At 38.2% G+C, this 72089-nt stretch overlaps 2 protein-coding genes across 3 annotated transcripts; one reads left to right on the plus strand and one right to left on the minus strand.

Annotated features, from left to right (window-relative positions):
- Positions 1 to 629: 629 nt before the first annotated feature.
- Positions 630 to 49792, minus strand: LOC123818033 (TIR domain-containing adapter molecule 2). Of its 2 annotated transcripts, XM_045837904.1 has the most exons (4): positions 49328 to 49792; positions 42481 to 42726; positions 38760 to 38887; positions 630 to 1619 (listed from the first exon to the last, which is right to left on the minus strand). In XM_045837904.1, exons 1-4 carry the CDS (start codon positions 49505 to 49507, stop codon positions 974 to 976), a joined length of 1200 nt encoding a protein of 399 aa, XP_045693860.1. In that variant the 5' UTR covers positions 49508 to 49792; the 3' UTR covers positions 630 to 973. The 2 variants fall into 2 exon arrangements, with proteins under 2 accessions (XP_045693860.1, XP_045693859.1); XM_045837903.1 differs by lacking the exons at positions 38760 to 38887; positions 42481 to 42726; positions 49328 to 49792 and adding an exon at positions 16522 to 16650 and having other exon boundaries at positions 630 to 1733.
- Positions 26518 to 26852, plus strand: LOC123818035 (60S ribosomal protein L37a-like). The gene is given in 2 exon segments (XM_045837906.1): positions 26518 to 26728; positions 26731 to 26852. Coding segments are annotated over 2 exon segments (333 nt in total).
- Positions 49793 to 72089: the final 22297 nt, after the last annotated feature.

Consider the following 72089-nt stretch of genomic DNA (forward strand, 5'->3'; position numbering starts at 1 on the left):
ACCAACATGGGGAGCTTCAGACTCCATTGGACATCTCCACCCTGCTCCGTGGAGTCTCTAACCACCACACTATCAATTGAGCTACTAATTCCTGGTGGTACTTGCCTCCAAATGTGCAAATTCCAGCAGAAAGGAAAATACATTTGACTGGATTCTTTTTCAAAGTCCCACCATTCTCACATCTATTTCTGATTTCACACTCATCAGCACTCAACACTCCACATGTTCTATCCTGGCTAACCAGATCTCTGGGTGACAATACGGGGGTGCTTTATCACAACACTCATGAGGGGCATCTCAAGAGGGAGGGTGATCAGATCTCTCAGGGCCATTCTTATGTGTGTCTTTTAAGTACAAAATTCAGTGAAAGTGTTACATATATATATATATATATATATATATATATATATATATAAAACCTCACCTGAGGATATGTTTATTGATTTTTTTTAAGAGAAAGGAAGGGGGGAGAGAGAGAAACACTGATGTGAGAAACATCAACCCATTGCCTTACATACATGCCCCAACCAGGAATTGAACCCACAACCTAGGTATGTACCCTGGCTAGGGAACGAACCCACAATCTTTTGGTGTATAGGACAATATTCCAACCAACTGAGTCACCTGGCCAGGGTGAAAAGTGTTATATTTTTAAAATGTCTATCATATAATTTTTTTTATTCAAAATGCAACACAAGGACTATGAATTGAAAATATCCTTTGTCATATTCATGAACTAGGAAAACTGTGACAGAAAAGTTCTTGAAACTCTGACATTCTCAAGTTTACCGAAACATCAAAAAATACCACAATTCTTTGATTGTCTGGCAGGAATTCATTTTCCTTGTGCTCCACGGGTTCCTATAGAACAGGATCTCTTTTATTTAAACTTTTCCTGGAAATTGCTTTCTGAAGTGAAGATAAATCATTTGTTTTATAAGAAAAGAGCCAGCCATGTGTTCTGTGCACCATCTCAGGCAATAAATTGCATTTGTACCATTTTTCTCGTCTCTTTCCATATAGCTTGTTGTGTCTTATACACAGACTCCTGAAAAATTCTTTCAACTTGTATATGGAAGCCACGACTGTCTTCCTCCAGGGCATTGATGGTCCGAAGAGCAAAGGGAGTCCTATCCCGGGGCAGGGGATTGTTTAGGGGCCGCATGGGTATGACAGAGTTGTATTTGTGCTGTCTGTTAACAGAGTTCATTAGGGATGTGTAGAACTGGAACTTACACCAGGTATCTCTTAAAAAGTTTTCAGTCAACAATAAGATTGTCCATGCAGACCCATTTACAGCATCATCTAAATTCTGTAAATGCTGCCTGCCACCTGGCATCTCAGCAAAAATTATTCCAGGTTTGATGCCAAACCCATTTTGGAGCAGATCCTGGACTCTGAGAGCTTCGCTTATGTCATCTTCTGCATGCAATATCACAAATTTGAAGAACACCTCTTCTTCTGCTTCATCGTCAGACATCCCATCCACTCCCTCAGCTCCCCGCTGCTCTCCTGTTGGCATCTCTGTTGTACTGCTGTGCCCAGCAACATCACGCAGGGGGATTTTAGAGTTCCTGGAATCTGACTCATGATGTCTTTGACTTGTATCCACACTGTGGCTTTTACCCAAAGAGAGAGAAAGAGAGCAAGGATCTATTTTAGACTTCCCAACACCCATTATAAATATCCAAGTCGGAAGAGAAAAGCTTTAATTCTTGGCATTTCTTTTCATTCTAAAAGAAGAAATAACAAAGAGAACATTGTAAATTTAATCAAAACATTAAAAATATAAACTTGCATTCAACCTGAAAAGCTCAAAAACATGACAATACATAGGTCCTTAGAAAGAAATGCCAAACAGATCACTGGGAAACAAAATCACTTGTCTTTTGTGAGCTTCTAAGGGCTACTACAGATAGTCCAAGGTAAGTTAAACTGAGGTGTCCAGGGAAATGTAATAGGAGACATTTGGAAATATTAAATGGCATTATATTAGTACTATAAACCTCCAGATTAAAATGAATTACTTTGGTATTATAATGAAGAGGTACCATAGCACCCTATCAATTTGGAGTTAAAATATAACTTTTCCATTATCAAATTATTGTGTGGAGTAGAAATATGAAAATCTAAAGAAACAATATTCAAATATTAAGTATGAAATTTATTTTTGTATCAAACACAAATACAAAACAGAGTACAAATATCCTAAAGTTGGCTAGCAGGCAGCTCCTACTGACTCAGCATAGAAAAATCAAAAATGTCCAACATCACTGGTTTAGAGCTTTTTTATTTGTCTAAGGTCAGGCATTACTGCTGTAATGGGGCTGGTGGAGAAATTATAATGAAATTATAATAAGGGTTGTGAAAAGTAAGGCATACTTTCTTCCAGCTAATCCTGGGAATACTGAATAAAACACATTTATTCACCTAGGGAAAAATTAACATCTTGGTTTGGAAGTGAAATCTAGAAACAAAGATTTGTGATTTTGTCCAGTGAAATCAACAAAGATCATTATTGTCTAAACTCATTTTTTTTATTTTAAAAATTCTAAGAGTGGAAGAATTTGATCAGCCATGAAAGAAAAGTATTCCATGTGAATCTAATTTAAATAAATTCTCAGATAATGCTGGTAATGTTAATGGAACTCCAAAATAGGCAGTTATATAGCGTATTCTTTTATCAAAAGAAAATTTAGGATACATAAATATAGGCTTCCTATTTTCAAACATGGCCCACATTGTTTATTTTCCAGAGCATTTTATTTATTGTTCATGGACAAAGACCAGAGTTCAGTAAGAAATCAGAATTACATTCATAATAACATAAGTAACACAGCTCCATATGTCAAAATAATTCAGGTTTAGAAATCATTCAGCAAAAATGATGGAAAATAGTTATGAGAAGAGAAAATAAAAAAGAAACACAGGGAACTTCTTTCTAATATATATATAGAGAGTGAAAGGGTTTGCTACTGCCTCTGAATAGGGAAGGTATCACTGCTACTGTCTGCCATTTATTGTATCTGTACCTCAGGTTCTGACTCCACAGTGAAGTATGCCAATTACCAAGAGGCATTCTAGGCATGATAACTCCAAACTGCTGCTACATACGTATACACATATATACATACATCCCAAATAATAAAAACAAGTGAACTTGAACTCTTTTCATTGTTTAGGGTTAACTGCTGACTTTGTTACTGCATTATAAAAAAAGGTTTTACTATGCAAAGTTGCAGAAACAAGCATCCTCTGCATGATGACATAATTGTTAAACCACTCAGAGACATCTCTTTTCTGTGCCTGTTAAAATGATGTTCATTTATTCGTTGAGATAGGTTTGTTAAAGCAACTTAACATCATTGTTTTGATCACGAGTTGCTGCAGACAAGTGCACTTGAAGTAATACAAGATAATCATAAAAATGTCAAAAATTTCTAAGGTAAAATGGTGTGTCTAAGCCAATTGCAATATTTTTTGAATTTCTAAAAAAGAATTACAACTTCATCTTATTTTTCCAAATATGTCAGAAAAAAAGCAAAACACTCCAGAAATCTATGGTATACTGTTGAACTTTCAAGCCCTCCCACCCACCCTGACCCTAAGTAGACCAGAGAGAAAAAATTTAATGACAATGTCTGAAAAACTTCACTATGACCTTCTAATTTGGAAGGAGAGAGGGAGGAGATAGCCAAGGTGGGAGGATGTGGAAAGCCATGTGCTGGAGACCTTTCTCATCACCAGAGACTCCACACGGGGGATAGTCCTGATCCATCATTGGGGTTAGTTCTCAAGGCTAGAAGAAGGAGAGAACTCGACTGTGCTCTCTGAGCCAATGAACTCCATCAGTAAAGAGGGCTCTACTGGAACAGAAGGAAGGAATGGAATGCTGATGGACATGGGTGGAGGGGAGGAGGCTCACAAGAATCCTGGAAAGCTCCCTTTCAAGTTCTCCTTGCCCATCAGGCATGGTCAGCACCAGGTCTGAAGCACTTAGGTTTCATCTCCTTCCCTCAGTGAAATGGGAGGAGAGTGAGGGTGGCCGCTGGGGAGACACACATGAGATGACATTCACAGGAATGAAAACACGTGTGCGTCACTTTTCAATTTACTTTTTAAAGAAAAGGTAGTGGTTGAAATACCTAATGACACTGAAAACAATTGTGTTGAAGAGTCTCACACCCACTATTATCCATCCAGTTACCCCATGGCCTCCCACTGGTCAATTTTATGAGTTTCTCCTATATTTTTCTACTGTTTCTTTATAAATATAGTATATTCTTTTTTCTCTTTTTCAAAAAAGTATTATATACAATGTATATGCATTACATATATGTATTATATGCAACGCACATGTACTAGATGTAGGTATACACATATGTGTTGTAGGCATGTACATACACTACGCACATGTGCACACATGTGTGTTGCATATATTTTTATATATTATTTTTTGGGAAAATATTATATACATTCACACACACAAACAGCCAAATACTAGTACATACATAGATTGCTTTTATCATTAACACCGTGGCTTCAGAGCTTTCCACACCAGCACATAGAGAACTTCACTCTTCTTCACAATGACATAATCTTCCAGCATGTGGATGTACTACAACTATCCCTGTTCCTGGATATGTGAGTTGTTTCTAGTCTACTACTATTATGAACAGTGCTGCAATAATAACTTCAGGCAACAGTCATTTCATATGTGTGCAAGTTCATCTGTACAATAATTCTACCAAATTGAGTTTTTGTATGAAAGGACAAATGCATTTGTGATAACAATGATTTGGCCAAATCACTCTCTGTAAGACTGAACCTTTTTTTTTGTTTGTTTGTTTTTATCATGATACAATGAGACACCCACTTCTCCCTCCCTTGCCACAGCAAAGATCCAAGACCACCACAGCTACCAATTATTATTGCCCACAGTCCAACAGAGCTAATCACATCCCCTTAGGCAAGAGAAAAGTGGAAAAATATAACCCATCAGAATGAAGCCCTGAAACTGAGATTCTGAAGGGAAGATCAGAACAGCTCTGAGATATGAAGGATGATGGTCCGGAATGTATCCACTCTATATCTAGGCAAAAGATATAGAACAGAATCCTCCACATTAAACAGGACTAAGATGGAAAGAACAGCTTGGCAAATATTCAAAAATATTATAGGAAATAAAAAAGAACATAAAGAAGAATCATAGCATACAAAAACTACATGCTCCAGAATCAGACTATGAATGCAAATCCCAGTTCTGCTGTAAAAAAACTGGGAGACTTTATATAAATTACCAATTATATTTGTGCTTTGATTTTATGTGTAAAATGGTAATAATTATAGGACCCACATTTAGGGGTCTTAGTATATAATTACAGTACCTATAAAGATCAAAAGGACTTATGGCAATGTCCCCCAATCTTTAGCAGCTATTACTGTTATTAAATACGCACCAAAGAAGCTGAAGAAAAACCAACACAACAAACGCTTATGCTCTGGGGCAGTGCTACTCAAAGTGCAGTCCACGGACAAGCTGCCTCTCTGAATGTTCTGGTGCCGGCCTACGACAAGGCAAGGAGATTGTGCCAAGAGGCCAATCAACTACATCACTTAAGTATGCTGTTCAGTTCAGCTGACTTTTTTTCATAGTAAGATAATTTTCTATGAAGAAACCAGAATGGTTTACATTGGGTGTGTGCTTCTTATATTACAGATAAGCACTTTGATTAATATTGCTCTAGGAGACAATAAAGAGAATATGTTACCAATAAAACAAAAACATTAGTCCTGGCCGGGTAGCTCAGTTGGTTAGAGCATTGTCCCCATGCACCAAGGTTGTGGGTTACATCACTGGTCAGGGTACATACAGGAAACAATCAATGAATGCATAAACAGGTGAAACAACAAAGCAATGTTTCTCTCTCCCTCCCCCACTTCCTCTCTTTCTAAAATCAATAAATAAAAATATTTTTAAAATATTGAAGATGAGACAACACAATTAGATGAAAAGAGAGACTGTAGACAAATCAAGGAGCAAACACCATGAAATGAATATGAAACCAATCCATATCAGTTAAATATGGCAAAAAGGCTTGAAAAAAAAATCATAGAATACACAACAGAAAAAAAGATAAAAAATATAGCAATTTGAAAAAAAGATATAGCTATGGAGATTTCTTTTAAACAGCAACTGATATAATGAAAACAAATGCATCTGAAATAGAAAATCTAATAATACAACAAAAAAATTCAGAGGTATAACAGATTCACCACCCTAATCCAAATGATCCATCTTACTGATGACAACCAGACATTATGTGCACAGTACAGTGTATGACAAGATTTGCTAATGATGTTGAGCAGGCACAGAATATAGAGTTTGGAATTTGGAATTTGGAAGAGAAGTACAGCCAGAAGATGTATATTTGGTATTTATCTGTGTATAGATTATATTTAAAACATAAAAACTACATGAAATTATTGACAGTGAGTCTAGATAGAAAAAGAAAAGTGGATTTCTGACTTGCCAGCCCCCACCATCACGGGAGCCCTTTCCTAAAATAAATCTCCCTCCCTCCTTCCATCTCTCCCACTCTCTCTCTCTAACCTATTAGCCCTGTTTCCCTGGAGAACTCTATTACGGACTTCTTTAAAAGTTTGTTGCCCTAAAATTAAGATTTAATGTTTGCATTTTTAAAACATTATGACCACTTGAGAAGAGAGGCTCCCAAACAGTAAGTAAAATAATAATAATAATTTGATAAGACTGTCAGCTGATTTCTCAAGAGACCTTACAGGCAAGAAGGGGCTGGAAAGAAGTATTCCAAATCATGAAAAGCAAGGACCTACATCCAAGATTGCTGTATTCAGCAAATCTTTCATTTAGAATGGAAGGGCAGATAAAGTGCTTCTCAGATAAGTTCAAGTTAAAGGAGTTCATCATCACCAAGCCCTTATTACATGAAATGTTAAAGGGATTTATCTAAGAAAAAAAGATAAAAAATATGAACAGTAAAATGACAGCAAATTCACAATTATTAACAACCACACCTAAAACAAAAACAAAAGCAAATTAAGCAAACAACTAGAACAGAAACAGAACCACAGAAATGGAGATCACATGGAGGGTTAGCAACAGGGGAGTGGGAGGGGGAGAGGGGGGAAAAGGTACAGAGAATAAGTAGCATAGATGGTAGGTAGAAAATAGACAGGGGGAGGGTAAGAATAGTATGGGAAATGTAGACGCCAAAGAACTTATATGTACAACCCATGGACATGAACTAAAGTGGGGGAATGTGGGTGAGAGGGGGTGTGCAGGGTGGAGGGGAGTGAAGGGAGGAAAAGGGGACAACTGAAACAGCATAATTAATAAAATATATTAAAAATAATTAGATAATAAAATGTTTGCACATATACAATTTTTAAACTTGCCCATGTGTTTACTACAGAAAAAGCTTTGTGTTTAAATCATTGCCTCTGAAATTTAACACATTTAAAATTAAGGAATCTAGTACTGTACTAGACTCCTTCAGCCTTTAAGTTCTTTCCTATCTAAACAGCACCATCTTCTGGCGAATACATGTAAAATCAATGGTTTCTTGTCTTTTTCACCAACTTAATTTTTTTAAGTAATTTTGTTGATTATGCTATTCGAGTTGTCCCAATTTTCCCATTTTTGTCCCCCTCCACCCAATAACCCCCTTACCTCCAGCAATATCCTCACCCCAGTTCACGTCCATGGGTTGTGCAAGTAAGTTCTTTGGCTTCTCTCTTCCTATACTGTTCTTAACAACCCACCCCTCCTATTTTGTACCTACCAATTATGCTTCTTAATCCTGCATCTTTTCCCCCATTCTCCCCTTTTCTCCTCCCAGCTGATAACCCTCCAAAATAGCTAGGATTCTCTATAGCTAGGATTCTGTTCCTATTCTGCTTGTTTGCTTAGTTTGTTGGTTTTTTCTTTTTAGATTCAGTTGATAGTTGTGAGTATGGTGTCATTTTAGTGCTAATAGTTTCAATCTTCTTTGTCTTAAATAAATCCCTTTAAAATTTAATGTAATGGCTTGGTGATGATGAACTCATTTAGCTTTACCTTGTCCGGGAAGCACTTTATCTGCCCTTTGATTCTAAATGATAGCTATGCTGAACAGAGTAATCTAGGTTGAAGGTCCTTGCTTTTCATCACTTTGAATACTTCTTGCCAATCCCTTCTTGCCTGCAGTATTTGTTTTTTTTTGTTTGTTTTTTTTTTTTGAGATATCAGCTCACATCAGCTCATAAGTTCCTTATGGGAACTCCTTTGCAGGTAACTTTCTCTTTCTGCTTTTAAGATTCTTTCTTTATCTTTAACCTTTAGCATTTTAATTATGATGTGTCTTGGTGTGGTCTTCTTTGGGTCCAACTTATTTAGGATTCTCTGTGCTTCTTGGACTTATATGTTTATTTCCTTCACCAAATTAGGGGTGTTTTCTTTCATTATTTTTTCAAGTAAGTTTTCAGTTTCTCACTCTTCCTCTTCTTGGGGCATCCCTAAGATTTGGATGTTGGCACCTTTGGAGATGTCCCAGAGTCTTCTTATACTATCCTCGTTTTTTTTCATTCTTACTTCTTCCATCTGTTCTGATTGAATGTTTATTTCTTCCTTATGTTCCAAATCATTGATTTGAATCGCAGCCTTCTTCCCTTTGATGTGGATTTTTATTTCACTTAGTGTAACCTTCATTTCTTCCTTTATGTTGTTGCCATACTCAACAAGTTCTCTGAGCATCCTGATCACCAGTGTTTTGAACTCTGCCTCTGGTAGGCTGGTTATCTCCATTTTGCTTAGTTCTTTTTTGGGATTTTGTTCTGTTCTTTCATTTGAGCCACATTTCTTTGTGTCTCCTCAATTTGGCAGCCTCCTTGTGTTGGTTTCTGTGTATTAGGTAGAGCTGTTTTGACTCCTTGTCTTAGCACACCTGTTAAGTTGTATGGGGTGGAGCCTTAGGTATTCACTGGGGGGGGGGGGGACTTACTTCACTGAGTTGTGGCTCTGTGTTGAGGGAGGGCTCAGAGAGGGGATAATGCCACTGCCTTGCTGCTGGAGGTTTGCCCAGCACTTGCCCTGTTTCCAGTCACTTCACCAACTTCCCACATGCAACCGGCATCCTTCCAGCTGTTGCCCTGGCATTGAATCCCTGAGTGGGTGGGTTTGCATGTGTTCTAAGTCCATATGGGCCCTTTAAACTGACTCTCCTGAGAAACCAGAAAGTTCTTCCACTACCCCAGCCCTCACTGGGTTTTATAGCCAGAAGTTATGGGGCTTTATCTTCTCAGTGCTGGAACCCTGGGCTGTGCAGCCTGGCCTGGGGCTGGGAATGCTTGTTCCCAAGGTATCCCTCTGGATTTTTATCAACCACACGTGAATGTTGGACCACTCGTTCCACCACTGCTGCTACCTCTCCACATCATACTCCATCTCCTTGTCTCTCCACTCCAACTCTGAGTCTCTGCCCCTCCCTACCTGTCTGGGTAAACATGGCTTCTTTAAATCCTTGGTTGTTGAACTTCCATATAGTGCAATTTTTCTGGAAGTTCTGGGTGTTATTTGTTTTGAGGTTAGTTGTAATTCTTCTTGTGGTTGTATGAGGAGGCAAAGCGAGTCTACCCACGCCTCCATCTTGACCAGAAGTCAATGAATAAATTTTGATGCTAAAAACTTACTCTGTACTAAGACCTGCTAGGTTTAAGGGCTGTGAAGCCAGAATAAGTAGAAAACTAGGTGTTTCATTCAGGACTACAGGTGCTAGAAAAGATACCTGCAGCACAGAATACTATGTATTAGTAGGGCTGAGAGAGCTGGACATTTTCCATGCAATAGAACCAACATTTACAAAAACAATGAGGCACCAGAGGGCAAATTCTGTTAGGATAATTTTACAGTATGTGTTTATATGGCTCACGTGTATTAATATAAAGGCAAGAGGAAGGTAGTGGTAAGAGATAAGAAGAGAGATAAATAGGATTAGAGAGCATAAGGATTCTAATCTATTATGTTCAAGACTTTGAATTTGACCTTGTTGACAGACAGAGGGTCCCTGGTAGGTGTAAGTCAGGAAGTGACATGATCTGACTTGTTTAGACAGGGAAAAATAGCTGCAGTAAGGAGACTAGGCTAGAAGCCTGGAAGGCCTTACACTGGGAGAACAATTAGTTGAGAGGCAATAACCGGAGTGAGAAAGCAGAGTCCAGACCTAAGGAAGTAATAATGGACACAAAGACGTGTAGTAGGTAACAAAGGCAAGTAGGTGCCAGAAAGAAGAATCAAGTGTGCCTCCCAAGCCTTATCCTTGTGTAATTTGGTAATGTTGCCATTTGCCAAGATGAATGGGGTGAGGGTGAAGGTGGGTATGATCAGTTAATCCAGCTGGGGATATAAGGAGGTTGGGGTCCCCATAACCTAGAAGACGAGCTGTCCAATAGGCAGTGACACAGGTAGGCTCAATGTTTGGGAGAGCATCTTCATGGAGGATAAAAGTTTGGCACTAGTTCAAATTTGTGAGTAACTAAGAATAGGTAGAAAGAAAGAACAGAGATAGAACTAATGCCTGCAAGGGATTCAGAGGAGAAGGGGCCCACAAAAGAAGGGGAGGAGTAACCCTGGAGCAGGAGGAGAATCAGATGCAGATGGGTATCTGGAACCAAGGGAAGAGAGTGCTTGGAGCAGTGGTCAGTCCCCTGCATTTAGCACCTGGATGAATGGTGGAGTCACATCAGACTGCAGTATGCTTAAGAGTCTACAGGAAGTGAGGGCCTGAAGAGAAGGGAAAGCTTAGCTGAGAAAGAAGGGAAAAGCAGGCCAATAGGTACAAATGAGCATAGGGTCAGGAGAAGATTTCATTGAGAAGTAATACTTGGACTGCCTAGAAACTGAGGAAATTTGCTAGTAGAAAAAATAAACAATATGGGCGGGAGCATCTTAGAGCTGAGCTGTTATCCTCTTGGTCACCGGGCAGTCTGTTTCTTGTCAACTTCCCTCTTTCCCTAGGAGGGCAGAGAAAATTTGCCACTTAACTCCTGAGTGTGCTGTGCTGTGTGATATGTCTGTGATGAACACTGGGTAATGTGGTGACATACAGGACTTTGGGGTTTACCTTCTGGGAAGATTAGTGCACTTTTGTTTGTATGAAGTATAGTTGCATTATCTTGAAAGAGAGCATATTGCTATTACTATTGTTTCCTGGCAGTTTAGATGTGGAAAGAAGTGGGGTATGATGTGAAGTAGACAAAGGAGTATTCTGCAGCAGGTACTGCAGGTCTGCTCATCCAAAATTTATTCCAACTTCCTTTTAGTGTGCCTTCCTGAACTCCCTGTACCACAAGTACTAAGAGCTGTATTTCCTAGACTCCCTTGAAGCTAGGGTTCAAGATGTAATTTAAATTCTACCAATCAGATGTACTTACATGTCTGAGTTAAATATGAAGGCAGGCAGAACACGAGGCACCTACTTTGCTGGTTCAGGCTCCAGCAGATTTGGCATGATTCAGGAGCTGGCAGCTCCCTGATGTGGCAGGTTTCCTGGTCATGGCAAAAGCCCCAGAAACACTAGACCCATGCTGGTAGGTGGTATGAGGAGATGTCATTAGACCCCTAAACACTCAACCTAGAGTCTAGCTCTTCAACCTTCCTGATGAGACTATAAATCTTGGAATACCCTCTAATGTATACCTTTCTGCTTAAACTAGCTAGAATAGATTCTGTTCCCTGCAACTAAACTGTGATGGGTATGACATCCCAACTCAGGACAAGGAGCTACAACACAGGTCAGCAGCAAACATGGCCTGCCACCTATTTTTTTAAAAAAATTTTTATTGATTGATTTGGGGTGGTGGGGAGAGAGAGAGAAAAAAGAGAGACTACTTATTCCACTTTATGCATTCATTGACCGATTCTTATATGTGCCCTGATGAGGGATGAAAGCCTTGGCTTGTTGGGACAATGCTCTAACCAAATTGCTCCAGCCAGGGCCCACCTGTTTTTGTAAATAAGGCTGTGCTGGAAGACAGCGATGCCCATTTATTTATGTACTCTCTGCAGCTAATTTCCTGTCACAGAGGTAGAGCTGAGTGGTTACGGTAGAAACCATATGGCCCATAAAGCTAACAATATTTACTTTCTGATTCTCTCCATAAAAAGTTTGCCTACCTCGAGATGACAGCATGGCAGTGCCAGGATACAACAGAACAGACCTGTGTCAGCCAGACAGGGAACATGTGGACTTTCCTTTCACTTCATCACACTGAAAATGTTTAAAATCCCAACTAGGGTAATCAATACTTTCAGGAAAAGGTAGAATTTGAATCCATCCTGATCTTATACTGAAATAACATTACAAATAACATCATCACCTGCCCAGTTATGACAGCCAGAAACCTGAGGCATGGCTGACACTTTCCCCTTCCTCTCCTACACTTCCAGTTCCAGCTATCACCAAGTTCTGTCTATTCAGCCTCCAAAGCACATCTCAAATTGCTCTGCTTTCCCTCTCCACATTTTCACCCTAGGTCAACATCTCTCCTCTAGTCCACTACACTGCTTCCTAATTCGTCTCCTCTGTCCACTCTGGCCAGTCTAATCCACTCCATTCAGCAGCCACAATGATCTTTTTAAACACATACATCTGATCGAGTTACTCACATTTATGACCCCCCCAATGGCTCTCAACTGCTCTGAGAGTAAACATTTCTTAATGTGATCAATGCTGTTCTGTATCTGACTCCTCAGTTCCAACTTGATCTCTTTCCTCTCTCCCCTTTGTTCCTCCAGCTCCCTGAACATGAGTCTTTTTTTTTCAGATGCTCCAATTTGCTCAGCTTTCTCCTATCACAGGATCTATGAAGACATTTTACCACAATTTTGAGGTATGAGTTATGCGACCATAGTTTCTTATTAGAGAACTTGTATGTAGTATCATGGGCTAGCCAAAACTCTACTGAAAGTAAACAATTAGAATGTCCGAAAAACGGAGGAATGGCAACATCATAAATTATGTCATATTTTTATATGATGAATCCTATTAAATTGTTAAAAGTTTGAGTGTTATGAATAATTTTAATGAGAAATGCTTCCATAATAAGTAAAAACAGTAGAGTATAATATAGCATATACAGTATGATCTCAGCTTTGTAAAACAAACTAGAGAAAATAGATTGGAAAGAGGTACACCAAAAAGGTAATATTGGTTATTGGTGTTTGGTAGGTGTGTAAATGTGCATATAATCTATATGTGTATCTATATATATCCTTTTTGTACAATGACAATGCAATCTGAAAATTTTTTTTAGTAAATAAGAAAACTGTTTTCTAGGTTATGTGCTTTTAAATAGAGGTCATCTAACGTGATGCCCAGATAGTATATTCCTTATGTGCCATATCTGCACATTCCAGATGGGTGGAATCCATTCCCAGGTTTAACTATTTTTGACCTCCTACTTTCTATCTATATGCAAATTTTCAAAGAGTCTGACTTTGCTAACTCTAAACCAAACAGAGATCTTCCAATATTCTACTTATTTATAAGCACCACACAGCAGTATCATCTCCAACTAAACAGATCCTTGAGCAAGTACTCATGTAATTACTTGAGAACAAGCACATACACATACACAAACTGCTTCTACCAGGTTAAAAAGCAAAAATACACAAACAGACCTTGCCTGGGTACTGGCTTTTTCATCTGTGAAGCCATCTCTGGACTCACTGGCTAGGAAGCCCCACGTTGCTGAGTGCTGTCTAGCTCACGCATACTGAAGCTTATGACAGCTGTTTTCATTCTAATGCACTCCTGGCTTCCCTTTTAACCTTCCTACTCTTCTCTTTGATAAATATTCCAAATCCACTTCTTTTAAAATTTTATTTAATATTCTATTGCACATATTTATTCATGCATTCCAAGTCTGAAATTAATTTTTTTTTCTACAACAGGGTAGGGTAATACATATACTACTGATAACATCACAGAACAAATTCCTTGGGATTAAAATAAGAAATAAACATTATAAATAAAACGGTCTTTATCCCCCAGTGGCTTTTCCTAAAGATAAAAATATTTTTCATTTCCATCCCACATCTTTTAAAAAGAGAACTAAATTTTGCTGTAAAATCTTGGTATTCTGATAACTGCTTAGTCACTACACTTAAAAAACTTGTATAATATTTTCTACTTCATTGTTTGTCTTTCGATTTAAAACACCTGTTACTGGTATCATTCAGAAAGTCTCCAAATTAGAGATCACTGCTTCCTGCTGAAGCAATGGAATTGCCAAAAAAAATATTGCATACTTTTTTCGGTAGACTGGATAGCATTTTTCTTTCACTTTCTAAATTTAAAAATGAGAACTGGCACCAAAGGGCAAACTCCCAAACAGGAAGAACATTTTATAAAAGCACGGAATTTAAGGGCAAACTGCATTTTATCAAAATGAGGCTCAAGAGAAAGCATCTGTTGTTGTGCACTTCAATATTAGAGAGTCCTAGCAACCAACAATGTTCTAGAGGTGCCATAAGCTCCATGGAATACTAGTATCTGACAGCAACATACCTGCGGGTCAGTAGTAAAAAGAATTAAAACAGGACCATGGCAGATAAAACATTTGAACAGGGAAGTGAGGGAAGTAAAAGTGTACAGCTTGTGATGCCCACGGGCAAAGGTCCATGGCAAGCAAAGGCAACAGCAACAGGATCTTCACCCCTTCACTGAAATAAGCAATGAAGAAGGTGGGAGATAAGATGATAGTCGTCAGGAATTAGATCACATAGGGCTTTGAAGCCATTGTAAGAGTTTGGTTTTTATGACTGTGATAAATGGCCACCAAAAGGTTTTGAAGGGAAGTCAAAGCTCTGATTATATTTGAGAAAAGTCATTGCTCTTTGTAGAAAGACTATAGAGGAGCAAGGGCAGAAGGAAGAAGAGCAAATCAGAGAATTCAGTCATCTGGGTAAGAGAGACTGTGGTTTGCATGAGTGAGGGAGTGAGATGTGGTTAGATTTGAGGTATTTTTTCAAGATAGAGACAAAAAATTGCTAGATGCTTGGATGTAGGGTCTAAACTAAAAAGAAGGCATCAAGAATGATTCCTAGAGTTTCAGCCTAGTTGAATGGCATTAACATTTACTGAGATAAGGAAGGTAGCTGAGGGGAAAGTGGGGGGACAACTGGGTGGGTGCCATATCAGCAATTGTTTTTGACCATTTTTTCTGTGAACAACCTGGTCAAGAACCAAATTGTTTGAGAACTGAGATGTTTCAGAACCAAGATTTGACTGTACTAAATTTAAACATCTATTAGATTTCCAAATGGGGTTCGTGAGTAAACAGCTGGATGTACACATCTGGAGGTCGGCAGAAATAGAGATATAAATTTGGAAGTTATAACCTTATAGATGTTATTCACAGCCATGGAATATGGCTTAGACAGAAACTGTCTTGGGGTAAAGTATGGCTACAAGAGAATATGGCCAAGAACTGAGCCCTGTGGTACTTCAACATTGAATGGTTGGGAAGAGGAGTAGTCTGCAGACACAGGAGTGACCAGTAAGAAGAGGTGACCTGGAAGCCAAATGAAGAAGGAATATCCTGGAGGGAGCTAAAGTTAAAACCGCACAGATACTGCATTTCACAAGTGATAAGGGGTCGATGAAGACAGAAAGCCCAGAGGAATGGGTGGAGGATGAAATATGAAAAGTGGAAATAGAGACTTGGTGGCAAGTCATTTAAAGAAGTTTTGTTGTTGTTGTTTAAATAACAGGGAGCAAAGAAACGGGCAGGACCTAGAAAGGGTGTTTGCTGGTGGGGGGCGTGGATTATTTAAAGGCAAGATTTATCAGCAGACCAGATTTGTTAAAGGAACAAATAAAAAATATTCTCCTCCATGAGGAGCAAATGGTTCAACAGTATAAAAGTGGTTTATACTCAAGTTCCATACAGCTGGACATGGGTAACATTTACTTTGCCTCAGAAGGAAGTAAGACATTATTTTAGTCTGGCTCATCTACTTTTGGATTTAAATGAGATATAAAATAGAGTTGCTTATCTCCATTCATAACAACACACTATTTAAAGTGTTAAAATATGATATTTTAAAGACCCCCCGTTTTTAAAGTTTACTGCCATGAAAAACTGGAGGGGTCCTAACTAATATAAAACCGAAAACTAGTTCACAGATGCCAGCCCAAATTATTTTTATCCAAATTACCTTTTGTACAAGAAGCCAAAAAAGAAAACCAAAACCTTGAGCATTTTGTGCCTGGCTGAGGTTCATGAAGAACCTGTAAGGCATTTAAGACTCCAGGCTATTTGCTTTATGGCTCAGAGGTTTCTTTTAAAAAATGGGTTTTCTAGTCTAGGTGAAATTTAGAACAGTAGAAAGTTGTGTGGATTTTGCCTTCACAGTAAGGAACCCGCTGCCGGGCCTGTAGCAAGGCAACCCGGCTCCTAAGCCCACCCCGAGCCCGGCGGCACCTCCCCCGACCTCCGCACCTTCTAGCTTGTAAGGAGTGCGGGCTTTCTCATCTTCTTCAGCCCCTGAGCGGACCCACTCGGTGGGCGACTTCTCCTGGGCTTGGAAGGGAAAGCTGACCAGCCCTGTGGCCACGCCCACTCCCAGTGATCCGCCCACCGGAAGTCGCAAGACTGCGGAGTCCCCACCCCTCAGATACGCGCGGACACTGAACCCTTGGCTGTCGCCTTGCTCCGCCCCCAGCTCCACCCCCGCAGCTGCCCAGGTATTGCTTGGGCCAAGGAGGCAGAGGCTGTAAGTGCCCTGGGGGCGAGTCTGAAGTTGTAATCTGGCTGGACCTGTCCGCGTGGGAGGAAAATACGGGCCATTCACTAGGGTGGAGAAGAGGAAATCACGCTGGAGAACTCTCCTGCAGGCAAAAGTGCACTCTCCCTGCGTTGTGGCCAGGAAGTGCGGGAGGAGGGGAAGAGGGTGGGAACTCCACTGTAACTACTACTCGAAGACCTGGGTACTGGGATGGGGGTTGCAGCCACTGCTTCCGTCTTCCAGGCACACCCAACACTGAACCGTCAGTAAAGTCTAGGCCTCCTAGACCGGACTCCCTGGGAAATGGCGTGTCTTACCCAAACACGCAGATTCTGGACTTTTCCCCAAGGTACAGCGACTACCTCCAAGGTGATCCCTTGACGTTTCCTTTCCCTTTGGACTCTCACTGAATGTCACTGCAGCCAATCACCCCCTACCCCGAACAGCCACCTTGCTCAGGTTCCTTTTCCACAACCGAAACGGACTGGGAATTCACTGATTATTAAGGAAGAACCAAAACAAAACAAAACAAAAGAAAAAAATCAATCAAGTGAAAGAACCATAAAAAGCCTTATGCCAACATAACAAACGTCCAAGCATGTAAAAATGTTTGAGTTTATTTGAGCCAAACTGATAATAATTGACCCAGAAGCAAAATCTCAATGAATTGAGAAAATGGTCCAGAGAAGGGCAGTTTTGCCCCTTGTTTTATACAATACAATCAAGGGAGGAGGCGTAAGGGGGTTATATGAAATTCATTGGTGATAGATTAGGGAGGTGGGAGAAAGCAAAGCCGAGAAATCTGTGGGACTGGATAAAAAAGAAAATGAATAGACACCTATTTCTGTAACAGGTGGGTAGAGAACAGTTAATGACACAACAACAATGAGGGGCTCTGTGGGCTTCTGCTCTGGTAGGAGATTGTGCCCTGAGGGGTCTGGAAAAGGGAAGTTACCCTGACATTCCATGGGTTGAAAAAAAGGCAGTAAGACCAGCTCAGTTAAGGTAGATTGACCTTTGTCAAGAAAGATACCGGCCCAGGACATGACTTCCTGCCATGACCTGTTTTCAGTTAGAAAGTTTTTAGACTATCCTGTGTGGTTACTTTAGGTCTCTGAGTTTGTAAGGCCACCATGCCAGCCTCGTGTAGGCTTGTCAGGTTTCGTTCACACTTACAGAGCCAAGTACTGGATCCTAACTACTTCAGGCTCCCAATCCTAGTCATATCCTAAGAACCCAGTTCAAAAATAGTCCCCCAGCCCTTCTCTTATTCTCAGGCAATCTCTATTTCCAGCCACAGGTAGAGCTAAGAGTTATTTCCTGCTCCTCCACCCACACCCAACAGGATGGGTCATTAAAGTTTAATAGTAATTACTTGGGGCAACTCCCTAATTAGCACCATTGCAACACTATTCATTACCCTCTGACAGCTGGTTTCTTCTCATTCTATTTTCCAACAATTCTGTTTCAACTATTCAGGTAAATAGTGGCCTTGTTACTAAATTCCAATGATACTCCTGAGACCCTCTCTTTGGCAATTGACAAAATTGACTTGTTGTCTTCTCCAAATACTCTATTCCCTTGATGTCAACCACCCCATGTGGCTTTTATACTTATCAAACCTGTTAAATTCTTCTTTCAGTCTCCTCTGCCTGTTTCTCTCATAGCCCTTCAAATCAGTGCTTTTCAATTTTTTTCACTCTAGTGCTACTAATGGCAAATGCAATACACATTTATTTCACCATTCACCACCCATATCCCATGTACAAATGAACCCAACGTCACTAATGTCAAGAGTAAATTGACTTGAATATTTCCATTTTATGTTTCAAGTTGTTCCAAATTTTGCATTGTTCTTCTTAAGTTTGTTCTAAGAAAATATTTTAAATTGGTTACGAGGTTCATTACTTAAAATTTCTACCCAAATTATTAAGTATACATTTCAAGAAATGCACTAATAACTTATGCCAAAAATATCTGGTGTCTTTTATATGCTAGGCGCTAGGGATATAGTGTGAACAAGACACACATGGTCCTGGTCCTCCTGGAGATTTTGCAGTTTAGTCCAGGAGACAGACAATAGACATGTAAACAAGTAAGAAAATTTCAGGTCCTTTCATTGTCAATGAATGAATGAATGAATGAAAGGAATACAGCAGAGTAAAGTGGGAAGGACTGCTAATTAAATCAGAGAAGAGATGGCTTCTTTGAAATGTGAAATCTTTTCCCTGTGGCATCCCACACCTAAAATCCTTAACATTAAATGCTGATGTTTTCAAGGTCTGTATCCTCTGTACTCTTTAGCTTACTCTACCATTTCCCTGGACATCTTGCATATGCCCAGCAGACACTTACATAAACCAGTAAAAATATAAATGATTTGAACATGATTAATGAACTTGACCTGATTGATATACATAGATTATGGTATCCAGTGCAATTTCAAAATATATATTCTTTTTAAGTACATATCAGATATCAATAAAATTACTCCATATTTTTTTTTGCCATAGAGAAAGTCTCAACAAAGCAAAGTCAAAACAAATCAGAAGACTGGAATAATACAGAATATGTTCTCTGACCACCTAGGTATCAGTCTGGAAACCAAAAACAAAAAGATAACTAGATAAGCCTCTACATGTCTGGAAATCAAAATACATTTAAAAATAATCCATGGGTCAAAAGCAAACCACAACAGAAATCATAAAATTGTATCTGAATGTTAACAAAAACACTATATGTCAGTATTAGTGGGACTTAGCTAATGTCTAATGAGAACAGAACTTCTAGTCTTAGATGCACATATCAGAAAACAAAGCCAGAGAATCAACTATTTAAACATATACATCAAGACATTAGAAAAACACAGAAAATGAAATCTAAATAAAAAGAAACAAGAAAAAGAAGACCATAAAACAGGGTAAAAAACAACAACAGAGGATCAACAAGAGCAAAAGATGATTCTTTGAAAAGGCTAACAGCACTGGCTGGTGTGGCTCTGTGGAATGAGCTCTGGCCTGTGAACCAAAAGGTTGCTGGTTCAATTCCCAGTCAGGGCACATGCCTGGGTTGTGGGCCAGGTCCCAGTGGGGGGCATTCAAGAGGCAACCACACATTGATGTTTCTCTTGCTCTCTTTCTCCCTCCCTTCCCCTCTTAAAAAAAAAAAAAGAAAAAGACACCCCCCCCCCCCACCCCGCCAAACTACACAAACACAAAATTGTCAAAAATAATCATTTGAGGGCTCTGGATATTGAAGCGAACAATAAACTGAGAATCATTTTAAAAAACATGCTGAATTTGGGGTAGGAGTCTGTGGCATTTTTGCTAGAAGCTGCTCTCATTCTCCAGCTATGTTGGTGCAACAGTGCTTGCTGCCAGGTGAGGGTGGCAGTGAAAGTCAGGGGTTCAACTTCTGGATGGAGCTAACCTGACTTGGAGTGGATGGCAGAAATTCATAGCTAGTGGTTCTGTCAATAAAAATCACAAACTTGGGAGGACATAAATGGGGGAACCCCATAGCTCTGTTAGTCTGAAGCCATGGCCTCACATCAGATGAGCAGCAGAGCAGTGAATTGACTAGCAATTTAACAGGAAGATCCTGGAAGTGAGAGAGCTACTGAGGGTCAAGATTAGCTCTTCACATACCTCTGCATGACTGGGAGGTTACATATACACACGGGAGACACAAGCCTGCTCCTACAGATATGTGTGTGTTTGAACCCTGGTTCTACCGCTGATTGTGTGACCTTATGTGAGTGAACTTAACCATACAGTGCTTCAATTTCTTCATCTGTAAAATGGGGGAAAAGCATTGTTTAGTAAATAAACTATATAGCATGAATGGAGAACATAGTACAACAGGGACACAGTATTACAAAAGTGTTTACTATTTCTCAAAATGTGGTATAACAACACCTACAATGGAACCTTTGGGAGGAATGCCAAGATTCACCCCAGATCTACTGAATCAAAGTTTCAGGGGAAGAAACCACAGAAAGATCAGTTTTTTACATGTAGACTAGGTGATTCTTATAGCACAAATGATTGAAAATGATTACGTTCAGGTTAGATGTTGTAATTTTCTGTCTGAGATCTGTGTCCAGATGCCTTGAGAATAAGAAACTATCACATTTACTTCAGTATTCCCATTGCATAGTACACAGTAGACATTTAGTCAAACATCTACTGAACAGTAGAAAGTTTTAAAGTCCATCAATATCCAACCCTCCAATTCCCACCATGCAAAATAGATTAACAAAATAGTCTTAGTACTAAAACCTTTATATTAATAGAAAAAAGCTAAAATTACTCTAATATCATACAGAACAATTATTCTTTAAAACATTTTGAGTCATGGACCCCTTCAATAATATGAGGAAAATGACATGCTCTTTCTCTAGAAGGCTGAAGATATATGTAAAATCTTGTAAATAACTTTAAAGGGTTCATTCCAAGTTAAAAACATGTTATATGAAAGCTGGCTTGTTGTCTAACACTTAGAACAAAATAGTAATTCTTGAATCTCTAGTTCAGAGGTGTCCAACCTGTTGCCCACGGGCTGCATGCAGGCCAGGATGGCTATGAATGAGGCCCAAGACAAAATTGTAAATTTACTTAAAATGTTATAAGACTCAAGACTGTACACTTAAAAAAAATGTTATTAGACTTTTTGGGATTACATGTCGCAATGTCCCATAAAATAAATGTACATACACTCTTGCTATTTGTACACATGCATGACTTGCATTTTATGTGGTGTGTGCTTTCAGTGTCTTATCTTCCAAACACAGACAATAGAATTGATACCATCAGACGTTACATGTGCTTGTGATGACTTAGCAAGGTAGCGATTATCAATATTTCAATATACCATTGCAACATCAGGTGTTCATTATTATTTGGAAGTCAGGTAAGCATTCTTATTTGATCATTAAAGGTATTTCCATTTCTCAGCAGCACCTCACGCATCACCTGCCACGATTTATAATTGGCCCTCCACATTGTCCTGCATCAGCAGATGAAAGAGCTGTGGAAGGGCCCAAACCTTGCTTTCTATTTTCCTGTTAATTAATTTTCACAATGAAAGCAAATAAGGTCTTTTATCTAGTATTTATTTTATTTTAAATTTAATTGACTATGCTATTGACTACGCTATTACAGTTGTCCCATTTTTCTTTCTCCCCTTTACTCCCCTCCACCCTCCAATCAGCATTCCCCACCCCCTTAGTTCGTGTACATGGGTCATACATATAAGTTCTTTGGCTTCTCCATTTGCCATACTATTCTTAACCTCCCCCTGTCTATTTTGTACCTGTCATATTCTTCTTATTACCTGTACCTTTCCCTCACATTCCCCTCTCCCCCTGCCCACTGATAACCCTCCATGTGATCTCCATTTCTGTGATTCTGTTCCTGTTGTAGTTGTTTGCTCAGTTTATTTTCATGTTTAGGTTCAGTTGTTGATAGTTTGTGACTTGGTTATCATTTTACTATTCATAGTTTTGATCTTCTTCTTTTTCTTAGATAAGTCCCTTTAACATTTGATATAATAAGGGCTTGGTGATGATGAACTCCTTTAGCTTGACCTTATCTGGGAAGCACTTTCTCTGCTCTTCCATTCTAAATGAAAGCTTCGCTGGATAGAGTAATTTTGGATGCAGGTCCTTGCCTTTCATGACTTTGAATACTTCTTTCCAGACCTTTCTTGCCTGTAAGTTTCCTTTTGAGAAATCAGCTGATAATCTTATGGGAACTCCTTTGTAGAACTGTCTTCTTTTCAGATTATCTCCTCTTTAATTTTGGGTAATGTAATTATGATGTGCCTTGGTGTGTGCTTCCTTGGGTCCAACTTGTTTGGGACTCCTTGAGCTTCCTGGACTTCCTGGAAGTCTATTTCCTTCACCGGATTGGGGAAGTTCTCCTTCATTATTTTTTCAGAGTTTTCCATTTCTTGCTCTTCCTCTTCTCCTTCAGGCACCCCTATGATTCAGATGTTGGAACATTTAAAGTTGTCCTGGAGATTTCTAAGCCTCTCCACATTTTTAAAAATTCTTGTTTCTTCATTCTGTTCTGCTTGAACATTTATTTCTTCCTTCTGCTCCAAATCATTGATTTGAGCCCAGGTTTCCTTCCCTTCACTATTGGTTCCCTGTATATTTTTCTTTCACTTTGCACAGCCTTCACTTCTTCCTCTATTTTGTGACTATACTCCACCATTTCTGTGAGCATTCTGATTACCAGTGTTTTGAACACTGCATCTGATAGGTTGGCTATCTCTTTATTGATTAGTTCTATTTTCTGAGCTTTGATCTGTTCTTTCATTTGTGCTATATATATACTTTTTGTCTTGGTGTGCCTGTTAAGTTGTAAAGGTCAGAATCTTAGGTATTCACCAGGGCAGGCCAACCCCTTTCCCTGTGTTGTGGCACTGTATGTGAGGGAGGGATCAGAGATGGAACAATGACCCTTGCTTGGCTCTTGCTGGCTTTCAGTCACCTCCCCACCTACCCACATGCAAATTGGGCTCTTCTAGTGCTGATTCCTGGGTGAGTGAGTTTGTGTACATTCTAGGACCCTGTGAGTCTCTCCAACAAACTCTCCTGTGAGGCTGGGAGTTTCTCCTGCCTCTGCACTCCCCACAGGTTTTTATATCCAGGGAGTTTGAGGTCTTCTTTTCCAGGGCTGGAACCATGGATTGCATGGTCTGTTTTGCTTCCCAGTTATTTCTCTTGGTTTATCCACACACAAATGTGGGACTGCCAGCCATCACCTTGTCACCTATCCTTTCCACCCTGGCTGCCTGTCTCTGCCCCTCCTATCAGTCTAGATGAATGTTTCTCCTTTAAGTCCTTGGTTGTCAGACTTCCATACATTTTAATTTTCTGGCAGTTCTGGTTGCTTTTTGTTTTAAAATTTGTTGTCCTACTTTTGGTTGTACCAGGAAGCAAAGTTATCTACCTATGCCTCCATCTTGGATGGAAGCCCTATTATTTTTTTTAATACCAGTATGGCATCTACATCTCAAAAGAAAAAAGAACCTCCCAAAAAGAAAAACTATGGGTGAAGGAAGATTGTTCAATTAAAAGTGGACAGATGACTACTTTTCTGTAGAGGGAAATAGTAAAGCACTCTGCTTAATTTGCAGGGAATTTGTGCAAGTTTTCAAAGACTATAATTTGAAGAGGCATTATATGCAAAAAGCATGCCAATTTCAATGCATATGGATTGTGTCATAAGGACAAAATAGCAGAACTGAAAAGAAGTCTGCTCAACAAAATTTTTTTCAAAAAGCTGTAACTTGGTTGGGTTTCATTGTAAAAGCTAGTTATATGGTAGCATATTTAACAGCAAAAAAATCAAAACCATTTACTGACAGTGAGTTTATTAAGCAATGTATACAAAGTATGGCAGACATAATTTGCCCTGAAGAAAAGAGTGATATTTCTGAAATCAGTTTGTCTTCCCACATTACAGCCAGGTGAATTGAAAAAATTGGAAAAGTCTATTGAAATGAGTTTGGAGAGCAGGGCTGCTAATTTTGAATTTTTATGCTTTGGCGATGGATGATAGCACTGATGCTACAGATATGGCTCCACTTGCCATTTTTATTAGAGGTATTGATGACAAATATGTCACTGAAGAAATGGCTTCTTTAGTGCTGTTAAAAGACACAACTAAATCAAGAGATTCATTTGAAGCAGTAAAAAATATGTTAAAGCAGTTTTGTCCATTGTCAACATATCTAGTATAGTTACCGATGGTGCCCTGGCGATGGGAGGTAAAAGAGAGGGACTTGTAAAATTAATAGAAGATGATGCAATTGCTGCCCAAAATTCACATTTGATGAAGTATCACTGCATTGTACATCAAAAAAATTTATGCACAAAAGCTTTAAAAATGGATGTCATGCAAATCATCATCAAGACTGAATTTCATAAGAGCCAAGGGACTGAATCATTGCCAATTCCAGGAATTCCTTAAAAGTATTGATGCTGATTATGGCGACATCATTTACTTTTCAGAAGTAAGATGGCTAAGTGGAGGCCAAATGCTGAAAGGATTTTATGCTTAACAACATGTTGTCATTTATGGTATCAAAAACAAATTTGTGCTGGAACTTGATGATGAAAACTGGCTTACAGACTTAGCATTTTTATTGGATTTAACTGCTCATTTAAATGAGTTAAATATGCATCTTCAAGGTGAAAACCAACTTATCAATATCATGTTTCAAACCGTAACAGCATTCCAAATAAAACTGAAATTAAGGCAAGCTCAAATTAAGGCAAACAATTTTATGCATTTCAACATGTTAGCTAAACACAGTCCTGTGAACAGTGAAAAATAATGCAGCCTTACCTTTTGATTTGATACAAGAATTTGAAAACAGATTTCAAGATTTCTGGGAAAATAATCAATATTTTGCTATGTTTGCAATTTCATTTTCAGTAGAAATAAATATAACCTGCCAATTTTCAAATGAAACACATAGAGCTGCAACCTGACACTCAACTTAAAGAAAACTTTGATCATGTCTCTCTACTGGACTATAAATCCTATATTCCCAGAAACGAATATCCTTTGCTTCACAATCACGCCTCACTCATGTCATCGTTATTTGGCAGCACCTACATTTGCAAGCAACTGTTTTCAAGAATAAAACACATTAAGAGTAAAATTAGAACCAAAATATCTGACAAGCACCTTGAAAACTCACTAAGAATTGCAACTACTTCTATCAAGCCAGATATTGATGCACTAGTTTCTCAAAAACAATGTCAAAGGCCCCACTAGTTTTATGTTGCCCTCTTTTCTTTTACATTTACAATAAAAAAAATATTTAAAAACATGAATGACATGTTATTACTTAATATGTACTTTCCTATATTAGTGATCACAAACTTGGGACCTGCTCCACAATTATAAATGATTATTGAAAGGGTCGCTGCATAACTAGGGTTATTATGTGAGGACCTTTATGCTTATCTGTGGTGGCCAATATCACAAAAATTATGCATGGATTTTATTTTTGCTCATCAGTTTTCATTAGTGTTTGTGTATTTAATGTGTATCCCAGAGATGCCAAAAGGTTGGACACCCGTGCTCTAGTTCTAGAAAAAAGACAGAATATACTTGGCACTAAATTAATATTTGTTGAAAAAATTAATGAGTCACTGATATGAAGATATTATCTGGGGGAAATTGAACTCTATGAGTCACCCAAGGGTGACATAGGAAAAAAAAGTACAGAAGTTGCACATTTTATTCATGACCAAGACGTAACTTTGAATTTCTGAAGGTGGGTAATGAGGAAACAGAAAACAGGTTATTTGGATCAGTGCTCCCCTGAAAAACAGTAAGTATCTTTTTGAAGACATAAAAGCTAGAATTTCTCAGGTCAAATTCCAGGGCAGAATTAGAGTTCAGGAAGCAGTGCCAAAGCTACTTTTGCCCTTGGGATGGATTGCTAATCTTAGAGAAAGTAGCTGAGAGGTGGAGTTGTCTTTTCATCAACAACCAGAGCTGGAAAGACAAGGGTTGGGTTTAGTATCCACCAAATGGTGAAAGCACCCCTTTAGACCAAAGCCCAAGTCAGGGCTGTATCCTGGAGTCGGGGGTACAAACCGAAATTCAGTGGGTCATCTGAAAGGGCACAGAAAATCTTAAGCCTAAGTTCCAGACTGTGACCTCAGACACCTGGTAGAAAGAATGAAAAAACCTCCTTCTCTGGGCTCAAAACTACTTTGCGATGACAAAGCTAAACACACCAAGAAAGTCAGAATTGTTGGTAAATATGAGACTCATTATAGTGCCTCCCTCAAGAAAATAGTGAAGAAAATTGAAATCAGCCAGCAGGTTAAGTACACTTGCTCTTTCTATAGCAAAACCAAGATAAGATGAGCTGTGGGGATGTGGCACTATGTTCTTGCATGAAAATAATAGCTGGTGGTACCTGGACCTGCATGATCACTTCTGCCACCACAGTAAAGTCTGCCATCAGAAGACTGAAGGAACTAAAAATCTGTAGAAGCTTTGTTATTTGAAATATAGCTAGCCTTTAATAAATGAGTTAATTTATATAACATACAGATAAACAACAAAACCCAAAAACCTCTTAAGGAAGATAAAATCATCCCAGATCTTAAATTATTCCTTTTTTTTTTTTAGGTTTTTCAAGTACAAACATAATGAAGTACAAGGATAACCAAGACAACATTAACTAGAAGCAATATGAACTACAGATCCACAAAAAGAATCACAGTAGGCTGTACACACTGGAATTATCAGACACAAAGGGTAATCCACAGAAATAAAATTCTCACTTTAAAAATGCAGCAAGGCCTGTCTGGATGGCTCAGTTGGTTGGAGATTACCCCATATACCAAAAGGTTGTGGGTTCGGTCCCCAGTCAGGGCATGTACCTAGGTTACATGTTTGATTCTCGGTTGGGGCACATATGGGAGGCAATCAATTGATGTTTCTCTCTCACATCAATGTTTTTTTCTCTCTCTCCCTCTTTTTCTCTTTCTGAAATCAATAAACATATTCTCAGGGGAGGATTTAAAAAAATACAGCAAGAAACTGGATGACATAAAAAATAACAGAGCACATAAGAAAAAAAGAACCTAACAAAAATAGAATTAAAAAATATAAAAACATATTATGAACTCAATGAATGTCTTATGGCAGATTAAAAACAGCTAAAAAGTGAATTCATGATTTATAAGCTGTATCAGAATCTAGATGATGCAGATAAAATATAGAACATATACAAGAAAAATAGATACAGGAAATACACCAAGAAGGTCTAACATACATTTAGAAGTCCCAGAAGGCAAAGAGAGAGCACATTAGACAGAGGCAACATTTAAAGAGATTATAGCTGAAAATTTCCCAGAACTGACATATCAATCCACAGATCCAAGATTCCCCCAAAAAAACCCAAGTAATAAAATACAATGAAATCACTTACAGCAATGAAACTGCAGAAAAATCAAACACAAAGAGAAAATCTTGAATGCAGCCAGACAAAAAAAAATTCGTTTCAATAAGGCAACAGATAGCTGATTTCTTCATAACAAAAGGGAAGCCAGCAGACAATAGGAAGATACTTCAAGATAAAATTATCCAAAGAGAATTCTATGCCCAGCACAAATTTCCTTCAAATATTAAGGCAGAATAAAGACATTTTCAAAAAAAGAGTGAAATGAATTTGCTACCAGCTGACCTGCACTAAAGGAAATTCTAAATGTATTCATGCAGAAGAAAAATTATTCTAGATGGAAGCTTCAAGAGCAGCAAGGAACAGAGAGCCAAGGTGACAAATAAATGGGTAAATCTAAATGAATATTGAATAAAATAGTAATAACTTATATTTAAAGGTATACAAAATATGTGACAACATATAAATTGAGAGAAAGGTAAGTGGAATCATAAACCAATCGCCCATAAATTTCAAGTAATTTAAATAATAGAGATTATGCTCTCTGATCACAATGGTGTAATTATGTTAGAAATCAATAAAACAGAACTTAAATACTTATGTTTGGAAATTAAGAATTGTAATTCCAAATAATATCTATGGGTCAAATTAGGATAACAAATTCAGAAAATTCTTTGAAATTGATTAAGTAAAATAGGTATCAAGTCTTTTACTTACATTGTTGTTCAAGCAGTTGTCTCCATTTTCACCCCACCACACCCCCTGCCTTCCCACCCTTGAACCTACCATCCTCTTTGCCTTTGTCCATGGGTCTTTTATACATCATACATATGATCTTTGGTGGCTCTTCCCTTATTTTCCCCCATTATCCCTCACCCTTCTCCCCTCTGGTTACCGTCAGTTTGATCTTTATTTCAATGTCTCTGGTTATATTTTGCTTGCTTTGTTTTGTTGATTAGGTTCCACTTATAGATGAGATCATATGGTATTTGTCTTTCACCACATGGCTTATTTCACTTAGCATTATGCTCTCCAGATCCATCCAAGCTGTTGCAAAGGGTAGGAGCTCCTTTCTTTCTGCTATGTAGTATTCCATTGTGTAAATGTACTAGTTTTTGGATCCACTCATTTATGAGTGGGCACTTATGTTGCTTCCAGCACTGGGATATTGGAAATTGTGCTATGAACATTGGGGTCCATAGGTTCTATTAAATTGGTGTTTCAAGGTTCTTAGGATATAACCCCAGCAGTGGAATTGCTGGGTCAAAAGGCAGTTCCATTTTTAGTTTCTTGAGGAAATTCCATACTGTTTCCCACAGTGGTTGCACCAAGTCTGCATTCCCACCAATAGTGCACTAAGGTTCCCTTTTCTTCACAGCCTCAACAGCCCTGGTTTGTTGATTTGTTTATGATGGCTATTCTGACAGGTGTGAAGTGGTTTCTCATTGTGGTTTTAATTTGCATCTCTCTGATGGCTAGTGATGTTGAGCATCCTTTCATATGTCTCTGGGCCCTCTCTATGTCCTCCTTGGAACAGTGTCTGTTCATGTCCTTTGTCCATTTTTTAATTGGGTTGTTTGTTTTCCTAGAGTGGAGTTGTGTTCTTTATATATTTTGGAAATCAAACCCTTGACCAATGGAACAGAATAGAGAGCCCATAAATAAACCCAAGTATCCATGGTCAATTAATATTTGACAAAGGGGGATGTAGCATAAAATGGAGTAAAAATAGCCTCTTCAACAAATGGTGTTGGGAGATCCGGACAGCTACATGCAAAAAAATGAAACTTGATCACCAACTTGTAACACATACAAAAATAAATTCAAGGTGGATAAAAGACTTAAATATAAGTCACAACACTATAAAAGTCCTAGAGGAGAACATAGGAAAATCTCAGACATTCCACACAGCAATATTTTCACTGCTATTCCTCCTAGAGCAAGGGACATAAAGGAAAGAATAAACAAATGGGACCTCATCAAAATAAAAAGCTTCTCCACAGCCAAAGAAAACAGCAGTAAAATGTAAAGGGAATGAACCATATGGGAAAATATATTTGTGAATGATAGGTATCAAGTCTTGTAGAATGGAGCTTGTAGTAGGTAGGCAGAATTCTAAGATGGCTCCTGAAATCCTTCCCCATCCCCATATCTATACCTTCACGTGGCCAGACCTTACAACATGCTTCTCACCAACAGAATATGGCAAAGGTAAAAAGATTTTGGAGGTGTAATTAAGGTCCCTATTCAGTAGACTCTGAATAGCGATTACTGTGGGTGGCCCATCAGGCCTTTCCTGAAAGAAGAGACTCAACACAGCAGATTCTCTCTCCTTCTGGCCTGGAAGAAGCAAGCAGTAATGATGTGAACTGCTTAAGTGGAGGGGAAGCCCTGAGTGGCTGAAGGCCTCAGTTCTACAGCTGCAAGGAAATGAATTTCGTGAACAACCTGATGAATTAAGAGGACACCAAGCTTCAGATGGGAACACAGTCCAAGTGACTACTTGATCGTAGCCTTGTGAGACCCTGAGCACAGAACCCAGCTGAGGTTTGCCCAGACTCTTGACCCATAGTATTGTGAGATAACAAAAGTATGCTGTTTGAAACTGACAATTTGTTGTAATTTGTTACATAGCATAGAAAACTAACATAGAGCTACAGTAGGATTTAGAAGGAAATGTATAGTTTTTAAAAATATTTTATTTATTTATTTTTAAAGAGGGAAGGGAGGGAGATAGAGAAAGAGAGAAACATCAATGTGCGGTTGCTGGGGGTTATGGCCTGCAACCCAGGCATGTACCCTGGCTGGGAATCAAACCTGCGACACTTTGGTTCGCAGCCCGAGCTCAATCCACTGAGCTATGCCAGCCAGGGCAGAAATGTATAGTTTTGATATATATTAGAAAGTTAAAAATTTGAGCTAAATACCCAAGAATATAGAAATATGACATTAAACTCAACCTAGAAAAATAGAAATCATGAAAAAGCTGAAATCAATGACACAGACAACAAATATATAACAAGAAAACCACCAAAATATTTGCTCCTTGAAACAATAAAAGTGATAAACCTCTGGTAAGACTGGTCAAGTAGAAAAGAAGATACAAATAATAGTATCAGAAATGAAAAGAGGAACATAACTATAGATCTGACATGTTAAAAAGATAAGAGAACAGGAATAACATTGTGCTGATAAATTTGAAAATGTAGATGAAATAAACACATTTTTAGGAATATTCAGTTTACCAATATTACATAAAATACTCTTATTAATAAAACTGAATCAGTATCCAACAAAGATGCCAGACCCAAAACACACTTCACCAAAGATTCCTGATTTCCTTCTAATTCAAGACAGAAGTAATGCAAATCTTACAGAAGCTCTTCCAGGTAACAGGGAAAGTGAGCCACTCTCCAACTCATTTTTTAAGGCTATACAATATTGATATTAAGCAAAAATCTTAAAACAAACCAAATCCAGCTATAAAAAACAAACAAATCACATCATGGCCAGATTGGTTTTACCTCAAGAAAAGAAAGTGGTTTTAATGATAGGAAACAAATCTGTGTGACTGATGACATTAAGAGAATAAACGTGTAAAAAATGATTTTTCTCAATAAGTACAGAAACACTTTTGATAATAGTCAACTTAATGATTATAAAAATAAATCTCAGCAAACTCAGAATAACAGGGAAATTTCTAAACTTAATAAAAATACCATAAATTGCTTATAGGATACATTGAAAGCATTCCCAGAGAACAGCAACAAAACAAAAGAGCCTATTATGACTTCCATTCAACATCCTACTAGATGAAGATCCCTGCAAATGTAATTAGACAAGGAAAAAAAAGGAACAGAAGGTACTGGGGAACAGAAAGACAAATTTGTCCTGACTTGTAGATGATACAATTGTATACATAAAGTCCAGAAGAATCTACAGATGAATTGTCAGAATTGAAAAGAAAAATCAGATTAAAAACTGTGTATCAATATGCCAGCAACAGGAAAAAAAAATTTAAAGTTACTTTTTATAAATGCATCAAAAATATTAAAAACAAGAAAATGAGATTTAACAAAATATATAATATGTACTTCAGTGAAGAAAATGACAAAACTTCGCCAAAAGATCTAAGGCTTTAACAATGGAAGGATATGTTCATTCACTAGAAAATGCACTATTATAAAGAGGAGATTGTTCACAAATTCAATACAATTCCAATCAAAAGCCTAAAGGACTTACTTATTTCGTTTTATTGATACTTGTGTTAATGCTAAACTTTGTACAAAAATGCAAATAATCAGATAGCCAAAATCTTGAAAACAAGGTATTAAGACCTGTTTTCCCAAATAACAAGAACTTAAGCCCTGGCCAGGTAGCTCAGTTGGTTGGAGCATCATCCTGATACTCCAAGGTTGCAGGTTCCATCCCCAGTCAGGGTAAATCCAAGAATAAATCAATGAATGCATAAATAAGTGGAAAAAATTGATGTTTCTCTGTCTCTGAAATCTATTTTTTAAAAAAAGACTTTAAAAAGGTTTAGTCATTAATACAGTGTGTTACTGGTGTAAGGACTAACTGATCAATGGAATAGATCAGAAAGCCCAGAAGCAGAGACTCATGTAAATAGGGGTACTTACTAGATGACCGAATTGCATTCCAAATCAATATAGATGAGCTGTCAAGCAATTAAAAAAGAAACCTGATTACCTACCTTATCTTGTATAAAACTTAATTCAAGTAGAAAATACACATATTTTAGAACATAGCATAAGAAAAGATATTCATGACCTCAGGATAGAGAAATCTCTCAAACAAGATATAGAAACACCAATACAGAAAAAGAGTGATACATTTCACCAGAAAGAGAAAGATAAAAACAAACTGAGAAGATATTTGAAATAGTTATAACCAAAGGATTAGTCTCCTGAATACACAAAGGAATCCTGTTAATAGGAAAATGTCAAACAATCCTCTTTTTAAAAATGGGCAAATAATTTAAACAAGGACTTTACAAGAAAGTCAAAATGGTAAACCCATGAGGAAAAATAATTAATCTCAAGGAAATACAGATTAAACAATGATTAAGTATATTCTATAACAAATGTACATACATCTATAAAAATAACAGAAATATCCAGAAGATTTTCAAGTTTTCAAGTCTGACAATACCAAATGTGGAACCTTCTAACAATGCTGGTGAAAACACTGATACAACTGCTTTAAGAAAGGTGAACATTACCTAGTAAAAATGAAGACACACACATTCTATAAGCAAATAATTCCATTCCTAGATGTATTCTCAAAAGATCATACACATGTGCAATAGGACATACAAAAATGTTCATAGTGGATTTGTTCATAACAGCAAAAAAACCCTGAAACAATCCTAATGCCATTAAGTAGAAAACACATAACTGCGTATAGTATATAACTATGTATAGTATACTCATATAATGGACAGTGATGAAACAAGCCACAGCCATATGCACCAACATGGGTGACTTAGCAAAACAAAGTCACAGTATGATACATGTAATATTCTATTTATTAAGTAGAATTTATTACTCACTAAATTTTATTTATTAAAGTTTACTTTTTGCCTGATTTAAAAAATATATTTTTCAGGAATACTATCAGTACTGTTCAAAGTGTGGTCTATAGACCATACTGAACTGCTACAGGCTGATTCAGAGATAAGCACAGCAAGTGACAGTTTGATGTTGCCAAAATCTTCGAACATGTGATTTTGTATTTCTAAAAATATCTGTGATCTTTGGAAGTTATTTTAAAAAGCAATTTGAGAAGATTTATGATAACTGGTAAAAATATTTTTAAAGAATAAGAAAATTATTTTCATTACAAGCAGAACATTGGTTATCTCTGTGAAGAATTTCAGGTGTGTGATCAGGAAAAGATACATAGGAACATTTTGTGGTGGGGCTAGCAATGTTGAATTTCTTAAACTGAGCATTTGTTGTATCAGCATGTGCTTTGTAATTTTACTTCTCTTTAACCTGTACATGTTTAATACTCTCTTCTGTATTATGGCAGATTTCACAATTTTCAAGTTTGAAAATTTATTATAGATAATACCAATTTTTTAAAAACATAAACATATGTCTATAAAAATAACTGAAAAACATCAAAATGGATGGTAGGATGATGGGTGGGTTTATTCTTAGAACCATTATTTCTCAAATTCTTTTTAAGGTAGGAGTAATCACTAGCAAATACCAACACTAAAAACAGATTATACCGGACCATTGTTACTTCTCAATCTCAGGAAGGAATGTGGTCATTTCTAATGATATCTTATAGATAAAATGGAAAAAACAGAGTGAAAAATAGAACATTTGAAAGTTTAGGGATAACATTCTGTATTTTCCTCCAGAATTTGGAAACAACTGAGATGGACAAGAGATCATCAACTTTATTAACAAAGTTAAAGAACATGTTTTTCCAACCTGTAGCAATGGGTACTGGCCAACAGTCCATATACCTAAATTAGAGTTCACTCCACTCAGCTGTTGTCCTAGCTAGACAACCATGGGTATCCCCTGTGGGTAGACTGAGTTAAACTTTTTGGGATGAGTCTTTCACCCTATATACAGGGTCCAGCACAAATAATGCCCCCTTTTTATTACGGAAATCTTTTATTACAAAATCATAAGCATGTAATTGTATAACATAACAATATCACACCCAAGCACAGCATAACACTTTAAGTGAAATGTTCAAATTGCTGTCCATCTCATGCAAGACACTCATATACCCTACAAACCACACTCAAGCAAGCCTTACTTCTGCCGGACCCTGTGATTTCTTCCTCTGATAGCACCCTATAAATGCTTTGGCGGCTAAGGTGGCCCCTGAATGGCCCCTTCAAGGCCATTCTGCTTCATTACTTAATATAACATTACTTGCTTATATAATTATCCGGCCTCCCCAAACTAAGTTATGTTCCTGGAAGTCAGACTATCTTGTTCAGTTTTGAAACTTCTAGCAGATTATTACAAAACCATGATTTGAACTTGAAACCAAAGCTCTGAACCAATATTGAGCTACACTGAAATCAAGACAGTTAAACCTTCAGAGATCTATCCTTTAACTAGTGTTTGTAAGGCAACACTGCCTGGTGGTTGAGAAAGAGGGCTCTGGAGCCAGATGCAATAGTTTGTATTCACATTCTGCTAACTACTGAGCTATGGGCAGGTTTCCTAACCTCTTTATGCTTCTGTGTCTTCTCGTCGGCACAATGGGAACTCCTTAGTTCATAGGATTATTGCAAAGATAGTATGTATCCATACAAGTAAAATATTTAGCACAGCGCCTGGCACAGGGTAACCATTCAATAAATTTTAACTAAAATAATTGTTATTTATTTTTGTAGAATTTTGCCCAGAAACCAGAATGTCCCCTATAACTACATTAATGAAGGGAAAGAAAAAAACTGAGGCACCTTGGCATTATACAACCTTAGGTTAATTTACTTAAAAACTAAGAGGTTCTCCGAGAACTGAAGGCTTAAACTGCTTTCACCCAAACTTTCAGTAAGAAATGCAAAACATGTTAAAAATGAGGCAGTTTAGAGGTGGTACAAATTTCCCCTGCTTTCTGAAAATAGAATGTTCCTATGATAACTTTCATAAGCAGAAAAGAGGTAAAGCAAAGAAAAATTACCACTTATATGGAAAAAACTTTAAGTGTTCCCAGACCCACAAAATAACCTACCAAATAACACATAAAACCTAAAACAATACTAACATAGAACAAAAGCAGTGTCACTCACGCTGCTCAGGGTACGTGCTGCTTCTATAATGGCTCCCTGAAAGACAAATGCTGAATGCTGTTTTCATTTTTCACCATTTCTTGTAAAAGAAAAATCCTCTGGATTTCTTCCAGTTAGTGAAAACAGGCACATGTAATACAGATCTTTTGTAAAAGGGAAGTGGCATACATGAACTTTTGAAAAGTGGGGGTTACCTGTTATTTCTTTTTTGTCTTGCCCAGTCCCTAAGATGTTTTGATGAAAAATCAAATAAATAATCACTCTCTTCCTACAAAAATTTACTCCAAGCTCCAAGTTCATAAGGAGTTTAAAAAAATTTAAATCCTGACAAAAACAAATCAGCTTGTTGAAAGATTTTTTTATTCTACAAGAATTGATTGAGGCAATCCTACAGAACCATTATCTGTTTAGAGAAATTTGTTTTTCCAAAAATAAATGAAAAACCCCTCATTTATTAATTTAATTTTTGAAAACAGTCATAGGATCTGCTTTGTCCTATTTAACTATCAATGTTACACACTTATAAACTGAAGCAAATATGGATAGTACAGAGATTTGAATGAAATCTTTCAAAGAATAAAATTGCTTTTCAGTCCATTGTATTTTCAAAGTTGATTACCATCAAGCCAGAATGAAAGTTACAAACCACATACCATTTTATTTCTTTTTAGAAAAAAGGCTTCGATTATTAGCAAAGTAATCTTATATCTTCATGGTTGAAATTTTAGTATAAACTTGTATATCAAGTCCCTTTCCATTATTTATTTTAAAAATATATACAGCTAATGATGTTTAAATATATATTCTGAGCCATATGTCCAAATATAAATATTTGGGAAATTCAAATTGTTGCATCAAGCTACAAAAGAATTAAAGAAAAAAAGATGAGCTACAACTTATATATTAGGAGGAAGAAAAAAGTTTACTTAACATTTATGTCTGTATAGATATGTATTCTTTCATATATATATACATACCCAGTTGAGTATAGACAGTCATCAAACGTTAACCAGTTAATACAGACTAGACTAAGCCTGTACTATTTTGTACAACAGGTAACAGTGGTGATTTCAAACATTTTAATATATTTCAATAGTTTCATCAAAAGTTATTTGTAGAAATAATCTAATATTAAGAAGTTTTGATAGGCACAGATGAAATAAATGCATTATCTATGCCAAACTCAGCACACTGATAGTACCTGACTCTGCTTAATTATGGTCTAAGTATCTGAGCATAACAGAGCAGACAGGTAACCAGAAAGGACATTTAACATACATCCGTGCTATGAACCACATTAACATTAGTGCTGAAAATGTTCAAACCTAAATACAGAGGGACATATAAAGCTGCAGGGCAACTCCAATATAAGAATCCAAATAGATAAAGCTGCAAAAATTTAAACTTCAATTCTTAATCTGTTATTAAGGATTAACTATTTGGTCTTCAAAAATTTTAGAATTAAAGAAAAAGCTGAAGTTGAAAATATGTTTATCCTTTGCTACACTGCAGCATTTGAAATTAGCCAGCATGACAACTTTAATTCCTTTTGCTCTTACATGCAGTAGTGTACATATGCATTTTAAGACAGCTTAAAATTGAGTTAACTTTTAGTCAGTAGTGGTGACTAGAATTGCTACCTAATCAGTATTCTATGGTACCACATATCAAAGTCTCTACAACATAAGTCTTATTCGCACTTATCACCTTTGGGTGAGGGAGGGAGGCATGACAAAAAAGCAGTTGCATTTTTTTTTTAAAGCAGAAAAGCTTTAAACACCTATACAGTTTTGCAATATCTTGGGTTCTATCTTAGAATACTTAAAACAAAATCTTATTTCAGTCAGCTCAATCTATACAAGTTATAAAATACAAACACATTCTAAACCATATAGTGTACAGAATATGAGCTATTTAATATTCATTAAATGCAGTACAATCAAAGATGAAGATTATCAAATAAAAAAACACACACAGTGTTCTAAAAGTCATATTAGGGATTCTAACCAGAGATTATACAAATTACATGTGCAAGACAAAAGAGAAAGAAAAGAATAGAAAAAAATCCAAAAAAAAACCTAACTTCTCAGTGCATCACACCTATTGGGATTAAACGTATGGCACTTTTAAGATACTAATATTATTACTGTCAATTAAAGCTGGGAATGACTCAAAAACATGAAAACCACATAAGGGCAAGAACCAGCCAATTTAACGTTTAAATGAAACAGATCACCTTTTTTCTTTGTAAAAGCACTGAAAATGTAAAGTGTGCAGGTAACTCACTAAACTTTTTCTTAATCTCATTTGCCCCTACACTATAAGACATTGAAGTATCTTAAATTATGCTGTATTTATTCTATCTGGTATGACAGTCTGATTTTTAAGGCCTGTTTAAATTCCATGATGTTACTGAAACACACTATTTTCTGTGTGGTAAGAATGTATTTATGAAAAAAAACAAAAAACAAAAAACAACATCTGGTTATAAATCAAACCCCCCCGAAACAAAACCCTGACATTTTCCAAGCTAGTGAAAAATAAGTTATACCATGATGTATCAATTTAAAATTATATCAATATTAACAAACATTTCTATGGTAGACTTTTCCCCCCATAAAAATTAAACAGTGCAGAATAGGGCTTGGGCTACAACTAATCACATTTGGTTTTCTGAAAATCAAAACCTTATTTACTACAAACAATTAAAAGGCAATTTTCTTCCTCCACAACATATGTAAATATTAAATTGAAGGTTTTAAAAATATCCACTACCTATAAGAAAAGTATATTTAAATGGCAAAAAGGAATCAAAATACCAAAGTTTAGTGTGCGAATAGTAGATATAAACAACCAAGAAAAGTGTAGATCATTGGTGTTGAATATTTAACATGAATAGCCCAAAATAAGTTCCAAAGTTTTTATACCTTTACAAATAAAAAAAGGTGTCCTTTCCACAGTTTGGGGATATTCACCATACATCCCCCCAAATAAGTATATGAGTAAGGTTTTTAAAATGTTGCCAATATTAAGTTCTTCAGTATCTAAAATTAATTAGAGGACAGCAATATTACAGTGGCAATGGTGCATCAATTCTCAAAACGTAGTTATGATCCAACACGAGTTGTGGTGGTTCTTTTATCTGAGAAAAAGCTTTTCAGAAGAAAAACCTGCCCTATGCTAACCACGAGAAGAATGAGGGCTTCTCCTATTGACCAATAGGCCACTCTTGTATTCAGATCTTCTGCTCTGCTTCGGCCTTGAGCTTCTCTCAAACGGAAATGAGTCTGATAGTCAATGACAGACTTCAGAGCTTCATGAATGGAAACACAGGCAGATTCCATCTAAAGAGAAATATTTCCAGTTATATGTTTAATACTTACTGTACAATTCATTTAGCATAGTCATATTTTCATTTCATCTTAATTCTTTATTTCATTAATATTCTACTAAATTGGCATTCATTCATTCACACATTTATGCCACTGGTCCTAGCAATGCAACCCTTACTGCCTTTACTCATTCCCACTAGTACAACTGGAAAGGTCAGATCCCATAAAGCAGCTGATTGCTGCAGACTAAATGTCACAGGTGTCGCATCTGTAAGGATGGAACATCAAGCTCACAGTAGCAGAAATACTTATCAGGGAAGATTTGTGGCTGTAAAATTACAAACCCAGATTCCCCAAAGAGGAAGGATTAGGAGAAAGAGATTGGGCAGAACAGTAAATCTGATCAATAAGAATATCCAATTCCAAATAAAATTCTAAGTATGGCATAAAAATAGTTGAATCTGAAAATAATGACAGAGTGGGAATATCTTTTTTTTACATTTACCAATTTGCTAAATAAGTCTTTTCCCTCACGTCAGTGAACTAAACCATTTATATGTTTTCAATGGGATCCAAGTTTCAGTTTCACTGTGTAATCAGTTTGTGAGGCTTCATCTGAAGACACCTTACTGTTAATACATTAATTATACCACCTGACTTGAGAAGGGTTAAATGTCTAATTTTTTAAATAAATCAGAGCTTAATATTTTTCTTTTGCTCAAAACAATCCTGGTGATGAAATACATGCTTTATTATATACTTATTTTACATTACAAACCATATATTAAGAATTTAAAAAACAATCTGTCTTAATTTTAACCAAGGAATGTAAACATTAGAAAATAATTCAAATAGTCAATAAAATTCTACCAAATTATGAATAAAAGCAATAATTGTAAACATATTCCATTAAAGGTGCTTTTAAAAAAGTATAAAATTATGGGATCTACAGATTGAATTTACCTATTTAGAATACTCAAACATTTTTGCTGTTCTTTTTTTTCAGCCAGGCCCCTAGGAATGAAAGATTAGCAAAAGTAATCTTTCTAAAATGAGTGCTAAAATTAGTAATTTCTAATTTGTGGTGAGGCTAGAGAGGTGCTTGCAGCATTTCTTTGCTTTCTATGGTTCTCAAGATATGTGGCCTAAGGATTCTTTCCCTGGAAAATATGCATGGAAACAAAGATTTGACACAAATTCAGAATGTTTAAGGATTCCTTGAAGCCTGACCATGGGGTATGGATTAAGAACAGCTGGATTAGAGAAAAATACAGAAATCAAAGGACTAAATGCATAGATTCAATATAATTTTTCAGATGGTGTCATTTCCATTTTCTTCTTTGTACCTTTAGAATGGAAATGTTCATACATATTCAAAAGTATAGAGAACAGAACAAAGAACCTCCATAATTATTAACACATGGCTAATCTTGTTCCATCTATATTCCCTAACAATTCTCCTCTCTACTCCAATTATTTTAGAGCAAATTCCAGATATTTTATCATTTCAGCTATATTTTTATACTTTATATTTACTTTTGAAAGATAGTTTTAAAAAATGGAACCCCAATTGCATTATAACACATAATTAAAAATAATTCCTTTAGTTTATATTGAATATAAAGTTGCTGTTCAAATTTCCCCAAATGCCTCAAAAGTTGTTCACAAATCTGAATCCAAACAAGATCAACACAATGATTTGGTTGATTTGTCTTTTGGGTCTTCTTTAATCTTTAGGTTCTCTTCCTTCTTTTTTCCCTTCCTGTCTCTCTATTTATTGAAGAAATTGGGGCATCAATCCTGTGGCATTTTCCTCTTCCCGAACTTTGCTAGTTGTATTCCCATGGTGTTCATCTTTCATGTTTCTTATAAACTGGTAGTTGGAGCTAGAGCCTTGATGGGATTCAGGTGTAATGTTCTTAGTGGGAATACCTCATAGGCAATGTTGTGTATTTCATTATTGCCTATTATCACAAGACACATAACGTCTAGTTATCGCTCCATTTGTGAAATAGCATTAGATTTAGGTGATAATCACTCTTATCTACCTATTATAAGGTTTCCCATCTGCCCTTCATCTAATGGTTTTAGCAGTGACTGGTCATTACTGACTACTCTAGATCCATTGTTTTATTAGAGGTTAACAAATGTTGATTTAAAAAAACTATTATTTATTCTGCATTTACTAATGCAGAATAAAAACCATTGATAATGGTTTTGAATTTCAAAATATGAACAGCTGCTTTATAAGTATCCTTATTGTAGAAAAGACTTTTTAGTTTTTTGAAAGTAGAAAAATAAAATTGAGAAAAGACTTAAAAATGTGATATAAATAAAGGAGATTAGCCCTGGCTGGCGTAGCTCAGTGGAGTGAACGCAGGCTGCGAACCAAAGCATTGCAGGTTCCATTCCCAGCCAGGGCACATGCCTGGGTTGTAGGCCATGGCCCCCAGCAACTGCACATTGATGTTTCTCTCTCTCCCTCTCTTCCTCCCTTCCCTCTCTAAAAATAAATAAATAAAAATCTTAAAAAAAAAATAAATAAAGGAGATTAAGTGATACTGATTGCTTTATGACCAGTCATTTCTTATATTTATCTACTTACGTTTTTGAGAGCAACCTTTCTTATTCAAATTAAAATTCATGAAGGCTAAGTAATAAACCATGGCCCGAAAGAAAAACCTTTTTATAAAGCAAAGTGCCATTCACACAGGATGCTAAAATAAAAAGAACATTTCTAGAAATAACAACACATGAATACATCTTATTAAAACCTACAGTAAGTTTATGAATTAGGGCTCTTATACATTCTTAAAAACTGCCTCTATCATCACCTGACTTTGGCCAAAGGACTCACTGGAACCTGGGAACAATGAAATACTGTACCAGTTTAAGGTTTTAACAAGCAGGTGTTAAATAATTCCTTTGAATACCTAACTGATTATCTTTTAGATCTGATCTAAGCTCATACTGTCTCTGAACTAGAACTAAAATAGCCCTTTCATCACCTGAGCAGTATCTGTTCACTGACTTTAAATCTCCTTCACTTTCTTTCTCTCACTAAACTATTCTTCAAAATAAAACCCAAATTTGCTTCCTTAACTATTTTTGTTAGACGACTTAATAATCTTTTAGTATTTTACCTTAAGTTACAGCAAAAGCTATTTTAACATCAGCTTGAATAACATAAATGTTAGTATAAAACCATCTGTGTAATCTTTATATATACTAAGGCATCATTTTGCTTCTAGTTATACCAATCTATGAAGTTACATTAGCAACATTCCTCCGTGAATTACAGAAAATACTTCAGAATGCTGGAGCACTGTTTGGACTTCCTAAATTTCCTTTGCCATTGATGATTTTACCTAAGTGATCTTCCTATTTTAAAGCTTTTTTTTATACTTAAAAATTCATACAATCCTTTACCATCAGTCTTCACTGAAAAGCCTCTGTGAAATGCCTAACCTACTGTAAGAATTAAGATAAGTCTTAATGATTGTGATAAAGTCAAAATTCTGTGCTTATCAACAAGTTAATGCACATAAGCTATGCATTTTCTCCCTTTACACACACCAACATTATATTGCCGACTTTTTATTTACCTGGGTAAGGGCACTGACTCGGTTCTCGCTAGGAAACAAAGGTGGGTCTTCTCCAACTTGAAAATCAAAATACACGGTTTTATGTGTGAAAGTAGAAAATTCATTGCTGAAGCAAAATTTGTATGTCCCATTTTTGGAGGCTGTGAAGGTAAAACTGTCATACTGTTTCTTCATCTCCTTGTATAACACATTACCATCAGGATCTTCTAATCGACAATCTACATCATAGTGACCACCAGTAATCACCTACAAAAAGACAGAGAGAAAAGAAGAGATTACTGAAATTAACAAGTTTTAGAAATACCCAGATTTCTTGTTAAAATGGCAATAAGGTTATATATAGGCTAAAGACCTTTATTACCACAGATAATTTTACATTTTTTTATTTCTACCAGTGGATGGAACTTGGGAGGCAGATTTCAGTTCAACTAAAGATTTATGAAAACTGAACATACTTCTACATAATAGGAGAGAGGGAACTAGCTAACTAGCCAGACAACTATTCTAGTTAACATAGATCTCTTATATCACTTAATTCTCCCAAACAATCCTACCAGAGGGTTGTTCTTTTACCCCTCCATCTGACAAACTGAGAAATTGAGTTAAGATAAAACTTAAACTCTAAAATCATACTTTTAACCCTTAAGCTTAGTGCCATGTAATGCTTTCCTTCCCCAAATTTTCTCACCTAGTTTCCCATGAGTGTCATCAAGGTACACACATGGACAGTGAAGTAGTAAAGTATGTCAGTCTTTAGCATAAACCCCAAGCATATGTCCGTCACAGAATTCAAACTAATTTTACTGCCAAATCACAAATAGATTGTTTAAATTCTTTCATAGGTCAGTTATATAGAATTTGATACCACTCTATTTTAAACTACATTATACACTGAATAGGCTTCTGGGCTGTTCTAAGAGTATTATCACCATTTATAAACTTGTTTCCAAGAGAAACATAAAGCAAACACAAAACAACACAACACAAAAAAATCTTTTATCTGGAAAGATTGTATTTAAGGGCAAGCACACTGAAAGAAAAGCTGGGGAGTAGATGAAATGTTTCTGAAGAGAATGCTGGAGCTATTTTCAAAGGCTTATGCTTAATGAGTTACAATATGCACAGCCTGGGTTGTCCACCTGAAGAGAGAAGGGGGAGACTTCCTGAAGTGTTGGGAACCACCCTGCCTGGTTTCAGAAGCTGTAACCCCCCATGGCTAAGGCTGAGTGAGAGACCTTGGGAACATAAGCCTCTAAGGAGACAAGGCTTAACTACGTGGCAGGGGCTCCGCCTCGGCCCTCTTTTACTTCACCCTGCTTGGCCTCAGGCAGATGACCCGTTAGCCAATGATGGGTAAGAGTCCTCAAGGGAAGGACCGATCTAAGACAGGCACAGTCATGAAGGGGCCTTCAGGGAAGGATGTGGGGGGCTATAGAGAAAGGGGGTGATGGACCCTCGCCCCTCGGCTTTAACATAGCCTGAGTCCTCATTCCGTCTGCAAGAAGCTTCCTAATCTTTTGCCTGCCTGACTTCCCCAGCCTGACTTAAGCCTGAAACAAAGGCAGTTCCCCAGGGCAATCAAGCCTAAGAAAGAATGCATAAAATCCTGTGAAACCTGCTTTGCTAAGAATGGCCCCAGTTTTCTGATTAGGGTCCAAGCATAAAATGAGTTTGTTTCCCAAAGTTTTCTAACCCTTTAGCTATCTGATCCTGACTTATTGTAAGCCCTCATAGTTCTTTGAATGTTATCTATTGTTTGATCCTTACTGCCTGACAATGACTGACAAGCTTTACCTATATTCCAGTAAAAAACAAACACAATAAAAGCCCATTGAGGAACAGGCTCCTGGCCCTTCTCCTTTGAGAGATCAGCCACATTTCCTTCCCAAGCAGATCATGTCTTAGTACACTTACTCTCATCTGTGGCGGCTGGGGGGTGAGGGGGCCTGCAGGTGGAGCCCCCCCACACTGAAGTAATTGGACAATCATAATAAGAGAAAAAAGGAGAAAGGGTTAAAGAGAAGAAAGTCTTCCTTATATGAGAAAGAACTGAGTGGGAAGAAAGAGGAGACAGGAGAAGAGACACAGGGTACATGGATTCCCAACCAACACGAGACTGGGTGGTACAAGCCTGTATTTTCAAGCCTGGACACTTTTGGTTAGCATAATATTGACATTCTAGATCTGCAGAACTCACAGATCAAACTTCAGACTTCAAAGAAAAATTGGTTACTTATGTGACCTTTTGTCTCTTAAGATATGATTAATAAACTATGTTACAAGATCATTTTGATAATTAAATGAAGTTATGTACTTAGGAAAATGTAAAACTATGTCAAGTTAATATACAGACATAATGTTTTCACATAAAAAGTGTCTTATCAACTGGGCATTTACTCCTCCCCACAAAAGTCAACAACTTTTCTTCCAGGTGAAAATAATGACATCATTTTTATATATCCAATTATTCATATTGACTGTTATACATGGAATAATCAGATACATACATACAAACTGAACAGGACCAGAACTGATCTTCATAACACGTTTCTTGCAACAAACTTTAAAAGAACTAATCTCATTCTTCAGATAAAAGCACCTCTTTACAACCTGTCTGGTCACATAAGACAGAAACTTGGAATCATCCCAAATTAAATGTCCCTACCTGTCCAGTTAAATCATAGAAATCTCTTGATGTTATTGACTTTTTCAAATTCATCCCATCTTTCCCATTCCTAACCCACAATTCAGACAGGACTATTGCCACAACTTCCTAAAAGTTCTTCCCACAACCCAATCTCTTATCCCTCTAATCCAAGTGTTTCTCAACCTTGACTAGATCATTTCCAGCTGGGTAATTCTTTGTTCCAGGCCCTAGAACAAAGGGCCTAGGGGACTGTGTTGCCCTGTGCATTCTAGCATGTTTAGCAGCATTTCTGGTCTCTATCCACTATTTGCCAGTAGTACCCCCATCCCCACATGTCTCCTGGAGGTGGGGGGAACCTCCCTATCCTTCTCCATCCTCCATTTGCCTAAAACCTTCTAATAGTCTCACTTCCTTTTGGAAATCCCCTTTTGATTTCCCCAACAGAAATATCCAAACCTGTTAACAATGGAATACCATTCCCCTGTACCTCCTCCAGGAAGCCTTAGCACACCTTTTAGACCCTTTCTCATTCTGTGTTCCAAAAATATCAGACTGCCAGAAGAAATCTTTGCTTTATATCTTCACTAACAGTTAAACAGGGTTCGTTTGCTGAAGAATCACAAGACCCAAAATGACAATGCTTACAAATCCAGTTTATTATAGAAAAAGAAAACCTCACAGCCAAAAGCTGTCTCATAGAAACAGGTCAAGAGAGGTTAGGTGTTGGCTTCTTTGGCCTCCCTGTGTGAGGGCTGTGGTTCGACAAACATTCCCTCTCAGATCAGGAACCACCAAGCGTACAAGGAACACCTTGGAACTAGTGAGCCCCAAAGAGTATTGGCTGGGTTTTTTATATTTTGCTGGTCACACAGGTATGTTTCTGATAGGTAACCAGACTTAATACCAAGCCTTTGGGGAGGTCTCATGGAGACCAGGTGCAAATCATCAATCTCACTATTATCAATAAACAATGTCAACAAATTGTTACAAACCACCCCTAAGGCCCTTAGATCAAAGTAACAATATTACCTAGTGTATTTCAGTACCAGCTCAGGCTAATTTCAGGCCCACTGGAATTATGTCTTACAAACATAATACATCTGCCTAGGATGTCCTTTTTCTATCTGCAGCCTTGTAACTCCTATTTATCCCTCTAGACTCAGACCAAACACTAGCCCCTTCGTGAAACTTCCCAATGATCCTTCTTCCTTCAGCCAGCAGTATGCTGGGAGGTTGGAGGGAGGGAGCCAAAAGGTGGGCAAAGTTTTGCCACTCCCCTTTTGGAATACTGATTTTAAGCTGGTTATTAAGAAACAAAAGACTAAAGACTTTGTTACCTCCCCTTTGCCCATCTAAAAAGATTCAGATAATAATTAAAAACTACTTCAGGAAAGGACCCTTAGAATTCACTTAGATCAAGGGTGTCAAACTCATTTTCACCAGGGACCATATCAGCCTTGAAGTTGCCTTCAAAAGGCCAAAATAATTTTAGGGCTGTATAAATGTAACTACTCCTTAACTGTTAAGGAGACGAAATTACATTTGGCCCTTTGAAGGCAACCGTGAGGCTGTTGTGGCCCCCCGGTAAAAATGAGTTTGACACCCTTGACTTAGATATTCACTTCATCATATCAGACAGAAAGGGAAAAATAATCTAACAAATCCTGTTTCCTCACCTCTGCCCCATTGTTTCTGGGTTGCTTAGCAAGAATTTGCCACATGTTCTGCTCTTTCTTGCTAACTCTGAATTGCCTATTTCCCCTCTGAAATCCCAGACTCCTGCCCACACCTTCTGCTTTGTCCAGCATGGAATATAAGCCTCAACTGCCCAATAGGTTTTGAATCTCCTATCTATGACACCCCTGCAGTTACATCCATAATAAACTGTGTACATTTCCTCCTCTTAATCTGTCTGTTAATTTGATTATTTGTCCAGCTAGAACTTAGAAGGTGGGAGGAAAGTTATTTTTTTATGCTCCCACAATACCTAGTGTGCACTTTCATTGTTGCCCTTAACATTATATGACCACGTATCTATGTAAGCTCCCTGAGGTCAAAGTGAGTCTTATTTATCTTTGGGAAGTATAATAAAGCAAAGAATTTAACCTGGAACCCTGATTGGTATGGTATGGCTAAGTTGGTTGGGCAATGCTCCACAAAACACAAAGTGAAAGGTTGTGGGTTCGTTCCCCAGTGGGGGCATCTATGAGAGGCAACTGATCGATGTTTACTCACATCAGTATTTCTCTCCCTCTCTTTTCTCTTCCTTCCCCTCTCTTAAAAATAAATAAGTGAAATCTTAAAAAAAAAAAAAAAGGAAACTAACCTAGAACTGCATACTGATTCTGCTTCTTGCTCTTTTATGATCTTGTATTTTAAACTATGAAAACTTCAGTTTCATCAGTAAAAAAGGAATAAGAACTATACCTATTTTATATTGAGTTGTTCTGAGAATTAAATAATACACCTGATATACTTGGCATACTGTCAGCCATATAACTAGGCATTTTTAGCTCATAATAGTAGTAGTGGTAGTATTCCCAACACCAAGAACAGTGTCTACACACATAAGAATTCAGAATGTTTGTTAAATGTAAACAAATAAGATTTCTGCTGACACTTTATATTACTATTGCTGCTATCTTCTTTTCTGTCCCTTGGTCCTAATCTAGGAAGTTAAACAAGCCCAAGGGTCATCCTTAGCTTTCTCTCCCTCACTCACTATAGTCATATCACCAAGTCCCATTGATTTTACCTACTAAATTATCTCCAATCTTTTCACTTTCCTCCTTCCCCATGGCTAACATCCTAGACTTAGTCTAAGGCTGAACCACTACAACAGCCTCCCTAAACAGTCTGTGTATCCATTCCAAAATACCCTCTCTACGGGCACAAATTAATACCCATATAACCACCAAAAAATATTTGGACCATGTCACTGCACTCCTTACACACCCTATGATAGCTTCCCATACTCAGGAAAAACTAAAATTCTTATCACAGACAGCAAGGCACTAATGGTTTGGCACCCTTGACACCCCTTCCTCTCCTCTCCTTCCCAAATATATAGGACCTCTCTATGGTCTTCAAATTCTCAGTCACCCTTACTATAGTATCACTGCAAAGCCTATTCCCTCTTCTCACTTACCAAAGTATGTACAACTTATTCTTTACAATTCATCTTAAAATCATTTGCTCAAGGAAGCATTCACAGATCCCAAAGACCAAATCGTATATCCCCTATTATCTGCTCTTAAAGCAGTTTTGATGAATGAGCAGGTACTAATTAAGAAAAGCAGGGTAGGACAGGTGGGGAATCAAGAATGAATAAAACGCCTTCCAGTGTTTTGATCCCTTCTGTCACCAGCACCCACCACTGAACGGTTGCTCAAATATGTGAAATAAGTCTACCAAAAATAATAGAAACACAGTAAAGCTTGTTCTAACCAACTTAAACTACATCCTGCCAAATAAAGTTTTTTAAAAAATATATTCCTGCCCTGGCTGGCGAAGCTCAGTGGATTGAGCGCGGGCTGCGAACCAAAGCATCACAGGTTTGATTCCCAGTCAGGGCACGTGCCTGGGTTGCAGGCCACAGCCCCCAGCAACCGCACATTGATGTTTCTCTCTCTCTCTCCCTCCTCTCTCTCCTCTCTCTCTCCCTCCCTTCCCTCTCTAAAACTAAATAAATTTAAAAAACTTAAAAAATATATTCCCAGAGATGACAAGGGGCCTCTCATTTACTGTAACAACTCTTTCTGCAAAACCTTTGGCAGATGGTCATCTGGCCTTGAATGATACTCTTCCAATAACAGGGACCGCCACATTAACCATTAGTTTTAATAACAATGAAAAAACTGAAAAGCAATGGAGTTAGATGTCGGCAGCACTTCAAATCTACTTGAAGTACAGGTGTGGATGAGAGTTCAATGGCCCTCAAATGAAGGGCACTCGAGAACGTAAAAAGTCACAGCTACGGAAAGCATTTCTGGGATTCATATATCTTAGTATCTGGTCTTAAATGTCTCTCGCCCAAAAGGAAAAGGAAAGCCAAATGCTCTGTATCAGATACCTAGAGTCGATTCTTGAATCAGCCAAAGAATGAACAAACAAGATCAGGAGAGGGGCACCAGTGGATTACTCCCAGACCCTGGAACCGTGAGCTGGGGCCGCAGAACCAACCGCTAAAGCCTGGAGTACCTGGAACTCGAGGGTGCACTTGGTGCCTTGCGTGATATCCTCATAGAAACACTGCTTGGCGTTGTCAGGAAGCTCGAAGGTGATCTCAGAGGCGCCGCCGGGTTCCGGGACCAGCAGCAGTAGCAGCAGCACGAGCAGCCTGCAACCCCAACAGACAGCGGCGGACCCCAGCCGCGGCATCCCGAGGCGGTGGCGGTGGCCTCAACGGAGTTGCAGAGATACGCAGGGTCAGGTCTGCGTGGACTCGCCCCGCGCAGCAGGCCTCAGCCCGAGTCGCTCCGAGCCTTGGAGAGATTGTGGATGAGAAGCGAGCCGCTGGGGGCGAGTGAGGGGTACTCAGAGGCCAGGACCTAGGGCCCAGAACGACCTACAGAAGAGACAGCAAAACCTGCACAGGAAAGAAGACAGGCCTGAGGTGGCCGGAAGTGGCGGTCCAGTGCTTGGGAAGGGGCGGGCCTGAGGCACCTGTTTCAGCGACCCGGAAGTACTCTCTGCGGAGAGAGACGTTGGAGTGTCTACGTGGAAGCTCCCGAGGCCGGGGGTTGGCCTCCACCTCAGCTGGGGATGAGGGGCGGGGCTAACGTAGGGAGGGCGTGAGGTGGAGCCTGAAGAAGGGGTGTGGCGCGAGGGTACTTAGCCAGACTTAGCACAGGCTCGAGCTCCTATGAGAGCTGATTGCTGGGAGATCTCCGAGGAAGTGAAGAAGAGCTCATTTTGTCCTAGGGGACAAAGCACCGGTTGTTGAGTGCTTAGCTGTTTGCAGAGAGTTTCTCATAAATAATAACAAATTTAGGGGGAAGCAGTTTAGCAAGGAGTATGAATTCTGAGACCACATATTGAGTATTCATTATCATAAGGCACTGTGCTAAGCACACTACATTTATTGTGTTTTTGGATCCTACAAACAACACTATAAGGTAGGTATTATTTCTGTTTTACTGAGGAGAAACTTTGTGTGAGAGTATTAAAAAATAGCGGTGGGTAATATTAATAGTAGCTAACAGGTGTTGACTTAGGTCTATCTTTTTTCAAATAAATGACCAGGAGGAGACTCATGCACTTCAACATTATCAGCAGAGGGAGTGGGTAGAGTTTTACGAGAAGGAAATAGTCTACCGCCATGCCACCCTGAACACACCTGATCTCATCTGAGAAGGAAATAGAGGCAGATGGGTAGAAGCCAGGCCTGGAAATGGCCGGGGAGGCGGGGCGGGCAGTGAGGAGGAGGTAGGTTAGAGAGATAGATTGGAGGGGGTGTTCTTGAGCAGCTAGACGCAGAACTTGTGTCCACCTGGAGTGCCCAAGGCCTCCACAGGGGGAAGGAACTGAAATTTGGGGAGATTGCACCTTCCTAAGAGCTGGGCTAAAAAAGAGGCATTATTTCTTCTATGAGTGGAAAGAAGATTGAATTTCACAGTAGAAAAGGTGGGTTCTGCTTTTTAACTTGACTTTGGGAAGGTAACATTACCCTTCTAAACCTGTTTCTTCATAAAATGGCAATACAAACAAAGAAGTAATGAATGAATGAATTAGATTAAAACCACAATGCTCCCTGGCTGGGTGGGTCAGTTGGTTGAAGCATCCTTCTGTGCACCAAAGGTTTCGGGTTCCATTCTGATCAGGGCACATAACTAGGTTTCAGGTTCCTTCCCTGGTCTGGGCACCTACAGAAGGCAACCAATCAATGTTTCTCTCCCACATTGATGTTCCTCTCTCTCTCTCTCTCTCTCTCTCTCTCTCTCTCTCTCTCTCTCTCTCTCTCAAGTCAATAAACATATCCTCGGGTGAGGATTTTAAAAAATAATAAATCAAACCACAGTGCAATGCATTACACACCTGGCACAAAGGGGGTGGGGGCCATAAATGTCAACATCTTCACAGTTTTACCTACAGCCTGCATTCCTCATTACCTGTATCTGAGATATTCCCAAAAACATGTTGGATAGCAACTTAGGCACTAGAATTTGCTTTGTAGTATTTTTAGAGGTGGTCTAATATTCTAGTATTTTAAATGGGAAAAATAATTATGCATTCCAAATCCATACAAAAAACCTCAACCAGTTTTCTGAAATATCACTAACAATAACCATCAACTTCTGTAACAATCCTTAAGTGTCTTCATGACATAAGCATTTAAAATACTAATCATCCAATTATTTTTAACACTTAATGGGCTCATCAATGGTATATTTGCATATAGCTCTCAAAGATACTGTATAGTATCAACAGTACTTTTCAATTGCTCAAGTAAGGTTTGGTGATGGGAGGGAAGGGGGGCTGTGGTCTTGGGTGAGGTTCAGTGATGGGTAAAATTTGAGAGAGTGTGAGCTAGTGAAAGAGTTAAGTGACTCAGTACATGTCAGAGGCATGTCCAGGTCTAAATTCAAGGAATAGGTAGGACAGTCTTCTCAACTTGGCAACTAAGACACAATCAATAACTAAGAAGCCTCACCTGAATCCTCAGGACAAAAACCAAAACAGTCAATAAAACAGCTCCTCAAAATGGATAGCATTCCCTTATCATGCACTTATGTGGCTCCCAATAATAAGATTGTATATGGAAATGCCTTTTTGATTTTTGAATGTTATACTTCTGCTCAGGTCATAATCACAATCATTTACAACACCAATAATTTCCTGTGAATGATCTAACATATCTTTGAAACATTTGGCACTGAGTATTCAGAATCGTTCTTCCTTTTTCTCTTCTGATCAACAATGAGCATTAATTTGAACAAGTCTCTTTCTTTTTTGATATTTTCCCTGTGTAACTATGGATATATATATATATATATATATATATATATATATATATATACACATATATAACTCTGACCATAGCTACATCTGTAATTGTTTGCTTTGAGATGATCCCTTCCCTAAAACATGGGTTATCGAAAACTAATTGGCAGGATCGATTCTTTAGAAGATATTTATTTTTAATGTCTTATTCCATTTGGGCTGCTATAACAAAATACCACAGACTGGGTAACTTATAAACAACAGAAATTTATTTCTCACACCTTCAGGGGCTGGGAAGTCCAAGATCAAAACACCAGCATTGTTGCCTTCTGGTGAAGAACATGTTTCTGGTTTACAGCCAGTCTCTTCTTGCTGTGTCTATGTGGTGGAAGGGGTTAGGGAGCTCTGTGAGTTCTCTTTCATAACATTAATCCCATTCATGAGAGGTCTACCTTCATGATCTAATTACTTCCCATTGGCCCCATCTCCCAGTACAGTCACCTTTGGAGGTTAGGATTTGGACAGGAGGGATGATACAAACATATCATAGCACTTAATAGTGTGAAGATGATATTTATAATGTACAACTCATTTAAACAAGGACAGCAAAGACCCATCTTACTTGGAAAAAGTCTGAACTAAGTTTGCAATCCACTCTGCATCCTCTTCTCCAGATGTGTAAGCTAATCTACATATTATAGCTAGCAGATACACAGATTGATTATAGTAGGTTTTGATTTAGAATGAATTGGGAGTAAAATTGTTTGCAATCTTCAGATGGTGAGAAATCAGAAAGTGAGGGATATCTGTATTTTTGCCCAGCTCCCACAACTGCGCCCTAGTAAAGACTTGTCTGACATCTCTCATATTTCAGAGAAAGTCAAATGGGCATATTCATTATTCTTCACAGTTGCTCAATCTATCTGTAGACACATATATATGCACAAAGGATACATATCGGAGTCCTGTGGATACCCAAATCTGTGAGTACTGCTATAGCATATAATATTTCCACTCTAAGCAATACATTTTAAATTTAAAAATTGATGTGACCTCTCAGAATCTTGCTGAGAGTGACTGCCTACTTGATAGTGAATAAAAAGTAAAACCAAAAAGAAACCCTGATGTTGGCTAATGATGCAAACTATATTTATGTCTCAAGGAAAGAATAAACTGTCAGAAGCCCCTAGTCTTCAGAAGTCTTTCACTGATGGCTGAAATGGAAAACACAAAATCTGTAGGAGCCAGAAATCCACTCCACTATATTTTCAGCTCATGGTCTGTAGTCAGACCATGTTGTTCACCTCTCTAAAGAAAATTTTCATCATTGTAGAATTAAGATGTCAGGTTATGAATATTACATTATGGGGCAATATTTTAAGCTCTCATTTGAAAAATGTTTTTGTTTTTTACAAAGGTGAAATTGAAGACAATAACAAAAACACCACCTTCCTTTAGAACATTAGTTAGTGTACTTCAAACTGCAGGAAGCAATGGGTGAAGAAGCTTCACTTGTAAATGGTCGGGTGGATCTGTAAAGACTTTTAGAGACTCCTGGTAAGATGGCAGATTGAGTAAACAAGGCTCACCTCATTGCACAACCACATCAAAATTACAACTAAAATATAGAACAACCATCACGCAGAACTGTTAGAAATCAAATTGAATGGAAGTCTGACAACTACGGAATTAAAGAAAGCACATTTCACCAGACCAGTGGAAGGGGTGGAGACTTAGAATGGTCTTACATCTACATGTGGTGGGTAAAAATTTGGGTAAAAAATCATGACAATGAGGAGTCCCAGCCCCACACAAGGTCCCCCAGCCCAGGCTTCCAGTGCCAGGAAGATAAGTCCCCATAACTTCTGGTGGCAAAACCCAGTGGGGATTGAGTCAGTGGAAGAAAGTGCTGGAGTTCCAAGTAGTTGCCTTTAAAGAACCCACACACAGACTTACTCAGACTCACTCCCTCTGAGCTCCAGCACCAGGGTAGCAGCTTGAAAGGCACCAGTGGCATATAGGAAGGAAATGAGGTATCTGTCATCAAAGTGGGAGCTGGGAGACAGCATCCCCCAGATAGAAAGTGGGGCAGAGGCCATTATCCCTTTTCTGAACCCTCTCACCACAGAGCCACAGAGCCAAAAGGCAGGTATCATATCTGAGACTCCTGGCTAAGACTTTGCCTTGCTTTGGAGATACTCTTAGAGTCTGTTCCACTCAACTTACAGGCCCACCCAAGATATGAATGGCTAGTCTTGGCTTATGATACACAACTTTCTAAATCATATCAAACAAGCAACAGCTGGCCTCAGTAAGTTGCCATGCCCCAGTCCCTATACCTCTTGCTAAGTGGCTCTGAGCCCAACACAGTAGCCAACCTAGATTCACGACTTGGCTTTGCCTGGGAATCTCCAAGCCCAGCATGTGTAGCAGCCATCTCAGATTGCTTTATAGCTCAAGCAGGGTGGCCCTGGGCAGAACACAGGTGGAAGCTGACCTTGGCCTGCACCCTCCAGTAAACTCCAGAGCCTGCACACACAGTGAACAGCTACAGACCACGTCAGAGCACCACCACCCCACCCCTGCACAGCTGATGCGCCACGGAGGGTAGAGGTTAGTGGTCAGTGGTCACAGCCAGTCCTTGCAGCTGACTGGCCTGGATAAATCCCTCCCATTGACCTGCCAACAGCAATCAAGGCTCTACTACAAGAGGAGCGTGTACTCAGCCCATACAAAAGGTGTACCTCAAGTACCCAGCTTAGGTAATAGGGTAGGCTGTACCACTGGAACCTATAGGACACCTATGACATTAGGCCATACCAAAAAGACAGGGAGTCATAGTAGCCCTACATAATACATAGAAACAAATGTAGAGAGGTAGCCAAAATGAGGAGATAAAGAAACATGTCCCAAATGAAAGAACAGACCAAAACTCCAGGAAAAGAACTAAACAAAATGGACATAAGTAATCTAGCAGATGGAGAGTTCAAAAACACTGGTTATAAGGATGCTCAAGGAACTTAGTGAGGACAATAACATAAAAAAGATCCAGTCAGAGACAAAGGATACATTAATTAAAATAAAGAACAATTTACAGGGAAATAGCAGTGGAGTGGATGAAACCAAAAATCAAATCAACGATTTACAACATAAAGAAGCAAAAAACAACCAACCAGAACAAGAATAAAAAAGAATCCCCCAAAATGAGGACAGTATAAGCAGCCTCTGGGACAACTTTAAGTATTCCAACCGTCACATCATAGAGGTGCCAAAAGGTGAGAGAAAGAGCAAGAAATTGCAACTCTATTCAAAAAAAAAAATGAAAGAAATCTTCCCTAATCTGGTGAAGGAAATAAACATGCAAGTCCAGGAAGCACAGAGAATTCTAAACAGAATGGATGCACAGAGGCCCTCTCCAAGACATATCATAATTAAAATGCCAAAGGTTAAAGGTAATCTTAAAAGCAGCAAGAGAAAAGCAGTTAGTTACCTACAGGGAAGTTTCCATAAGACTGTCAGTGTTTTTTTAAAAAGAAACTTTGCATACTAGAAGAGATTAGCAAGAAATATTCAAAGTCATGAAAAGCAGGGACCTACAGTGAAGATTGCTCTACCCAGCAAAGATATCATTTCAAATCAAAGGTCAGATAGTTTCCCAGACAAGGAAAAGCTAAAACAGTTCATTATCACCAAACCAGCATTATATGAAATGGTAAAGGGTTGCCTTAAGAAAAAGAATATCAAAACTATGAACAATAAAATGGCAGAAAATACATATCTATCAACAATTGAATCTAAAAAACAAATTAAGCAGACACGAAAACAGAGACAGAATCATGGATATAGAGGATGTTTTGATGGTTGACAGATGTGAGGGGGGTATGGGGGAATGGGTGAAGAGGTGAGGGAATTAAGAAGTTCAAATAGGTAGTTACAGAATAGCCTTGGGGATGTAAAGTACATTATAGGATATGGAGTAGCCAAAGGACTTATATGCATGACATGAATAATGGTGTGGGGATTGCCTGAGGGAGTGGGAGTTGCTGGGTGGACTGGGGCAAAGGAAGAACATTGGGACAACTGTAATAGCATAATCAATAAGATATAATTAAAAAAAAAGACATTGTAGGTTTTCAGATGTTTTCTCTCCCCTTCAAATCTCACTCACTGGCTCCACCATCATCATACTGGCCACTAGGGGATGCTGCTCCCTTTCTAACATTTCTGCCCTAGCTCAAACAATTGGCTCTTTTTCAGCTGAGATTTGCAGTAGAACAGCGGATATATTTAGCAAAACTTTGCTAAAAGCACCTGGATAACAAAAGGGAGATAATACTTAAAAGTGGGTGGGTTACAAATCTGGAAAGTCATCCTAATAGATTTGTGTTACAGAATAGACTGGGGGTGTGTGTGAATGCTATACTATTACCAAATGGACTCACCCTTGTCCTCCAGGGATTCCCCACCCCATACTAGGTTTGCCTTGCCTGCCACCAGGGAAAGATGTCTCTCAATGCCAGAGATTGGTGAAAGGGAAAGGGATTATTTATTTAAAGAGTTATACAAACTTAAGAGTAATGTCTTCATTGATATCCCAAAGTCATTTAGGATACCCACAAATGCACAGTCCTTCCTTCACCCTCTGCCCAGTCTGGGGTACCTTATCTCAGAAAAAGAAATAGAAGTCCGTGGGTCTTCTCAGCCCAGGCCACGTGGTCCCAAAAAGACCCCACAAGACTACCACGCCTGGGTTTAAATCCCAGTGCCAATCGTCCTCTGCCACAACATTTCCGACTCCTCCCACGATTGACCACAGCTGACAGCATTCCCGTATTCTTCCAGCTTTACTGGGCTGCCATGGTAAGTCCGGGCAGGTGTGGCCGTGTGGTGTGGAGCCAATCCTCTCCAAGCTCTTACGCAGGCTCTGTAACCAGGGGGAGTTGCGTCCCAGTTACAGCATGGGTTGAAGTTACTCCTATCCCCCTGGCTCAAAGCAAGGCCACAGCTGTTTAACATATCTATGAAACCAGTTAAAGGCTATAGATATGTTAAACCACCATTCTAGAGGTTATCTGCAAAACTGTTGCTATTCAAAACAACTCTGAATGGACCTGCTCCAGGCATCCCATCCCCCAGCTCAGACTTGTGGGGGTGAGGACATCCTATATATATATATATATTTTCCTAATATTTCCTGGACACCAAGTTCTGGATCCCATTACAAATCCCTATTAGAACCCCACCCCACCACACCCCCTGAAACCTTGACTGCACCCTGTTACATTTGGACTTCTTCCAAGAGCAAGGCAGAACCATTAAAAAGTTAAGCATAAGAGAACCAATTAAAGTTGTGTATAAAGAGCATTCTAGTGGTCCTATAAAAACTGTATTCGAGAGGTGAAAATATTTAAACAAGGAGACTAATTGAGAGACTGTTGCAGTAACCCAGATAAAACATGGAGGTAGTCAGAACTAAAATGGTGTGGCTGGTGATGGCTGACTAGCCTGTTTTGAGGGCTGTAGGATGAAAGAGGATGTATGTCAGTACAGTGGAAGGTGAAAATATATTGGTAAGGAGTAATAACTAGAAGGGGAAGGGGACAGAAAGAGAGGGAGAATAAATTGATTAGACTGATTTTCCCTGAGGTTAAGAAAAGATGTCCCTAACAGAAGCCAAGTTGCTCAGGTGTTCAGAGACATGTTGGTGATGCAAAAGAAACTGAAGCAGCCTAGCAGTAGAAAACAGAGAACACTAATTTCTTGGATGACTGTAGGGTGGCATCCCATGAACAAGCACCTCTGTTTTCTAGGCACTGTGCAGGTGTTAGAAATACCAAGAAGTCAAGCATCCTTATTTTCACTATAATTTTCTCCTTAAAATCACATTATAAGACAGGAAACTGTCTTCTCTTTGCTCCATTGTTAGGCATATAATAGGTGGTAAATAAATATTGGCTAAAGTTGGGTAAAGGGATGGATGAATGGAGAATAATAAGGATAATTGGTTGTGGCACACCATTCAGAACCCAGATCTTTCCTTTTAAATTGTATATAGCAATCTTATTTTGACCATGTGAAAATATTAGGATTATATAGCATGCCACTTTCAAAAATTTTATTTACAAGATTACCCTTCATCGGATATGATTTTCTTTTTTCATTTATAGGGATATCTCAGTTGGAAATGAAATTACATTGACAAATGCAAGAACAGTTTTAGATGGGTCATCTGGGCAAGAAGCAATTATAGATGATATTAGTTCATTTGCATTGAGCTTAACTGGCAAGGCTTACAAAACACAATGTCCTATATATCATATATGATCAGGTAGCAATAACTAAAAAGTAAACAATGTCTTTTAGCTTAACACTGGTGCTTTAAAGATAACATCAGCTGTAGTCTTGCTGAAAGAGGCAGACAATGCAGTATAATTAGGAAGAGCCTAGTTAGATTATCCTTTGAAAAGGTCACCCTCTATGATCCTAAAAGCTATATATTATTCTGGATTATACTGCTATATAAAATACATCAGTCCTGGCTGGTGTGGCTGAGTGGACTAAGTGCCAGCCTGTGAAGCAAAGGATAGCCAACTTGTTTCCCAGTCAGGGCACATGCCTGGGTTGTGGGCCAGGTGTCCAGTAGAGGGTGCACAAGAGACAACCACACATTGATATTTCTCTTCCTCTGTTTTTCCCTCCCTTCCCCTCTGTCTAAAATGAATAAAATCTTTTTAAAAACAAATTACATTAAACATTTTGTCGGTCTGTCTCTGAGCAATAGTCTTATTTTATTGTTTTCATATCTATTTCTAGAAATCTAGGAATCATCCTCCTTAATTTCCCTGTATTCCTCAGTATTGCTTTGGTTTGGTACTTTGAGCTTCTTACAATAATTTTCATTACTCTAGGGGTCAGGAACCAACTTGGACATGTTGTGAATTGTTGATGCTATGCCAACCCTGTAGTAAGAAAGCTGAGAAAAAAATCTACAGAATGGATCTTGGGCCCAACTGGGCTTAGGGTGATAAAGGCTTGGATTAAAATCCACTTATTACTTGGTCCCTGTCTAACTGGTGAATCACTAAGGTTCACTTATCCTCAAAATCAGAATTGGTTCTTAAAGTGCATGATTTCCAAGATAAATGGCCAAGGGCCCTAGGGAAAAGGCTAGCAGGATGATCATGAAAGGACCTCTCTAAAAATATCCAACATCATATTCAAATAATTTTAGCTCTGGGAACTGACTTAGGTCTGGAAATGTATGAGGACTGTGGCTCTCTAGTGTGGACAATCAGATCAGGTTTCTCCTAGCCTTGATCTCCTTGGAGTCCATGACTGTATAAATAAGGTAGGACCTTAATGTGTTGCTTATCAATTTTATTCCTGTGGACTCCATGAATTAACCACAACCAGAAATCTTTGCTTATTGTATCTTACTCTAGGTCTGATTAACAAACCTACTCTGAAGGCTTATTAAAATTAGTGGAACCGTATTCTTTAGGAAACTGTTTTCAGGGACCCTCCCAACACCACTGACCTCAGGGAGCCCATTTTTATTCAGCTTTTCCTAAAGCCTTTCATTGTTACTAAGGACAACTAATAAAGCATGTTTTAGTGGTGGTGGTGCTCTTCTCACCAATCTAATTACGGTGAGAGGGACAGCCTTCAGCGTGCGATGACAGAGGGAAGGGGTGTGTGTGGCAGGGGAGGGTGGGGTATAGATACTTATATTGAATCCAATGCGAATGTCCTCTGAAATCCTTGTATTCATTCCCTACCTCATGCAAAGGAATTTGCTGTCTTTCGATATTTTATAGTCATGCATTGCAGGCTTGTGTTCACTAGTTGAGCCAACACACTTTTAGAACCACAGTTGGTTTCCTGAGCCAGCCCAAAGAATGGCAACACCTGCATCAAAAGATAAGCTATCTGAAATATTCCCTCTTCAGATGGCCAGCCATGGAGGAGAAAACATGTGGCAAGGCAGTAGCTGGAGAACTTGGGGGATGAGGTGGCAGCTGGCATTTCTACATTTGCATGCAAATAAACCAGGAGGAAAAACTGGGAAGAGAGACATGCTGAACAACCCAGGGTTCCAGCTCAGGAAAAGAAAGCATCAAAACCTCTGGCTATAAAAATCTGTGGGGGGTTGTGGCAGCAGGAGAAACTCCCAGCCTCACAGGAGAGTTTGTTGGACATTCCCACAGGAATGTCACACAAACCCACCCACCTGGGAATTAGCACCAGAAGAGCCAAATTTGCTTGTGAGTAGGAGGGGAAGTGACTGAAAGCCAGGTGAGAACCAAACAAGCAGCATTGTTCCCTTTCTGACCCCTCCTGCCACAATGCAGCAGCCTGGGTTGTGCCATGCTGGTGAATAGCTAAGGCTCCTTCTCTTACAACATAGCAGGAGTGCCAAGACAAAGAAATATGACCCAAATGAAAGAACAGATCAAAACTCCAAAAAAAGAACTAAGCAATGAAGAGATAGCCAACCTATCAAATGCAGGGTTCAAAACATTGGTAATCGGGATGCTCACAGAAATGGTTGAGTATGGTCTCAAAATAGAGAAAAAAGTGAAAGCTATGCAAAGTGAAGTAAAGGAAAATATACACAGAAACAAATGAAGGAAAGGAAACTGGGACTCAAATCAATGATTTGGAGCAGGAGGAAGAAATAAACATTCAAGCAAAACAGAATGAAGAAACAAGAATTCAAAAAAGTGAGGAGAGGCTTAGAAACCTCCAGGACAATTTTAAATGTCCCAACATCTGAATCATAGGGGTGCCAGAAGGAGAAGAGGAAGAGCAAGAAATTAAAAAATTATTTGAAAAAATAAAGAAGGAGAACTTCCCCAATCTGGCAAAGGAAATAGTTTTCCAGGAAGTCCAGGAAGCTCAGAGAGTCCCAAAGAAGTTGGACCCAAAGAAGCACATACCAAGGCACATTGTAATTACATTACCCAAGATTAAAGAGAAGGAGAGAATCTGAAGAACAGCAAGAGAAAAGGAGACAGTTACCTACAAAGGATTTCCCAGAAGGCCAGAAAAAAAGGGTAATCTGTCCACTTTAGTTGTTATCCTATCCCATCACCCCTCTCTTTCCCTTAGCTTTCTTGCTCCACTAGAAAATTCTTCCTCAGCAAATATTTACTGAACACTTAGTTCTCACTTTGCACCACATTACCACCACCTTCCTCTGGATAAATCACTGCCTTTCTTGAGAAATGCTTCTGCTCTTCTCCTGCCCCACATCTTGCCAGGTAGCTCAGCATCACTGGTCATGTTTTCTACATGCCAGTCACAGCTGATTCTCAAAGAAAAGTTCCTAGATCAGCACTGGGAATAAGTTGGTGAGACCCCAAGGATCTGAGTATTCATTTACAGGTGCCATGTCTTCAGAGAAGTGTTAAAGCTCTTCTCTCTGAGAGAATGGGATGAATGAGGTTATTGTTTGAAACAAAGCAGAGAAAACCAAAACCAGAGAGAACAGGGGAATCAGGAGGAGCAAACAAGATGGAGATGGGCTGGGACTAGGTGAGGAGTGCTGGTGAAACTCCAAAGTTGAGAGAGAGGGGGCTGGCAGAGGGGGATAGAAGGGAGTGGAGGGAGGAGGAGGTGAAGAATATTTTAGGAATGGGAAATCTATTCCTTTATTTGACAGTGTTTGTGCTACTGTGCTTTCACTCTCCCTCCATCTTCCCACACATCTTCACAAAACATCCTTCTGAGGGGATTTTGTTGTTGATGTTGGGATTTAAAGAGGAGACTGAGTTTCATATCTGCATTACTGTGATGCAGTACAGAGACTGCTCACATGGAAGAGAGAATCAAACTATCCTGAGATGGTAAAATGTGCCCACCCTGAAACTTAGAGAGATTCTGAAAAGAGCTTTGGATTTCTCTGTGATTGCCTTGGATTTGACTTTACCATGTTTTCTGTAAGGACAGGAAAAAGGCCATGCCGATATGGGGTTATCCAGTATATGTCCAAGTGGATAAGTGGCAATCCACGTGCAGGTGTAAAGCAGTGATTCTCAAAATAAGGTTTGCCAAACATGGATGGGATTTGGGACTCCTCCTTGTGCAAGTCCTTTTTTGTTATTATGGGTGAATAATGCACTGTTACATAGACTTATTTCAGTCAGTGAATACTAAAACTAGCCAGTTAGCAGAGTTTACTAAAGAATAATACAAGACATGGGGTTGCCACTAAATGCTGTAAAATTCTCACTGTGTCTGATGTACAAAAAGAGCAGAATTTCCATAATTCTCAGACTGAACTATATTATCTGCATCATCAGCCCTGGCAAGAGTGGGTCATGGTTTTATTTGCCACTGTTCCCGAAATAATATTTTACTTTGGTGGATCATTTTGTTTTCATGTAATTGTATTTTTGTGTGTGTGTAATTGCTGTAATGTTACCATTTTGACTTTAATTTGGGGCCTTTCTAAGTCTTTGTTATCATCAAGTTCCTTTTTTTCGTGGGAGATAGGAACAGCTTGGGTAGGAAGGCCACAGTGCCTTCTGTCCTGACAGTGTTGGCAGAGGTTCCAGCAATTTTAAAACCACTAAGTTTAGGGGCTTTCAGTGATGACTTTGTAGGCAGTTCTTCCTCCTGTGCTTCAAGGAGAGTGGTGCTAGAGGATATGGAAGTTGTGCTCATTTGCACTTTGGAAAGGTTGGCAACCCCATTCTGATACATCCTTTTATATTTCTCTGGGGTCAGTAGTGATATCTACTCTTTTATTTATAATTTTAGTAATTTTAGTCTTCTCTATTCTTTTTTAAAAATATATTTTATTGATTATGCTATTACAGTTGTCTCACTTTACCCCCTTTATTCCTCTCCACCCTGCACACCCCCTCCCACCCACATTCTCCTCCTTTAGTTCATGTCCATGGGTCATACATATAAGTTCTTTGGCCTCTACATTTCCCATACTGTACTTTACATCCCCCTGTTTATTTTCTACTTACCATTTATACTACTTATTCTCTGTACCTTTTCCTTCTCTCTCCCCCTACCATTTTCTATTCTTTTGTTAACCCATCTAGCTGAAGATTTACTAATTTTTTATGTATTTTATTGATTATGCTATTACAGTTGTCCCATTTCCCCCCCTTCTCTCCCCTCCACCCTGTACCCCCTCTCCCACCCACGTTTTCCCCCCCTTTAGTTCATGTCCATGTGTCCTACTTATGAGTTCTTTAGCTTCTACATTTCCCATACTATTCTTACCCTCCCCCTATCTATTTTCAACCTACATTCTATGCTACTTATTCTCTATGCCTTTTCCCCCTCTCTCCTCCTCCCACCCCCCTGCTGCTAGCCCTCCATTTCTGTGATATTTACTAATTTTTATTAAACTTTTCAAAGAACCGAATTTTGCTTTTGTTGATTTTCTACATTGTTTTTCTATTCTCGTTTTCATTAATTTCCACTCTAATCTTTATTATTTCCTTCTTTCTGCTTACTTTTGGTTTAGTTTGCTCTTAAGTATCTTACAGTGGAAGGTAAGGTTATTGATATGAAAGGTTATTTATTTTTTAATATAGGCATTTATACCTACAAATTCTTTCTTTAATTTTTAAAAGTTGTGTTTGTTAACAGCACAAAAGCAACTTTCTCACAAATTATAGAAACTTGTCAATGTATTTGATGCTTTATTATTAAGCATCTTACTTTAAAAAATACTGTAAGTAAACTTTTTATTCAGTGATAGCATACATGGAAAAAAGAGGACAATCATGAATGTCCAGCTTGAATTATCACAAAGTGAACATAGAAGTGTAACTGTGTAATTTAAAATAGGACTCCTATAAATTCTAACTACTACTTTAGCCACATTCCATAAGTTTTCAAATGTTGTGACTACATTTTTGTTCATTTCAAAATATTTTTAAGTTTTCCTTATGACTTCTTTGATCCCTTGACTATTTAAGTCTATGTTATCTAATTTCCATATATTTGTGGATTTTCCCAATTTTTGTTATTGATTTCTAATTTCATTCTACTATGATTAAAGAACATATTTTATATGATTTCAATGCTTTAGAATTTAGTGAAGCCTGTTACAACTTAGCATGATTTATACTGAAGAACATTCCATAGTCACTTGAGGAGAATATATATTTTTCTGCTGTTGGGTGGAATAATCATTGCATATTATTTTCTTACTCCAATACAGTTTACCCCCCCCCATGCCCTTTGTGCTATTATTGTCAAATATTTTGTATTTTCATAATCTATACTCCCAACAATACAATTATATTCATAGTTTTACACAAGTGCTTTTTAAAAAAGACCTTTTTTAGAGCAGTAGGTTCACAGCAAAATTAAGATGAAAGTACAGAGATCTCCCATATATCACCTACCCTTACATGTGCATAACCCCCATTATTAACATTCCTTTACCATAGTGGTACATTTGCTACAATTGATGAATCTATGTTGATGTATCATTCATTAGGACCAAAGTCCATAGTTTATATTCAAGTTGACTCTTGGAGTTGTACACTCTATGGGTTTGGACAAATGTGTAATGACATATATCCATCAGTATGGTATCATGCAGCATATTTTCACTGCCTCTAAAATTCTCTGTGCTCCATGTATTCATCCTTTTCTGGCCTCCACAACCCTTGACAACCACTGATCTTTTCATTACCTCTATAGTTTTACCTTCTCCGAAACCATGTGTAGTTGGAATCAGTGTGTAGCCTTTTCAGATTGGTTTCTTTCACTTAGTAATATGCATTTAAGATTCTTCCATATCTTTCCATAGAATGAATTTTTCAAGATGATTTATTTTTAGTGGTGATAAATATTCCATTTTATGGATGGACCAACATTTATATTTCCACCCACCTACTAAAGGATATATCTTGATTGCTTCCAATTTGGACAATTATTAATAAAGCTCATAAACATCCATGTGTGGGCTCCTGCATGAACATGTTTTCAGCTCCTCTGGGTAAGCACCAAGGAACATTTTTTGCAGGATTGTGCAGTAAGAGTATAATTTGTTTTGTAGGAAACTACCAAACTGTTTTACAAAGTGGCTTTACTCTTGTGCATTTATATCAGCAATGTATGAGAGTTCCTGTTGCTACATATTCTTGTCAGTGAATTTGGCATTATCAGTGTTCTGGATTTTGGCCACTCTAACAGGTGTTTAATGGTATCTCACTATTGTTTTAATTTGAATTTCCCTAATGATATGTTAAATGAAGAATCTTTTTATATGGTTTGTTGTCATCTGTATATCTTCTCTGGTGTGATGTCTGTTGAGGTCTTTGGCCCATTTTTTAATTGAGTTGTTTTCTTATTGTTGAGTTTTTAGAGTTCTTGTATATTTTGGATAACAGTCCTTTATAAGATGTGTCTTTTGTAAATCTTTACTCCCAATCTGTGGTGTATCTTCTTGTTCTCTTGACATTGTTTTTTTATGGAACATAAGTTTTAAATTTTAATAAAATTTAGCTTATTATGTCTTTTAAGGGTCATGTCTTTGATACTGAAGCTAAAAAGTCATTGCCATACACAATATATTTCCTTCTAGGAGTTTTATTGTTTTCTGTTTTAACATTTAGGTTTATGACCCATTTTAAGTTAATTTTTGAGGAATATAAGGTCTGTGCCTAGATTAACTTTTTTTGGCATATGGATGTCCGGTTGTTCTAGCACCATTTCTTGAAAAGACTATCTTTGCTCCATTGTATTGAAATCTCCAGAGTAAGATATAGAATATAAAGTTAATTAGACCTGACAATACACATAGAAATCTCATACTTTCCATTTGACTTTACAAATGACTTAAGGGAAATTTGTTCTGGGCTTGAAGTATCCAGATCAGGTTTCTATGGAGGGAATATCCCTCCATAAGTAGTTGATAGTGGATGTTTAAGAGTCAGACTAACTCTACCACTTTCCAGTTGTGTGGTCTTAGGTAAGTGATGAGCATTTTTGAGTCTCAGTTTCCTTATCTTTAAATGGGGTCAATATATTTCTTATAGGGTTGCTGTAAAGATTAAATAAGGTACTTTTTGTAAACTGCCTTTCACACTAATAAGTTCTCAGTGAGTGAGAACCATTGCTATTATTTACACTAGGAGAATGCTTTAGCAAAGGAACATCACAAAGAATGTTTAGTGTTGTTTTCTTTCTCTAGAAAGTTTAATAATTAAAAATTCCCCCTAATCTAATATTACATTTGAGTCTTAATCCATGGAAACCACAAATGTTCCTAAGAACTCTGACTGGGGAACAAAATCCTTTCGAAAGACATGAAATATTGTATAAAAATTAAGGGTGTGTATGTACATAAAATATTCTGATGACACTCTTCATACAAAATGAAAGTAGGATAAGTATGATGAAAGACAAGAACCCAGAGTTTCTGAAGTTTATTTCTGATGTATATACTGTATTTCACTATGTATAATGCACACTTTTTTTCCTAAATTTTTGAAGGCAAAATAAGGATGCACATTATACATGGGTATAATGATTTCATGCCATGGATATAATAATGGGCATAATAATCTCATGTGTAATGCTCACAAAAATGTGGGTGTGCATTATACCTGGAAAAATATGGTATTATTCTCTGTATTTTGCCCCAACATCCCTAACTCAGTCCTCCCATTTCTGACTGTTTTTTCACTGGCACTGCTACAATAGGGTTTTCTATGAAGAAGCAATAACTGCAGTAGAAATACTCCACTTTCCGTTCTCAGTTAGGTTAGAATATGGATCAACCATGAAATTATTCATACACCAAGAAGTTGGAACCTATTTAAAGAAATATTTGCATGTGAGGAAATTAAATAATTTAGTGGAGCAGGGTTGTTCTAGGCACTGGAGACAAATTGGTGAACATGATGGACAAATAAAGAGTTCATGAAACTTCTACGAATTAATGTTATAAAATTACTAAATTTGTTACAAATAGTTTTTTTTGGAAAGCTTTATTATGAAAATTGTGAAATATACTAAAGCAGGGAGTGAAAAAGAATAGTTTTATCACTCGATTCAATAATAATTATTATTATTATTACTATTTAAGATTTTATTTATTTATTTTTAGAGGGAGGGGGAGGGAGGGAGAAAGAGAGGGAGAGAAACATCAGTGTGAGAGAAACATCAGTCGGTAGCTTCTTGTATGTGCCCCTCCAGAGACCAAACCTGCATCCCAGGCATGTGCCTTGACTGGGAATTGAACTGGTGACCTTCCCTTTGCAGGATGACACCCGAGCAACTGAGCCACACCAATTAGGGCTCAATTAAATAATTATTAACACATGTCCAAACTTGTTTATCTGTAACTCCTTATTTCAAGACTTTTTGAAATACACAGTAGAGATATTTTATAGATTAAAATATTTTATAAATATGTTTATAGATTAAAGTCAATTCTTTGATTTTAGGTCATATGACTCTCTCTGATTTAGGATTTAAAAAATAGGGCACATCTCTTAATTCTTCCAACTCTAACACCATGAAAATAGCTTTTTATTCTTCTTATTAGACTAGCCTCTCATGAGAAGCCCAGGAGTACCCAGGACTAAACCATCCAACCCTGCACTGAAAGCCACTAGAAAATTGGATTGGGCTTATTCTCTGCTGCCTTACCCTGCCACTTGATGAATCTGAATAATGAAATTAAAATTGGTAGCCCAACAACTTGATAACGTAGGCCTTAGGACATGTCTCTCTCCACACAGTTAATTCTAGACATGGGACTAGTGCTTTTAAACTCATAATAGGTCTTCTGGTCAAGATGTCAGTTTAGACAGACATGGCTTGCCCCCTCCCATAACCACATTAAAATTATAACTAAAATATAGAGCATTCATCACTCAGAACTGTCAGAAATCAAATTGAAAGAAGTCTGACAACTACAGAATTAAAGAAACTACATCTATCCAGACTAGTAAGAGGGGTACAGAAGTGGAACAAGCCTGGCTCCACATGTATGGTGTATCCATGTATGGTGGATAAAATTTTGAGAGGGATATTTGGGAGCAAGGAGTTCCAGATCCACACCAGCCACCCTAGTCCAGGGTTCCAGTGCCAGGAAGATAAGTCCCCAAAACTTCTGGCTGCAAAAATCAGTGGGGATTGAGTCGGTGGAAGAAATGGCTGGAGCCCCAAGCAGTTCCTCTTAAAGAACACACACATGGACTCACATACTCAGTCTCACTCCCTTTGAGCTTCAGCACTGGGGTAGCAGCTTTAAAGACACCAGTGACATACAGGGAGAAATTGAAGTGTTTGGCATCAAGGGGAACATAGGCCATTGACCATTTTTTGAACCCTCCCCTGACAGAGTCACAGAGCCAGCAAGTTGGTACAATATATGAGACTCCATCAATCTGGCTAACACTGTTTTCCCAGCCCTGGAGATCCCTGAGACTCTGCCCCACCCAAATTATGGGCTCATTCAAACTGCTTTTCCATATGAATGGCTGGTCTTACCTAGTGCTTCACAACTTCCTAAATCTTATCAAACAAGCAATAGCTGGCCTCAATGAGCCCCGGGACCAGCACTAGCAGCAGCCAACCTAGATTCACATCTTGGCTTCACCTGGGAATCTCCAAGCCCAGCAGGAATAGCAGCCATCTCAGATTGCTTTATAGCTCAGGCAGGGTGGCTCTGGGCAATACATAGGTGGGAACTTGCCCTGCACCACCCACGAAACCTCAGAGCCTATGCACACAGCAGGCAGCTACAGACCATGCACCACCACCCTGCCCCTGCACAGCTGATTCTCTGCGGAGGGCAGAGGTTGGTAGTCAGTAGTCACAGCTGGTCCTTGCAACTAACTGGTCTGGGTAAATCCCTCCCATTGATCTGCCAACAGCAATTAGGGCTCAACAAGAGGAAGGTGTACTCAGCACACACAGAGGGCACACCTCAAATACCCAGCTTAGGTGATAGGGGAGGCTGTGCCACTGGACCCTACAGGGCACCTACTTACATTAGGCCACAGTACCAAGACATGAAGTCATAGCAGCTCCACCTAACATATAGAAACAAACATAGGGAGGCTGCCAAAACGAGAAGACAAAGAAACATGGCCCAAATGAAAGAACAGACCAAAACTCCAGAAAAAGAGCTAAATGAAAAGAGATAAGCAACCTATCAGATGCAGAGTTCAAAACACTGGTTATAAGGATACTCAAGAACTTAGTGAGGACCCCAACAGCATAAAAAAGATCCAGTCAGTAATGAAGGATACACTGACTGAAATAAAGAAAAATTTACAGCAAAACAGCAGTGGAATGGATGAAGCTGAGAATCAGATCAATGATTTGGAATATAAAGAAGCAAAAAAAACAACCAATCAGAGCAATAACAAGGAAAAAAATCCAGAAAAATGAGGATAGTATAAGCAGCCTCTAGGACAACTTCAAGTAGGCCAACATTCACATCACAGGGCACCAGGAGGAGAAGAGAAAGAACAGGAAATTAGAAATCTGTCTGAAAAAATGAAGAAAGAAAACTTCCCTAATCTGGGGAAGGAAATAGACATGCAAGTCCTGGAAGCATAGAGATTGCCAAACAAGATGGATGCAAACAGGCCCTCTCCAAGACACATCATAATTAAAACACCAAAGGTTAAAGAGAGAATCTTAAAAACAGCAAGAGGAAAGCAATTAGTTACATATAGGGGAGTTCCCATAAGACTCAGTGGATTTCTCAAAAGAAACTTTGTACACTAGAAGGAATTGGCAAGAAATATTCAAAGTCATGGAAAGCAGAGACCTATAGTCAAGGTTGTTCTACCCAGCACAGCTATCATTTAGAATCAATACAATATAAAAAATATAATGGAAGGGCAAATAAAGTGCTTTCCAGACAAGGTAAACCTAAAGGAGCTCATCATCACCAAACCAGTATTACTTGAAATGTTAAAGGGGCTTATTCAAGAAAAAGAAGATCAAAATTATGAATAATAAAATGGTAATAAGTACATTCTATCAACAATTTAATCTAAAAAATGAAGTAAGCAAACAAGGTGGACAGAGACAGAATCATGGATATGGAGAGCACTTTGATGGTTTCCAGATGGGAGGGCAGTAGGGGAGAATGGGTGAAGAGGTGAGGGTATAAGAAGTACAAATAGGTAGTTACAGAACAGCCATGGGGATGTAAAGTACAGTACAGGAAATAGAGTAGCCAAAGGACTTATACACATGACCTATGCACATGAACAATAGTTGGGGATTGTATGAGGGAGTAGCGGGTGCTGGGTAGAGGGAGGCAAAGGGGAGAAATCAAGACAAGTGTAATAGCATAAACAATAAAATATAATTTAAACCTAAAGAAAAAATAAATGCATGTATGAATTTAGTCACAATTAATACATAAATGTATAAACAAATAAATGTCATGCACTCTGCCCACCACAGTGAGCATGACTATGGCACAAATGTTAAAGATTTCACTCCATATGGGTCTTGACTCTGCTTTTTTCTGTAGCAAGTCCGCATTTTACCATTTCACTTTCTCCCAGTCATTTCCCCGAACACAAACCTCCTATCTCAGTGGCTGCACTGGCTTAGGTCCTGACATGTCCTGCTTCATGCAGCACAGCTACCCTTTGACCACCATGTCTCTCTGCACCTCTGAGGTGAAGGTGAAACTGTCCATGTAACTCCCAGGCCAATACTAATTTCTTGTCTCTAAGTGAGTGACACTTCTTTTAAGGGTACACTACCCATTAGATGGAATAGGTCGTAGATGAAAGTATTATGCAAAAATGGCATACTTTGAGTCAGCAAGCCTAATAGGAAATACACCAGGACACTAAAAATATTTGTCCAAGGATGTTAAGATTTGGGATATTTCTTATCCCTTCTTTACTGTTATATAGATTTCCACATTTTCTAAAATTAACATATATCATTTCAACAGTAAGAAAAAAAGGCAAACCACTATAATCTCTCCAAAGTCATAGCATTAAAATTGTAAACAAGGTGTGACCAGTGTGGCTGGGTTGGCTGGGCATTGTCCCACAAAGTGGAAGTCTACCCATTTGCTTCTGGGATTGGGCTTCTATGTGAGGCAAACAATTGATGTTTTTCTCTCACACTGAGTTTCTCATCCTCTTTTTCTCTCTCCATTCTTCTCTCTCTTCAAATAAATAAAATCTTTTAGAAACTGTAAACAAAATTAAAATGGTATCAAATCATTTTATAAGACTTACTGGTCAGAGGCTTTTAAAAAAATCTGTTATAATTGACAACTCACTGTGAAATGGCATGGTTATAAAAAACGGGACATAAAGTACTTTTGGAATATGTGCTTGTGTTTGTTTTTTATTGATTTTAGAGATAATATGTGAACACTCTAGAAAATTTGGAAAATACAGAAAAACACTAGAAAAGAATAAACATCACCCCTAGTAAACATACTGCAGCTACCATGAAGCTGGGCCCCTCCAGCTGGTGCAAGAAGTGGTGTGAACTGATAGCCTCCAGCCTCCAAGCTTTTAGAATTCTCATCAACAGCCAGCTGAGACCACACCCCTATCCCCTTCCAGCCAATGACTGAGCTGGGCAGGGGTGGCAGAGGTGCTAGAACCAGGCCATTTCTGCCTGACACAAGACTCCCTTAACTGACAAGAATATTCATTTACATTTGTGCTCCCAGGCTCTCTTAACCATTCTGCCTTCCATTGTGATATAGTCTACAGTGATCTGGACTTTCAGGATAGCCTGCAGAACATTACACTGATCTATTACCTCAATGACATCATGCTGAATGGGCAGGTTGAGCAAGAGGTGACTAATATGCTAGGGGTCTTGATAAGACAAATGTACTTTATAGAGTGAAAGACAAGCCCTAGAAGACTCAGAAACCTACTGCTGGAGCATGTTTTTTAGAGGTACAGCAGTCAGGGCTTTGCCAAGACATCCTCTCCAAACTAAAAGACAAATTTTTAATATTGCATTTCCCACTTCAGAGGTGGACACATAATGCTTGGTGAGCTATTTTGGATTCTGA

This window comes from Phyllostomus hastatus, unplaced genomic scaffold, assembly GCF_019186645.2.
Source record: "Phyllostomus hastatus isolate PE091 unplaced genomic scaffold, TTU_PhHast_1.1 phas_contig_254, whole genome shotgun sequence".
NCBI classification, from domain to species: domain Eukaryota; kingdom Metazoa; phylum Chordata; class Mammalia; order Chiroptera; family Phyllostomidae; genus Phyllostomus; species Phyllostomus hastatus.

Excerpts from the sequence above, each read along its gene's own strand:
- LOC123818033 (XM_045837904.1), bottom strand. The coding sequence starts at position 49,507 with ATGCCGCGGCTGGGGTCCGCCGCTGTCTGTTGGGGTTGCAGGCTGCTC. Across the intron at positions 38,888-42,480 it reads GAGTCAGTGCCCTTACCCAG|ATGGAATCTGCCTGTGTTTC; the intron begins GTAAATAAAAAG and ends ATTTCTCTTTAG. Across the intron at positions 1,620-38,759 it reads AATACAAGAGTGGCCTATTG|CCACAGTGTGGATACAAGTC; the intron begins GTCAATAGGAGA and ends TTTGGGTAAAAG.